This window comes from Rhododendron vialii, chromosome 7a (assembly GCF_030253575.1).
Source record: "Rhododendron vialii isolate Sample 1 chromosome 7a, ASM3025357v1".
Classification (NCBI taxonomy): domain Eukaryota; kingdom Viridiplantae; phylum Streptophyta; class Magnoliopsida; order Ericales; family Ericaceae; genus Rhododendron; species Rhododendron vialii.
In genome coordinates, this window is record NC_080563.1 from 33,980,694 (window position 1) to 34,039,237 (window position 58,544).

The 58,544-nt window shown below is 38.7% G+C and overlaps 4 protein-coding genes across 7 annotated transcripts; 2 read left to right on the plus strand and 2 right to left on the minus strand.

Annotated features, from left to right (window-relative positions):
• Positions 1-26,036: 26,036 nt before the first annotated feature.
• Positions 26,037-28,307, minus strand: LOC131332938 (uncharacterized). Its single transcript, XM_058367246.1, has 2 exons — positions 27,086-28,307; positions 26,037-26,947 (listed from the first exon to the last, which is right to left on the minus strand). Exons 1-2 carry the CDS (start codon positions 28,305-28,307, stop codon positions 26,037-26,039), a joined length of 2,133 nt encoding a protein of 710 aa, XP_058223229.1.
• Positions 28,308-28,328: 21 nt separating this feature from the next.
• LOC131332939 (uncharacterized) lies at positions 28,329-29,498 on the minus strand. Its single transcript, XM_058367247.1, has one exon. It carries the CDS (start codon positions 29,496-29,498, stop codon positions 28,329-28,331), a length of 1,170 nt encoding a protein of 389 aa, XP_058223230.1.
• Positions 29,499-39,510: 10,012 nt separating this feature from the next.
• On the plus strand, positions 39,511-42,512 carry LOC131334681 (uncharacterized). 2 transcript variants are annotated; one of them, XM_058369835.1, is made up of 3 exons: positions 39,565-39,652; positions 39,752-39,816; positions 41,621-42,512. In XM_058369835.1, the coding sequence occupies exon 3, from the start codon at positions 41,623-41,625 to the stop codon at positions 41,965-41,967; it is 345 nt and encodes a 114-aa protein (XP_058225818.1). In that variant the 5' UTR covers positions 39,565-39,652; positions 39,752-39,816; positions 41,621-41,622; the 3' UTR covers positions 41,968-42,512. The 2 variants fall into 2 exon arrangements, with proteins under 2 accessions (XP_058225819.1, XP_058225818.1); XM_058369836.1 differs by lacking the exon at positions 39,752-39,816 and having other exon boundaries at positions 39,511-39,652.
• Positions 42,513-48,015: 5,503 nt separating this feature from the next.
• Positions 48,016-51,226, plus strand: LOC131334680 (dormancy-associated protein homolog 3-like). Of its 3 annotated transcripts, none has more exons than XM_058369831.1 (3): positions 48,016-48,502; positions 49,098-49,235; positions 50,868-51,226. In XM_058369831.1, the coding sequence occupies exons 1-3, from the start codon at positions 48,385-48,387 to the stop codon at positions 50,975-50,977; spliced, it is 366 nt and encodes a 121-aa protein (XP_058225814.1). In that variant the 5' UTR covers positions 48,016-48,384; the 3' UTR covers positions 50,978-51,226. The 3 variants fall into 3 exon arrangements, with proteins under 3 accessions (XP_058225814.1, XP_058225815.1, XP_058225817.1); XM_058369832.1 differs by having other exon boundaries at positions 48,186-48,502; positions 49,098-49,219; XM_058369834.1 differs by lacking the exon at positions 50,868-51,226 and adding an exon at positions 50,695-50,825 and having other exon boundaries at positions 48,296-48,502.
• The last annotated feature ends 7,318 nt before the right edge of the window (positions 51,227-58,544 follow it).

Sequence of the window (58,544 nt, forward strand, 5' to 3'; positions counted from 1 at the left end):
TTTAAACAAAATAATTATCTTAATTATATTTTTATTTTTATGTAATCCTATTTTGCTTTTCAAGATGGATATAAATGCATTAGATTCTATGCAGTTCTGACGATATCTTAGCAATTGAACAAGTTGATTGAAAAAATATACGTAATTGTATTAGATAGTTTTATTTTATAATTTGTATTGATAATTTTTTTTTTTTTGAACGGCAATTTGTATTGATAAAATTAATGTCGTCTTTCTTACCATATTTTTTTTAATGTTTCCCCATCCAACCTTCGCAATTCTGCATCCATCCATGAGTATGAGTAGTGATCCAATGAAGTTCCACTGGAATTCCCTCAATTAGCTTGGCTGGAGACCCTATTGAGACGGAAGGCATGTACCAAAAATGTTTGGGGTGCTGTAGTGCACTCCAGTGTAGTACGTGTAAGACAGCACACAACCGTCGATCTCATCTATCAACGGTCAAGATTCAAAACAATCTGTTACCGATAAATTAAAATTAAAAACACATCGCAATCCTTAATTGATGAGATCGATGATCTGTGTGTCGCACTACACCGGAATGCACTATAGCACCTCCGGTGGTAGAGTTAAAGGAAACAAGCTAGTGGTAGCGATTTGCTTGCTTTTTAATGATCTTACTAGATAACATTCTTTATCCTCTCTTTTTTTAACTGGAAAAAAAATTCTTTATTCCTATTTATTAGGAAGGTTAAACGGGCGGGTATTGGCTAAATTGGATAAGTTGTGAGTGAGTTGGGTCTTAAATGGGTTATGACCCATTTAAGACCCAATTAGTTATGAGCCTAATTACACATGCCCAACCCAACCCAACCCATCCCATCTGTTTTACGTATTTATCAATCTACGTACACCCCACCCTTTGAATAAATTCTGGCTACATGGATAACGTTGTAATCAAAGGGGCGTATAGGAAACATGCATTTTAATTACACACATTTTAAATAAGTAATTCTTCGGGATAGCGAAAATGTTTTCCATAGGTAATTGTTAACCAGAATAATAATATGAAGAAGAAAACATATCTGTTAATTTATTTGTCTTAAATAGTATATATAGCACCACGCGCAGGACTCAGCGGGGCGGAGGGAATTAAGGTCCGGGAGGTCACTTGTCCCCTGGAATTTTATCAGTTAGAGTGCTACACTTTTTTGTTTGGTAAGCCTACTCAAATAATTGGAGGAATTTGGGATTGGTGCTCAAATTATTATAGAAAATCGATTGCAGAATCGGATGTGATCAATGATTGAACAATGGCCCAGTGGTGTAAATATAGCGAGATGTTTTTTATGGGATTAATTATGAAGTAATCATGCAAAACTTTCAAAAGATGAAAACTTGTCTGGACTAATTGTATAAAATTTGAGCAACGAATATTTAGAGCGTTGTGCTTATGTTTAGAAGCTTTTTGAATATATTATGCTATAGCTTTTGTACTTAATGAAGAATGTTTGAAATCTCGAGCTTTTTGGAATTATATTTTATGGTGAATTTTTTTCTAGCTTATTGTAAAATGGTGCTCTTCGTACAATTTTTGACTCCGCCTGTAACGATCCGGATTTTTGACCCAATTTTTTTTTTCTAAATATAATATTATTAGAATTATTTTCCTTAATGCAATTTTTTTTAAATACAATTATGCATACAATATATACATGCATTCTTTTAAAATTTTCCTACACATACATGCGTACATGCACATTCCTTCTCCTCCCTCACCTCAAACTCTTTCCGTCTCTCCGTCTCCTACTCAGTCTCTACTTCCTTCCTAACCCTAAAACCAAGCCAATTCGTCCTTCCAAATCTCATGAACCCAACTCTATTAAATTCACTCTTATTCTCTTCCACCAAAATTTTCCTATAAATACCCCACCCCATTGACCCACGAAATTTACACCACAATATTCCTCACGCCCCACCAGTCCAAAAGAGAGAGAGAAAATTCAGAGAAAACCAAGTTCCAATCCATGGAGTTTTAGAGAGAGAAAAGTGGGTTTCATAGCCACGACCAACCGAGACCCGAATTGATCATTCCAATCACTTTCCTCAACCCCAAGCATCCCCAAGCATCATTCAATTCGAGCTCAAGATCTCCCGATCGCCAAAACCGAAGTTGTCTTCTTCCTCAAAATTCAAGATTCGTTTTTAAATCCCCCGATCGCCAAAACCGAAGTTGTCTTCTTCCTCAAAATTCAAGATTCGTTTTAAAATCAATTCGATCCGATTAAATGTACTATAATCCTATCCAACCTCTTCTCTAAGTATATTAAGTGTTTATCTGCTTAACCCTATGTCCCGAACGAAAAAAAATATAGTTTACCGCGCGTTTTCTGCCGTATTCACCAATTTGATACTATTTTGAGCCCGACACTTTATTTGTAATTATTTGCGAAGAAGATGACCCTTCTGATATTTTGTTTTTTATCCGTATGATATTAATATTATAAAAAACTACTGATCTGATATTATTTTCTTACAATATAATATCAACTTAGTATAAAACGTATTAATTATATCAATTTAATTTATCTGGTAGATTAAGTTGGTTTTAAACGTTTCGAAACAACTTTACGACCTCCCGAACACTATTTTTGACGCCCGAACCATTTTTCCTAGACTTTTCACACCTCAAAAATCATAACTTGTTAAGTTCATTTTTTTATTTATTTAATTATCTATTTATTAAATTATTTATTAGTTATCTATCAAAGTTTACAAACGAAAAATCTTTACGACTTTCCAAACAACGTTTTAACACCCAAACTAATTTTTCCTAGACTTCTTGCATCTCAAAGATGATATCTTGCTAAAATTAATATTTTTTTTATTTAATTTACTATTTATTATTATTTCTATAGCGTTTCCAAATCAAAAATTCTTTACGACCTTATAAATCTTATTATAAATACCCAAATAATTTTATTTAGACTCTCTATATTCTGAAGATGAAATTTTGTTAACCGTAATATATTTTAAATTTGTAAATTATTTATTATCTATTTACTTTACTTTCGGCCACTTTATTTAACGTCTTTATTTAAATTAATCCCGTGACCCTCCGAACCCAACTTTTGACACTCCACTGGTTGCGTAGGACCTGTAGGACTCTTATTAAGGTCATGTTAATTATTTTAATATTTTTATCTAATTAATGTATTAAATTAATTTTTAATCAATCTAATTACTTAGAAATAATTAATGAGAGCCTAGAAATATATATATATATATATATATATATATATTTAAATTCTTTTAAAAAGTTATTACTTATTTTCATCTTGGCCATACGAGATTAAGGCCAACGGCCCATTCATAAAAGGTTGCGTGATTACATTGCTTACTAATTGTTTTAATTATTATTCGTTTTAATTATAAATTGCACCAACACTTGATTTGAATGCTAGATTGGACCCTAGAGACATGGGGTGGTATGCGAATAGAATTCACCTAGACGATGCTTGGTAATGGGTGAATTGGAAAGTTTTATTTTTAGATTGCTTGCAAGCGTAATGTTGAGAAGTGATGAGTTGGATGTGGTAATTTGAAACTGGCAAAGTAAGCCCAGTGATGAATTGAAACTGGCGGGAGTCCAGTATTGATATAAAACCTGGCGGGTAGTCCAGCGATGTTTTGATAAAACCTGGCGGTGGTTTAGTGATATTTTCTGATGATAAAACCTGGCGGTGGTCCAGTGATATTTTCTGATGATAAAACCTGGCAGGTGGTCCAGCGATAATTTGTGTTGATAAAACCTGGCGGTTGTCCAGCGATGATTGTGAAAATAAAACTGGCGGGTGTCCAGTGATAAATTGATGAAAATAAAACTGGCGGGTGTCCAGTAATAAATTGATAAGATTGGCGAGTGTCCAGTGATGATTGTGAAGAGAATTATGAGGGTGGCCAAGCAGGACCTTAGGGGTAGCCTGACAGGACCTCAGGTATTGAGAGTAGCCTATCAGGACCTTGAGGGCAGCCTGATGGACCTAGAATTGTGAGAGTGGCCAAGCAGGACCTTAGGGGTAGCCTGACAGGACCTCAGGTATTGAGGGTAGCCTAGCAGGACCTTGAGGGCAGCCTGATGGACCTAGAATTGTGAGAGTGGCCAAGCAGGACCTCAGGGGTAGCCTGGCAGGACCTCAGGTATTAAGGGTAGCCTAGCAGAACCTTGAGGGCAGCCTGATGGACCTAGAATTGTGAGGGTGGCCAAGTAGGACCTCAGATGTAGCCTGACAGGACCTCAGGTATTGAGGGTAGCCTACCAGGACCTTGAGGGCAGCCTGATGGACCAAGAACTGTGTGGAGAGTCTACTAATACCTCGTGATATTGAAGGTAGCAGAACGTTTGAAATATGTTCAACGGAATTTTGAGTTTGAAAAAGTGATGGATACTATGGTGCAGGTATGATTATGAAATGTAAGATTCAAAAAAAATTAAATTAAAGGCTTGCTAATGGATTTATTTATTTAATGCTTGTCGTTCTATTATGAAATTTTCATATGAATTGTGATAACACTGCTTAGCTGTAAAGTAAGAGGGGTAGTTGGGTTAGATTATTCTACTGGGTGATTTATCACTCACGGATACGTCTGTATCCTGACAAATCGTTTGCTTCGGCGATCAATTTGCTAGTGTGCGCAGGATTCAATGGAGAGGATTTAAAGATATTGCAGTTCAACACGGAAAGAATATCAGGAACGAAGATCGAGCATGTTTCGGATTTGTAACAAGCCTAGAGTCAGCTCTGAAATTAATGTATTTTGAATCAACAAATTTGTCTTGTGACTGTAATAGCTAAACTTTATTTTGAAAAATTATATTTATTTAGTAAATTTTTCTTAGAATTTTATTTTATTTTGCTTCCGAAAAGTCGGGGCGTTACACCGCCGCTAACCGCGTGGTTCAGTTTAAGGGGGCAAGAGGTACAAAACTCGCCAGCACTTGTGCTTGTTGCAAATTTGCAATTGCGTGTCCACCCCGGACGCGGGGGCTCTGAGGCACAGCACCCCCCACGCACACCCAAAAAGGCCCAAAAATAGTACCGTTTTCTAAGGAAAAAAATTTTAAATTTCCTATTTGCAATCCTATGTAGTAGAAACGTGCTTATAAGAGTGTTAGAGATAAAATTTAATTATGTCTCTTTAGAATAATTTGATCAGAATAATAAGATCTTCACACTGGTTCAAACGGATTGAAAATTGGAGCAAATAATTTTTTAACTGTATTTTTAATGTATAAACAATCTAAAAAAATTAAGTACTCCAATTTTTAATCCGTTTGAATATGTGCGAAGATTTTATTATTCTGAACATATTATTCTAAAAAGACATAATTAACTTTTGTCTTTAAGGCTCTAATAATCATGTTTCTGCTCCACAAGATCCTAAATAAAGAGCAAATACTTAATTATGAGAGTTCTAGAGACAAAAGTTAATTATGATCCTTTAGAATAATATGTTCAAAATAATAAGATATTCGCACTTATTCAAACAGATTAAAAATTAGAATACTTAATTTTTTAGAATGTTTATATATTAAAAACGTAAGTCTGTTGACACAGACAAAGTGTGCACAGATCGTACACAGATCTCAATGTGGGGTCCATTATGGGTCCCACACAAAAAATTCGAGCCGTTCATTAGATTTAAAACATTTTTTCAAAGGCTCCCGTAAAAAATCAGTTCGATCCAATACCTATAAGTACTCGATCTAATCATATAAGTTTTCATTAAGGTTCAAAGTTGAATGAAAAGTTATATGCTTAGATCGAGTATTTCTAGGTATTGAATTGAGCTGATTTTTTGCGGGGGCCCTTGAAAAAATCTTTCAAATTTAATGAACAGCTCGGATCATATATGTGGAACCTATAGTGGGTTCCATATCGAGATCTGTGCACGATCTGTGCCCCTTTGTCTGTATGTATAGCACCTCTCATATTAAAAATACAGTTAAAAATTTATCTGTTTCCATTTTCAATCCGTTTGAACCAATGTGAAAATCTTATTATTCTAATCAAATTATTTTAAAGAGACATAATTAAATTTTATCTCTAAGACTCTTATAATCACGTTTCTACTCCATAAGATTGCAAATAGAAAACTTAAAATTTTTTTCCTTAGAAAACGTTACCGTTTTTGGGCCTTTTTGGAAGTGGGTAGGGGGTGCCGTGCCTCAGGCACAGCAGAGCCCCCGCGTCCTGTCCACCCCCGAGCGAGAGACACGGAGGGGCGGAGAGAGAGAGAGCAGAATTTATATTCCTTATCCCTTTGTCTGTCTGATTTTACTGTCACACTGTCAAAATCTTTTACTACTATTTGCACCATTGCTTGCAATTTAAGGTTCCCTCTGCCTGGCTCTCTCTCTCTCTCTCTCTCTCTCTCTCACAGTTGTTACTTCTTGTAGATAAAATTTTGAAAATCATCTGAAAACAGGAGAATTCAAAAAGAGAAATAGTAGTAGATGGTTTTCTTTAAAAGTCGCAAAGTAAAAACAAGTTACTCCATCTGTCCCTTTTTAAGTGTCCTGTTTCGTAATTTCAACTTATTAAAAAGACATCATCATTATACCTTTCACATCAACTTTTTCCTCCACTTTCCCTACTTACCCATCATCATTACACTTTTACTCACTTACTTTTTAAAATGGAATCTACTTTTAGGGACAAAATAGACAATTCACCAACTTTTACCCACTAACTTTATAAAATGGACACTTATTAAGGGACAGCCAAAAATGAAATACCGGACTATAAATAAGGGACGGAGGGAGTATTAAATAGGAAAATTCTACAATACACATCCCTTAAAAGGGTATACCATATGCATCTATTTTATGGTTCAAATAACGTATTTCGGAACTTTTGTTCTAGAATTCATAATTTTTCAGCAGTACGATTCGTAACATTTTCATTATGATTCATAACATTTTGGTGTATCTCGTAACCTCTGTACGATTCGTAACCTTTTAGTAATACGATTCGTAATATTTTCTCTATAATCCTAACATTTTGGGATGCATATGATACACATCTAAATAAGGGATGTGTATTGTAGTATTTCCTTATTAAAAATACAAGGCAAGGAGTATATTTTTTAGAGTGTGTAGTTCGATAGTTTTATAGACAAAATCATGTTTCTAGCACAATGTAAGGCCCATGGTCCCCAAGACACGTCAATGCGCGATAAGTTAACCCGAACATTTGATTATTAAAAATTATAGAAAGAAAATGCCGTACAAAGATCAATTTCCTGACATGTACTGCTCCATTAATTCAAGTTCAATCGATCCAATTCAATTTGGGTAGTGACTTTGTCACACCCTTTTTAGATAATGCCACATCCTGCAAGTGTATTTTTTGGTGCAAAAATACACTTGCAGAATGTGACATTATAAAAAAAATGGTGATAAAATCATTTCCTTTCAATTTTCAACAACCAAATGACAGAAATCAACCCCGCAAGGGCAGAACCTCCCCACAAAACTTGGTCACATCAAACAAAAGGTCCCCTACTTTCGAAGGAAGATTTCACCCCAGCCGGTAAGCTTGGCTTTGATATTGCCAAAATCAAGTTCAAATATTCATATCGATCTCCACGCCACCCATCCTCTTGTGTCATTTTCTTTCTTTCTGATACCCCTCGTGCCCTACGTAACCCCACAATCTATTCCTATATACTCCGTATAGTATAACTCCGACAGTATTTGAGAAAAATCATTCAAATCCCAATTATTACCCGGCTCCAACCCCGACTGGGTATGTATTTTTTGGATACCCCCGTTACCGTCCCAATTGAGAAACGGATTTACTCACCCCGCCCCGCTCCATAAAAAAATTAAAAAATTGCTAATCTAAAAGCAAAATAAAAGAAAATAATTATGAATAAAGTGTTAATTTAATATAATGGTGAAAATATAAAGGTAAGAATATAAGAATTTTTTACTATAATGATAATAAAATTAGGGTAAAAATATAAAATTAGAAGTATTAATGATAATTAGATTAGGATAAAAGTATAATTTTTTAAATAAATACATTTCGGGGCGGGTTTAGGGGTAAGGTACTATCACTCCGAACCCGGCCAAGTTTTAGTATTTTTATCCCAACCCCGATCCAATACCTGAAAAGGGATGAAAAACCCGTGTCGTTCGGGACGGGATGGGTCCAACTGCCATCCCTAGTCCACACGAGTGTGTGCATGTCTGGAGAGTGAGTTGGGAAACCACTTGATACATAATGCCCCTAGGACATTGAATAATTACTATTGTTTGAGGGCCCGTTTGAGAGCCTCATTAATTTATGGATTCTACTTCTTGTATTACTATAGATAGTGGGTCCATTAATACCTCCGCCCATTTAGTGTAAAATACTCTTTTTTGAAGTATAATCATTTTATAACTATATCCATTTACGCACCTATTTACATACTCAAACTCACAGGTGGGGCACCTCCACACAAATTGGATGTATGTAGTATAAGTAGGGCCCACAGACTTGTGAGTGTGGGTGAGGTTCCAACATTTTTGTTTAAAGTAAAAACGGAACAAAATGATGAAATTAGATTAGTAGATTTGATAATCATTTCAGAGTATCACATTTTGGATACTATGTGACGTGTTACCGTTGTGTAGTCTATATTGGTAGAATGTGTCTTATTTGTCATGTAATAGAGCATATTCTACTAATGCAATGGTGACACCTCACATGATACCCAAAATGTGATACTCATATATGATCACCATAACATTGCTCTTTGATCATCTGTAAAGTCGAGTATTGGTTGTAATGGTCGCACACTGATCCATAAATCGGAAACAAATATACTTAAATGAGGGGGTAATAATGTTATCTGAAGCTCAAAAACCCTTTTGTACCTCTCGACAAGTTTTTGGTTGGCGAGCAAGTACCACGTGACGGTATCTGTCGGCGATACGAACCGTCCAAACATGTTTTGAACTGTCTAGATTTATTCCATCTCTCCCCTCATCCTACCACTAGCTTTCCTATTTTTCTTTCTCTAAAATCCAAACCGTCCAAAACACGCTCGAACGCTCTGAATCGCCAAGGGGTACCATGTGGGGTACCATGTATGTGGTACCCTACTGACACCCAAAAATCTCTCTTTGTATCGGCATTTTATTTTTCCATTTTCCTTTCCTTGTTTACGTTCTTCTTTTGCATACGAAATCATTGTTTTTAAGAGGCAACCTAATTAAATGGGTTCATAAGAGCATCCGCAATGGTAATAATCAAAATCAATAATCAAAATGTGCCACGTCAATATTTGATTATCCATCTAGTTCATAATCAAACTAACAACCTCTACCTCCACATTTGTTATTTTTGCATCTCTAATCAAAAAAAACCCCACAATACAATATGCGCATTTATCCAATCACAAACAAATTTTAATTACGCACCCGACCATACCAAATTATTTGTCTCGATGAGACGATTCCAATGTGAAGTGTTTTTGAGTTATTGAGTTTTGAGTTTGGTTATTAAGTTTGGTTATTGAGTTTTGATTATTAATAAAAGTTGTTAAGTTTGGTTATGGAATGGGTGGAATTTGATTATTTACTAAAAGATTTATAATTTTGTTTATTACAATGTGGGGTGTTTTTTGAACATTGTTGTTAACTTTGATTATCCAAATTCATTTGCTTATTACAATGTGGATGCTCTAATGGCTTTAATTTGTCGTTACTATTTTGGACCAGGCAAGGTTAAATTCAATACGCAGAGTACTATCGAAACCAAGTCGTGCATTGCTAAACAGCAAACATATTCCCGTCCACGCTAGTGATTAATTTATTCATCGTAACTTATCGGTTTTATCTTTATTCAATTTTTTTTTGCGTTTGTTAATTTTATGTTAAACTTTTATTTGATATAAGGTTCGTCTCGATGAGAGAAACCAAAAAAATAAAAAATTATGACTTTTACATAAGTATTTTGAAAAATATCCAAGAAAAAGTCCAAAAACTGACTTTTCGAGCTTTTCTTTGGATATTTCCCAAAATACTTGTGCAAAATTCATAATTTTTTATTTTTTCGATTTTTCTCGTCGAAATGAACCTATATCACATAAAAATTTATCGTAAAACTAACAAACCCCAAAAAAAAAAAAAAAAACTTGGAAAATCTTTTACCTCTTTAACCGTTGAATGATTTACCATCCAAGGGCCTGTAAGTTGTTTTCCAATGCATAAAAATCCGGTTGCCATTCCATTTCCCCGATCACCATGGTCCCGATTAGTTGGAAGAATTTCGTCTCATTGCAGCGGTCCCACTGCCACGCGAACACATGCAAAAGAGAGTGTTTTCTCTCTCTCTCTCTCAAAATTAAATGCAAGACTTTGTCTCTAACCAGTGGTGCTACAGTTCCTGACAGTGGCGGCTCCAGGAATTTGTGGTAGGGTGTTCAGAAATCACCTTAACTCTACTAGTTGATTTATTAACTAATAATACATGTACAAAATCTCATAAATTAGTATAAATAGTGCGGTCAAAAAATAAAGCCTCTATTCTAAAAAAAATTTAACTAAGAGGCAAAATGAGAACTCAAAAATATATATTATATTTTTTGACAAATTTTTTTTTTAAAGTTGTCGTATTGCGCACTTGATAGTGTTTCGAGAATGGAAGGGGTAAATTTTTTTTACAGTTGTCTTAGACAAGTTCTCATATTTTGTATCAACGTTTAACCATCATATTAATCTACTAAATTCCTTTTGAAAGAAATTGTATCGGGTATGTTGGGGCTGTCCTTCTAAAAAATATGTTGTTTTTTAGGATGACACGATGAGATTTTAATCGTAGTCTTAAATTCGAAGAAATACTAGAACGGTAATAGGATTTTGCAACGTAGTTGAATATTTTTAAAACTTTTGTCCATAATTCTATAAGTTAATTAAACAAAAAATAATAATGTAGTTATTATCATGAATGAAATTTAACATATTTAGACCATCGACAATAAAGATAGAGAGAGAATGCATATAGCACAATACCTGCCCCTATAGATTCTTCTTTCTCTCTTTCTTTATTAATTTTTTTCATTATGATTGTGAGCTGTATTTGAGGTAATGCGTTAGGTGTTCAAATATGAATTACATGGATTGATGAACTGTAATTGGATTGTGATTGAGTGTTTAATTGATTTTCGGTTGGGTGTTCAATTCTTTTTGGGTTAGGCGTTCAAGACTATTACACTTGGGTGTTCATTATTGACATTTGAGTTGGGTGTTCATTGATATATGGGTTGGGTGTTCAAAGTAAGGTTAGTCCAAAATTTTTACATATATTCTAAGCAAAATTTTTTGCTTTGGGTGTTCAATTGACCATGGAACTAACAATGTAGAGTCGCCTCTGGTTCCCGACCAAAAGGGATCCGATCGGATTCCGACGCCCTGCCGGACACACTCCGCCCAACGGACGGCCGATTCGAGCTGTCCAAAAATTCTATAAAAAAAAATCCAGTGGGCCCTACACGACAATCAACGGCATCTGATCTGTGTAGGTGCTTGATCTAAACACTCCATGTTTTTGTAACATATATATACAAAAACATGAAGTGTTTAGATGGAGCACCTACACAAATCGGATGCTGTTGATTCTCGCAAAGGCCCACTCAATTTTTTTTTTTTTTGAATTTTTGGACGACTCGAATTGGCCGTCCGGGTGGCCTGAATGTGCCTGGCGGGGCATCGGGATCCGATCGGGATTTTGGGATCGGGAACCACAGACTTTTCGAAAGAAATTTTGCACAGCAGCCTTGGTTGGTTAGAGACTGAAAAGTCTACGGTTCCCGACCCCAAAATCCCGATCGAATTTCTTTCATCTCTCTCCTAGACATTCTCCTATTTCCAAGTTTTAAACTGAAGTAGGCCAAGTAGTTCGATGAGTTATTGATTTGGGAAAACTAATATATATATCGGGCCGGTTCCACGGATAACTAATTAGACACCTAAAAAAATATTTCATAATTTCCGATCAAATTTTAATAATCTGAGCCGCTCAATGTAATCAGAACGTGATTTTAAGGATACTCGCGAGAAATCAGCATAAAAAAGACCAAGAAGGGCTTGATCTGAGCAGTTTTTAGCTTAGATTTAATGAACGGTTCAATTAAAAACTGCTTAAAACAAACACTTTCCGATCTTTTTTTTTGCTAATTTCTTGCAAACACCCTTAAAATCGCATTTGGCACACATTAAACGGTTTAGATCATAAAAATTTGATCGGAAACTATGAGATTGAGATTTTGAGTGTTTTTTTAGGTGTTTAATTGGTTGTCCGCGGAACCGTCCTGCACACACACACACACACACACACAGATATATATATATATATATATACACACACACACACACTCCCTCCGTCCTAATTTACTTGTCTCAGTTATATTCTAACTGGATAAAAAAACTAGTTATATCTTTAAATTGATAATGAATTTTATATCAAATATGGATCTTGTTTGATAGATCTCGATTTGTTCTATAATACAATGTTTTCAAATCACCTAAAACATTATAAATTACAAGATATAATCAATTGAAAAGTGGCACGAACTCTTAAAAGTGACAATTAAATTGTGACGGAGGTAGTATATACACACACATATAGGACTTTAACCAAAAACAGAAAAACAATTCTAGAAAAAAACATTTTCATGAAAAATACTTCCCATTGTAAAATATTTTTACATTCAACCAAACGGAGCCAAACACTCGCGGTGGCCTGTAAATCCCGCACACACTGCACAGTCCCACAACCAAATACACAGCTGGTGTATGTGTTTGTATACGTGCTTCTGGTCCTAGAACGCTACAAAACATACAAGTGTGCAATTACAAAACATACAAGTGTGCAAGTGTAACAACTTCTCTTTGGATTTTTAGTTTCAAGTTTTTGGCGGGTTTGGGGTGTGCCCCTTGTGTTCGGATTTGCCAGAGTGTTTGTTTTTGGTGTTTATGTTTTTTGGCGGTCGTCTAGTTGTTTGGGCTGCTTTGGGACTTTAAGATTGTTTTGGTTCTTGGTTGTTTTGGGATTTTTGGCTGTTTTTTGGGTGTTTTTTGTGTTTGGTATCTGGTTTGGCGTCTTGTCTGCCTTTAGATTTCAGGTGGCTTTTTACCCGTGTTCACTTAATCCTTTTAATTTTTGTAATTATTTATAAAAATTAATAAATAATTTTTGCTCAATTAGCAAAAAAAAAAAAAAGACGGTAGTCATTTACCCAATTACTGTAGAATATTTCTTATAAATGTAAGATAACATTATTTATCATTAACAAAACATTTCAATAATCCAAAACAGCTGGCGTATTTCCTTACCCACTCATAAGTCATAAACGTACGGATGAGTCAGTCCAACGAATCATTGTTGGAAGAAATACTGTTCTGGCTACGTACTTTTTTGGTTGGGAGGACAACAAATATATTTATACAACCCATTGTGTGGCACTTAGCCCGGTTTTATTAAAATTCTTATTTTTTAAATATTTATTTTTGTTTGATCAGATAGCTTATTCTTTCATAATAAATTATTTTTAATTTAAGAAATAAGTACTTATTATTATAGAAACAGGGCATTAATCCAAAAATAAAAATAAAAGCGACATAACACATGCATATGAGAGCAATATCAAAATACATCCACGAAGTACGGTAATTAAACAGATATTAAACCAAAGAGATATATAGTACTTATTTACAGAGCCGCCGCAAAAGGACTCTTTACGAAACTTAGCATTTTAACCTCTGTTTCGGCATTGGACGATCCGGATTATCTATTACTGTTAATAGATTATTTTTAATCCGGATCATCACTTTTGAACGGCCGAAATTAAACTTCGTAAATATTTGTTTACATCTACTCCATGTAAACAAGATTTTCTCTAAACCAAGATGTTTAGACGGGTCCCGGTTTACAGATCTCCAAACCGAAATGTCCAGTTCTGTCCCAAAAATACCTCCAAACCGACCGGTTATTCCCTAGTTGTAAGGACTACTGTTCAATTTTACTTCATAAAAAACAACAAAAGAAAAGACAGCCATTAGTTCTGGTGGCTTGAAAAATGGTGATATATGCCTTTGCTACGTGGATATTCAGATATATTCAAAGTAACCCATTTTCAATTGAATTGTAGCTGGAGAGAGAGAGAGAGAGAGAGAGAGAATGTAGGAGTTGAAAACAGAGGAAGTTCAGCTAGCTGCAAGCCTGTCTCACTTACCTTGTACTACTAGGTGCATGCCAATAAGCGAAGAGACGTCCAGGAATTGCAAGAGAGCTAAGAGAGAGAGAAACCTGTGTTGGAGAAGGGGAGCACGTGCAGAGGGATCATAGCTCAACTAGTACGCGGGGGGAATTGGTTGAGAGCTTGCACGTGCCCTGCTTCTCCAACAAGAGCTACTCACTCACCACAAACCATGCCCATTCCATGCCACCGTATATGTCAGAAAGGGAGCCTGCATGTATTTATAGGCAGGAGAGAGAGAGAGAGAGAGAGAGAGAGAGAGAGAGAGATATGAGGAGTTAAAACAATGGAGTATTGAAGTGGGTATTCTTTAAAGACTCGTTGAATTGAAGAAGCAATATAGATATCAATGTATGTTTGTGTTCCTCAATTTGCCAGTGAGGAGAGAGAAAGCCTTTTTTCCTTTTTGTCGAGTTGCCATCCACATTCATCCTTTACTCTGCACAAGAGAGAGAGAGAGAGAGAGAGAGAGAGAGAGAATATGATAGACTCACGCCCACATTATGAGATGTGATAACGTTAAGGAACAGTTCGACTGTGGGTACCAATTGGAGTACAGCAAATGCTCACAAGAGGTTTTACACAAATGACCAGAGTCATTTTATCGAATAATAACTGAAAAAAATTAACTCAATTAGATATCGATAATGATTTGATTAATTCTTTGTTCAAGAATTTTGTCAAGAAATCAAACAATCAATTGATCAAGCTTTTACGAATTTGCGACTAAGCTAATTTTTTTTAAGGAATCTTTAAAAAATATTTTAAATAAGTGGGAAAAAAACTGTAATAGTCCTTGTAGTTAAATGTTTGTGTCAATTTGGTCCATGTAGTTATAATTGGCTCGATTTACACTCTGTACTTTCCATTTTGTTTCAATTCGGTCCAATTACTAACTTCCGTTAGTCCGCCGTTTTTAAATAGCAAAATCATATGGCCCCCTTTTTTTGAGGTTAAAATAGACCCGTTCGGCTAAATAAGCCAATTTTTTTATTTTTTGTCCTTATTCAATTTTTTTTCCATATTTGTTAGTTTTTCATCAATTTTTTGGGATTATTGCATCATCATGACGAGAAGAATCTAAAAAGTAAAAAATTATTAGCGAAATTCAATGTTTTTTGAATAAAGACGAAAAAATTGGCTTTGGTTTATTTTTCAACATTCCTAGTCAGAAATCAGTGTATAGGCCAAGTGTAGGAAAATAAATGGAATGACAGGGCACTATTTTTTGTAACCACTTGAGCTGTTAAGTTAGGTTTATTGTAACCTAGTTGAGTGGTTTGTTATGTCTATGTATTAGGTTATGACATGGTAAATTTGGAACTGAGTTTATATAATATTTTGACTTTTGGACATGGTTATTTATCATGTTGTGACTTTTGGATCTATATCATATTGTAACTTTTGGACATGGTTCTATATGCATTTTCAATACTATGAAGAAAAATAAGGCATCTCAGTATTTGTCCACAAGTTGAACATTTAGACAATATCAGTGGTTATGATGCCTCATGGCTGATCATGAAAATATTGAATTCGATGGCAACTTTTTGTAGGAAATTATAACCAAATTTCTTCCCAAGCGCCTCATTATCAATGGAGAATGGAAGAATGAGCTGTGTTTTGGTTCAGAGGTATATTAGGGCAAGAGAGGAATGAGTAACCCTATTCAGCTAAATAAGCCAACTGGCTTATTTTTTTGTCCTTATTCAAATTTTTTTCGTATTTGTTAGTTTTTCGTCATTTTTTTTAGGAATTATTGCATCGTCATAACAAGAGGAATCTAAAAAGTAAAAAATTACGATCGAAACCTAATTTTTTTGAATAAAGACAAAAATAAGCCAATAAGCCAATTTTTTCGTCTTTATTTAAAAAAAATTAGATTTCGATCATAATTTTTTACTTTTTAGATTCCTCTGGTCATGACAATGTAATAACCCCAAAAAAATTGACGAAAAACTAACAAATACGAAAAAAATTTCAATAAGGATAAAAAAAATAAGTTAGTTGGCTTATTTAGCCGAACAAGTCTATTTTAACCCCAAAAAAGGGGGCCATATGATTTTGTTGTTTAAAGGACTAACGGCGGACTAACGGAAGTTAGTAATTGGACCAAATTGGAACAAAATGAAAAGTACAGAGCGTAAATCGAGCCAATTCAACTACAGGGACCAAATTGACACAAATACTTAACTATAGGGACTATTTCAGTTTTTTTCTCTAAATAAATTAAGTAGCTCAGATCATTTTTGTGATGCCTAAAACCTTTGGTTAAAAAAATATAGTCTCACATTGCGTCTAGAATGAGTGATAACTTAATAGTTGATATAATGTTCGTGGAGATGTCTCAAATATATATATACATATATATATAAAGGTCCCAACATTATATTAAGTGATCACTCATTCTATTCCAAACAATGTGAGATCGTACTTCCTTGACATCCCATCTTGTACAGCCTAATTTGAGGTCCTTCAAATGTAGCCTCTTTGGGGTCTATTATCTTGCATTCCTTTCGTTGGGCCTTTTATAATTTTGTTTCTTTAGTATTCTCATTTTCAAATTCAATTTTACAAAGTATAATAAGGTTGCTACAAACGAAGAAGGTTTTTTTTTTTTTATTTTAAATTCTTCTTAACATATCTTTTATTTCCTAGTCTAAGTATCTATCCACACAATTTTCAATGTCTTTTGATCGTTCGAAGAATTATTGAGTCGTTCAAAGAATCTATCCAATATTTCATAATCAAAGTCTTTGTTTTCATTTAATTTTAGCTTTGAAAATCTAAGTTTATGTTTTCTATGTTTGGAGGGATATTCCAACAAATCCTATATAATCCTTTGACATGAATGGATTTGGTAGTTTTGAGCATTGAGTTTAATAGCCTTTGGCTTGTGAGAAGATTAGGTCTTGTTGTTAATTCGTATTTTTCAGTGAATTTCGATAGGTGGCAAGTTTCTTTCATGTATCCCTTGTTAGACACATTGGGTGCTAATTATATGCATCTCCTAGCGTCCTATCTCGGGTAGTGAGCTTACCCCCTTTTACCAGTTTTATCATGCATTCCTTCTAGAGATCTGCCTTCAGTTTTGATATCATAGCACAACTATCCATCCTGTTGAGTTTTCATTCTATGGCATTTTTTTTAAGATAAAAATATGTTGGAAGAAATTTTTTGTATGAAGGTTCGACACTTTCACAATCACAAGTAGATTGGAGTTCGCCTCCAATTTACGATTTTGCAGAATGACCACATCAAAACAATAGTACAATAGTTGTCATTGATGAAGTTGATAAGTGTTGGTCACATGATGTGGAAGTGACCAAACAATTTACTTAATTGGAATCAAACACCAATTTTTGATGTCTACCCAAAATGGTGAGTACTTGACATTTAATTTGTCCAGCTTCATCTGTTGAGGTTTTTGTCCCTAGCTAATGACAATATCCAATCTCATAGGGATACATCAAAGAATTGAACTTCAAGTGGAAGACTTCAACTCAAGATCGAATTAGATTGCGCATCAAGAATGTGGAGGGGCCTTGATTTTTATTAGAAAATAAGGACTGGAGAGATTTTATCACATTTCAAAATTTGAGGACGAATTTTCTCCAACCAAGGGAGAATGACACAAAAGTATAATAAAACTGCACAAAACGAGGTAGTTATTTTTTTAATTCTTCTTATCATGTCTTTTATTGTATTTTCTTGTCTAACACTACAAGAAATTTGGTCATTGGAGACGTATGACAATCGTCAGTTTGTCACAGATCACATGTTTTTTCGTTGTAAATAGTATGGGTGGCGCGAAAAATTAGTATGGGTGACGAAATTTGTTTTGCTAACTAAAAGTTGTCAAGAATTCCCACCTAGTGACGAAATATGTTTTTCGTCACTTATAGTGTCTTTTGATGACGAAATATTTCATCTCAAAAAATGAATAATTTGTGACGAAATTTTTTCCTTACCTATTGTGTTTTTTGACGATGAAATTTTTCGTCACCAATTATTTCTTTTGGCAACAAAAAATTTTGTCGGCAAATGTGACCTATCGGTGACAAAAATTTCATCGCCAATATAAGAAATCGGTGATAAATTTTTTTGTCTGAAAAGACGTTTTCATATGAAAAATAATCCCAATTTCTTGCTCCTACTGGGTTTTGAACCTAGGTCTATTAAGTTTTGCACGCAAGCTTCAATTAATTACTGCACCACACACACTTTTTATTATATATATATATATTGATAAACATGAAGGTTGTAGCTATTTGTGTTATTGTTCAAACCAAATATGAATTATTTCAATCTGAGTTCTGAAAGAAGAGTTATGCTTGAAATATATTTGGCAACGAAACACAACCTTCAAAATTTTCGTCACCAAAGGTACCCATTTTGCAGAAGAATACATTTTTCGTCACCAAAAGCGTAAAAAATTAAGGAGACAAAATTTGTTTTCGTCGCAAAAATAATCATTTGGGTGAAAAAAAAATATTTCATCACCAAATGGGGGACCATTTGATGAAGTTGAGGAAGTGCTGGTCACATGATGTGGAAGTGACTACAATTTAGTTTGACTCAAATGGAGTACCAATTTTTGATGTATACGCAAATGGTGAATATTTGACACTTTGTCCAGCTTTCTCTGTCGAGTTTTTTCTCCCTAATGACATCCAATCACATAGTGATACATCAAAGAATGGAACTTCCAATCACATAGTGATACATCAAAGAATGGAACTTCAAGTTGAAAACTTCAACTCAAGAATTAGATTGTGCATCCAGAATTAATATGGAGGGTCCTTGATTTTTATCAGAAAATAATAGTTAGAGAAATCTTTACCATATTTCAAAATTCAAGGAAGAATTTTCTCCAACCAGGGAAGAATGATGTAGAAGTATAATAAAGCTGCTAGAAACGAGGAGGTTCTTTTTTGTTCTTCTTATCATGTCTTTTATTTTCTAGTCTAAGTATTTATCCACATAGTTTCAGTGTCTTTTGGTCGTTCAAAGAATCATTGAGTCGTTCAAAGAGTCTATCCAATTTTTTGTAGTCAAAGTCTTTGTTTTCATTTAATTATAGGTTTGAAAATCTAAGTTTAATTATGTTTTATATGTTTGGAGGGATGTTCCAACGTACCCTATATAATCCTTTGATATGCATGATTGAATTTGGTAGTTTTGACTTTGAGTGTTGAGTTTAATAGCCTTTGGTTTGTGAGAAGATTAGATCTTGTTACTTCAGAGGATTTAGATAGGTGGTGAGTTTCTCTAAATCCTGTATCCCTTATTAGACACCTCGAGTGGTGATTATCTGTATCCTTTGGCGTCCTATCTCGGGTGATGAGCTTACCCCGTTTTATCCTATTATCATTTGTGGGGGCGTGATTTCTTCGTGAATCTTCCTGTGTAGCCGCTTCAGTGTATGGAGCCGTGAATGCTAACGCCAGTCTTGATGTACCTGCAGAATCGGAGGGGGTTGTTCCTCCGGGAAGAAGCTCCGACGTACAAGTCAGTGGGTGGAGAAGAGAAGAAGAAGTTTTAGTAAAAAATATGCTGATGGAGAGAAGAATACTGTCATTCCCGGATCCAGAGTTTTTTCTTTGTGGTGTTGCTCCTCTATTTATAGGCAAAGGGGATGGAGTGTTGAGCAAGTTGGTCATACTTTCCACGTGTTACGTTCTGCTCGGTTGGCGCCTTGTAGCAGGGCCATTTAATGAACACCACTTCCCTAGTCTTTCAGAGCCACATGGGTTGATGTCAGAAAGGTCACATCGTTCAGAGATGTCACTTCGAATATCAGAAAAGACAGCTTACTTATCAGTAGATATTTATGGAAGGTTCCACAATCGTCTGTGCTCGGCGGGACCCACTTCCGCCATACGAAATTATCCGAGCGTTTGGTGTCCCTACCGAAGAAAAACCTAGCTGAACAAGTGGATGTTCTTACCCGTGCGCTTGGTGAGACCCCGAGCGAACTCAAGTGTCGTATGTTCGGATACAACTTATAACGTTCGGTGAAGTACTCGTGGTTCCGTCTATCCTTCGGATAACTATTGGCTTATTTGGCCGAAGCCCAAACTTATTTACAGGTGAACTGAGATAGCTTAGATGATGGGTCAAACAGCGTGTGAACCTTCATTCCCCCTTTCTGGACCTTGTGATCCTTCGGATATTTCGGCCCCCTACAATAGCCCCTCAACTCCTTCTTTGCTTGCTCGGAAATGAAGGAGGAGTTGAATAAGAATTTGGCCGAACGTAGACATAAATCCGAAGAACGAATGACTGGACGAACCGTTGAAGTTGAACGGACAAAAATGTTTGGAACGCTTCGATATGTGTGCGCATCTTTCATTAAATGCTTCTGTAACCGTCGATTTGAATCGATGCCAGGTGTCACGATTTCATTGGGTAGTGGTACGGCACGCTTCATACCTGCCACGTGTCCTTCATCGAGCGGCACATCAGTCTCCCGCCCAAATCCAACGGCCAGGGTTAGAGACCGCTTCGAATTCTGTACTCAGTATAAAAAGGGGCAGGGTAGGAAAGAGAAAATCACTCTCTCTTCTTGTCGATCGTCTCCTCTATTTGAGCGCTGTTCCAGACCAAAAATCACCAGAAATCTGCAGATTTTGAAGGTTTTGATCACAGATTTCCCTTGATTTTCAGGTATTTTCTCAAGTTCTTTCATTTGTTGATATGATCCAATTGTTTTTTGAGTGCTTTTGCCCCCTTTTGTTGGCTTTTTCTTTCCCGTTTGGACTAAAACGACCGCCTGATAACCCAGGTGTTCATGTGTTCTTCCGAACATGTGAACACCTTCAAATCGTGTTCTTCCGAACACGAGGGCACCTTTAAGTGCGAGGTTTTCCCAAAGGGACAATCTTTAAGAAGCTTTAACAAGCCTTGTTAAGCTTCTTAATCTCTGTTTCCCCATTGGAAATGCGTAGGGTTCCCCAACGTTTCCCTGAGCGGTATAAATCCTTCCTTCGGAATTTCTTCCGAAGGGATATCGCTCGGAAAATAACCGAGCTAAGTTGGGATCTGCCCTAGCAATACAGAACGCCGAACATAGGAACTTAGATTCCTGGCCATGCAAATCGCTAACGGTCTTATCCCATGCACTTATTTGTTTCTAGGTATGGAGTCTGCAAAGTCAACTTCTTCGGGCGAATCTTATCGGTCGGTGGATTCAGAAGCTTCGGATTTTGGTAGATCCGAACCAGGGTTAGCCAAAGCTATAAGAGATTTCGCCCGGAACTACCGAACGGGGTCAAGTGGCAGGATCCCCGAGGGTGTAGAAGGAATCGACTACCCCGCCATGGTGGCTCCTCTCCGAATAGTGGGGCCAGACCCCAACATAATAGACGTAGACGACGATTCATCCGAAAGAGAACCTCCTCACGACGAAGTTGAAGAGGGAGATGAGGCCGAGGGAGGTAATGAAGCTGAGTCGGAACAAGAAACTCCAATCGCTTCATCAAGCCGAACGAATGAGGGAGCGGGCGCCGGAGGAGAATCCTCATTGCAACCTCCAAAGGTGAAATGAAAAATCGTTCAACTGGACCCCGATGTGATACCCGACTGAACGGGGAGGGATCCCTGCCCCTACCTGGATTGCTTCCAGGATGAGAAGGGCTTGAAACTCTTCCGAACCGTATACGATGTCCCCAACGATGTGAATATCACACCAGTCCAGGGCAACCGAATAAGATATAGTGACGAACACGTCACCATTCCCCTGATGGCAATCACGGAAGGGGGCCTTCGGTTCCCGATGCACAGAGTTTTGAGAGAAATCCTTCACCGCTTCAATCTCACCCCGTGCCAGCTGAGCGTCAACTCCTACCGCATCATTCACTCGGTAATCACCCTTGCTAAGGTGAAGATGTTCCGACTAGAAGCCTTCCACTTTTTTGAAAATTATATGATGTCGAGAAACGTGCGGTATTCTCGGTACTATCTTTGCTCCCGGAGGAAGATGCAGAAAATCATTCCCGAGGGCATGTATGACTCGGAGAAATGGGCCTCCGACTACGTCGAGGTTCGGGGAAATTTCCAATTCCCCAAACATGAATATGGCCAATTTGACATAGCCACACGAAGGGGAGCGCCGAGTAAGAACACTTGTCCGTTATTTCAAATGTTTATTCCTTTTGTTGCTCTTATTATACTTGTCAGAAATTTGACTAACAATTTCAAATTTGACTAACGATTTCAAATTTCTCTTCAGCAGATACCACCAAGATTAACAAGGTACTGTTAAGGGGGGCGAAAGGTTGCGGTCTTGCCGACTCCCTGCTTACTATCCCAGCGGAGGAGAGAGACGCCCCAACAATCCTCAAATATAAAGCTACATACGGCGGTCGGATCCGACGAAAGGTAACTGACGAGCCTGAGCAGTCCGAGGACATCCCAGAAGAGCTCCAACCGAGCTTCAACAAACCCCTCCGAGGGTCAATCCGACTTCCGACCGAAGAAGAACCTTTCTTTGAACAAGAAGATATGCCTCCAAGAAATATCAAGGAAGTTCTCCAAAAGAAGCTGGAGGAAAAAGAGAGGGAGAAGGCCCAACTACTGAAGGCTGGAGCCGCAGGCGCTTCGGGCTCAGCGCCGAGCAAGAAAACCCCACCTCCCCCACCCTCCAAAAAACGACCACTGAGCGCCCCTCTTTCCCCGAAGGAACCACCCGCGAGCAAGAAGACAAGGGCGGCTTCGAAGGGAAAGGGCCAAGAAGTGGAGCAACCGAAGGAAGCCTTGGCAGAGGGAGAAGGGAGGGTGCCTGCCTTAGACCTTGACACCCCATGGGTGCCAAACTTCATCACACCTGGCAAGAAACAGGTTCTCAAATCGGACAGCCTGAGGGTGGACCCCTCTCTGGCTTTCACTCTCCACTCGGGGCTAGCTTTGCCGAGGGATGTACAGAGTCCCCCCTCTCTGAAAGCAGCCTTGAGTGAATACTACTATCACGTTGGAAGGGTAAGTAAATTTTTTTGTACTTGCAATGATTTTGTTTTTTTTTTTTTTTTTTTTTTGTACCTATGCCCTATTTCATCGGAATAACTTTCATTTTGCTGTGTTTTCACGCGACCCAGTCCATAATGAGTGCCCAACTTCATCTCACCGAGCATGACAAGAAGTCAAAACTGTTGAAGCAGTCGGTTGAGTACAACAAGGGCCTGGCCGAGGATTACAAGAAAGGCTTGGAGCAATCCGAGCTCGTGAGGCAAAGCCTGGAAGTTCAGGTTGCCCATCAGAATGACCTAATCAAAGGCCTGCAGGAGTCGGCCGAGCAAACTAAGGCCGAAGGAAAAGATGAAAGGCTGGCTGAGGGCAGAGCCCTTGGGCGAGAAGAGATGAGAAATGAGATGGAAAAGGAGATGCAGGGGCAGTTTGAGAAAGGGTATGCCCAGGCTGAAGAGGATGTGACCGACCAAATTATTGAAGTGCAGGCCGAGATCAAAGAGGGCCAGCACAAAGAGAGTTTCATGCTCGGATACAACAGGGGCTGCGACGACGCAGGTGTTGAGCCTGATGATGAGAGGAGGAGTCTGGTAGAAGTACCACTCCTCGCCCCTGCCGAAGCTGCAGCAGAAGAGACGACAGCTCACACTGCCGAGTCGACCACCCTACCTACCCCCGGCGACGCTCCAACTCTACTAGCCCCTGCCGACGCTCCAACAAATTAAATTGGCGCTTTTGGGGTTTTTTTTTTTTTTTTTTAATTTTTGAAATGTGGTTGGCTCCGAACGATTGGAACCTTGCCAAACCATATGGATGTAATCGAAACATGTTGGAGAATATCTTAGTGACTAATGATCGTCTTGGTTCCTTGATTTAGCGACCTTGCAAATCTCTTTGTTTGTTTTTACAAGTCTTTTCGCTCGGTTCAGATTCATTTGTTCGGATAAAGTTTATTGTTTGCCAAGTCTTGCTGATTGGAATGGACTCCCTGTGTTTCCAAGTATGAAAATTTTGCGAAGTCTTTTTACTCGGTAGACACATCATAAATCAGAATTTGTCCAAGTCTTTTTCATTCGGAAGAACTGTGTATATGATTCGGGAGTTACTAAGAGATGAACTCCGGTTTACCCATATAGTAGCCCCCTGCCCTATTATATTACTGTAGGAATAGAATAAGGCAGTAAAAATGGGTAAATTGAGCCGAACATAAGATGTTTCAAAGAGTGATATTTCAAAGGCTATGGGAGCATATCTAGAGCAGATGTGTCAAGGGCGACGAGAATTTCGCCCGAACAACGAAATCATCTTGGGCTTCGAGATTTTCACCCCGGAACAAACAAACTATCATGGGCTTCGAGATTTTCACCCGAACAAACAAGTTATCATGTGCTTCGAGATTTTCACCCGAACAAACAAATTATCAAGGGCTTCGAGATTTTCACCCGAACAAAAGATGTAACCGGAGCTAGATGAAATTCCCCATGCGTAAGAACAAAAATAAAACAGAATAGTGAAGACAAACTTGTATTAAGTACATGACGCTCAAAAGCGTATGGGCCGAACAAAAATGTAAAAACAAAAAAGGCCAATCCTAGCCATGGAATTTCCTAAGCTTTTGGGCATTCCATGGATTAGCGATTGGCGTGCCATCCATCTCAGCAAGCTTGTAGACACCATGCCCGATCTTCTCAACCACTCGGTAAGGTCCTTCATAGGGATCTTTCAGTTTGGTCAACTTTGACGCTTCGGTAACCATCCTAAGGACTAAGTCCCCGACGCTAAACGGACAAGCACGAACATTGCGGTTGTAGCCCCGGGCAACTTCTTGCTCGTCAACTTTGACGCTTCGGTAACCATCCTAAGGACTAAGTCCCCGACGCTAAACGGACGAGCACGAACATTGCGGTTGTAGCCCCGGGCAACTTCTTGCTGGTACGCGGCATGCCGAAGGTTAACATTGTCACGAAGTTCTTCGGCGAGATCTAACTCGGTACCCATAAGCGCATTGTTGTCCACAGGGTCAAAATTCTCCGTGCGGGCTGTAGGGATCATAGTAGATAAAGGGAGGACAGCCTCCATACCGTAGGCCATAGCAAATGGAGTACGGCCGGTGGACCGCCGAGGGGTTGTTCGATAGGCCCATAAGACGTGTGGAAGCTCTTCCACTCACTTACCGAGCTTCCGATCCAGACGGCGCTTCAGCCCCCAAGTGATTGTCTTGTTTGATGCTTCGGCTTGTCCATTACCTTGAAGATAGGCCACCGAGGAATTATGGATGGTGATGTGGTGCTTCACATAAAAAGCTTTGAGGGCGGACGCAACAAATTGAGAACCATTGTCAGAAAGAATGGCATACGGTACGCCGAACCTCGAGATGATGTGCTTCCAAATAAAGCATTCCACATCGCCTGCGGTCGTTTTGATCATGGGGAAGCTTCAACCCACTTGGTGAACAAATCCGTGGCTGTGAGCATATACTCAAATCCCACAGGTGCCTTCGGCATCTTGCCAACTATGTCAAAAGCCCAAACCGCAAACGGCCACGGACTAGTGATCATTTTAAGGGGGAAGGCAGGCTGGTGGATGAGAGATGCTTACTGTTGGCACCGAACACAGGTCTTCACGTATTCTTCGGACTGCTTGACCATCTTCGGCCACCAATAGCCTTGCGTCAAAGCACGCTGTGCAAGGGACCGTCCTCCTGAATGAGCCCCACAACTTCCCGAATGGAGTTCCTCCAAGACGGCCTGCACAAGGTCGTCATGGACGACGTGCAGATCGGGTCCAGTGAAGGTTCGTCAGTAAAGGTTGTCATTTGGGTTCAAGAAAAAGTTGGCCGCTCGGCAGCGGAGTTTGTATGCTTCGCGTTTGCTCGTCGGTAGCACTTGGTTCTTCAGGTAAGCAACCACAGGATCCAGCTGGCTTGGGCCGAGGGTGATGGCCATGACCTGTTCACACGGCTTTTCGAAGCTCGGTTTGGGGACCTCGTCAAAGGTGATGGTGCGACTGCCCGAGGTCTTGTAGACTGAAGCAAGACCTGCAAGGGCGTCAGCATGTGCGTTATGCTCCCGAGCAATCCATTCCACTTCTACGCGTCCAAATCTTCCGAACAAAGCCAAGACGTGGCTTACGTAAGCATTCATACGTTGATCTTTGGCTTGATAATCATCGTTTAAATGCCCCACAATGAGCTGAGAGTCACAGAAGACATGAACCGAATCTGCATCCAGCCGAAGAGCAAGTTGGAGGCCTGCAATCAGAGCTTCATATTCCGTCTCGTTGTTCATCGCCGTGTACCCAATCGAAACCACGCTTTCATGAACAGTCCCACTTGGTGACACAAGGACGATGCCTGCACCAACTCCGTGAACATTAGAAGCTCCATCGACGATCAGTCGCCAAGCGTCGCCGGAGAAGAGCTTCCATTGTCGTTTGGGTTTCTTTCGTCCGAGGGAGTACCGAGCACGGAGTGGTTCTGCAGGACGGCTGGACGGCCCTTCCAAAACCTCTTCTTCCTGAATCCGAGCTTCTTCAGCGGCAGTGGCCAAGGCATTGGCCTCGTCTTGTAAGCCAGGAGTGAGTTCGGCAAAGAAGTCGGCCAAGACCTGCCCTTTGATAGCTGTCCGAGGCTTAAATTGGATGTCGAAGTTGGCCAAGTCTTGAGAGAACTTCAGGATCTGGCTCGATGTGTCCGTCTTCCGAAGAACAGCTTTGAGAGGAAACTCAGTGAGGACCACAATCCTATGGGATTCAAAGTAAGGCAAGAGGCTCGTTTTAGCAGAAACGAGAGCCAATGCCAACTTTTCCATAGGCAGATACCTCGTCTGAGAGTCCGTCATCGTTTTACTGGAATAGAAGATCAGTTGATGCTCCATCCCCTCTTTCCGAACAAGAACCGCGCTCGTTGCATGGTCGGAAACAGCAAGGTAAAGATACAGATCTTCATCGGGTAGGGGCTTGACGAGCAAAGGAGCGTGAGACAGGTATTGCTTTAAAGACTTCAAAGCCTGCTTGCATTCTTCGGTCCATACGAATCTGCATCGGCTGGTGGGGATCGCTCCGAAAAATGGACGGCAAAGGTCTCCCGAACGTCGGATGAATCGGTTCAAGGCAGCCACCATCCCTGTAAGTCGTTGTACTTCTTTGATAGAAGCGGGAGCTCGGAGATTTTGTACAGCCAGGATTTGCGCTGGATCAGCCTCGATCCCTCGGTGGCTGACCAAGTAACCAAGAAATTTTCTCGAGCTTACGCCAAACGCACATTTTTCGGCATTAAGACGAAGCTTTCGTTGTTTCAAAACAGCAAAGACTTCTCCTAAGTCCTGAAGGTGGTCCCGAGCGAACCTGCTTCTGCAAACCAGATCATCGATATAAGCTTCTACTTTTTTGCCGAGCATTCCAGGGAACATCTTTGTGATGGAGCGTTGGAAGGTCGCACCAGCATTCTTCAGGCCGAACGGCACGACCTTGTAAGTGGCCCGAGGAGAAATAAAGGCCGTCTTCTCCTGATCTTCCGGGTCCAAAGCTATTTGGTGATAGCCCCGATACGCATCCATAAAGCTCAAGCGTTCGCATCCCGCTGTTGCATCTACCATTTGCTCGATCCGAGGAAGGGGAAATCGATCCATAGGACAGGCATCATTGAGGTTCGTGTAATCAACGCATACCCTTAATTTCCCATTTTTCTTCGGGACAACCACTGGATTGGCGAGCCAGGTGGGATATAGCACTTCCCGAATGATACCAGCTTCCAACAGTTGATTCACTTCGGCTATTACAACTTCGGTATGAGCGGCCGATGAGCGTCGGACTTTTTGCACCACCGGCCGTCTATTCGGATCGACATTTAATGAATGCATTGCAAACGATGGATCCACGCTTGGCATGTCTTGTGGAGTCCAAGCAAAAACTTTTATGTTCCGTATCAAAAAGTCATACATCTCCTTACGCTCGGTTACGCTCAATGAACTCCCAATCAGAAAGTATCTTACTTCACCCCCAGGAATGGAAAAACGTATTAGCTCCTCAGCTGACCTTTGTTCGGCCGGCACTCCAATATCCTCAATCATTGGAGTGGGAGTGGCGGCCACTCATTGTACTTCCATACAGCTCTGTTTGTTCGTTACAGTGCTGATGTAGCATTTCTTCGATTGGATTTGGTCTCCTCGTAGGCTCTCCTGACGCCCATTCCATCCAATAAATTTGACCACCTGGTGATAGGTAGAGGCGACTGCCCTCATTTCATGCAACCAGGTTCGGCCGAGTATGACGTTGTATGGACTCGGAGAAGCGACCACCACGAATTCAATTTGGAGAACACGTGATCCCGCCCGCACAGGAAGAGTGATCAAGCCGAGCGGCCAAACCGGGGCTCCAGTGAAGCTAACAAGTGGAGTTGATGCTGTCCGAAGCTGAGCGGGAGATAATCCAAGGCTCAGGAATGTTGAGTAAAACATCACGTTCGCCGAGCTTCCTTGGTCTATCAATACTCGTTGTACGGTTGATTTTTCAATAGCAATAGTAACGACGAGGGCGTCCGTATGAGGGACTTGAACACCTTTCAAGTCGTCGGACGAAAAGGTCATAGCACAGTCGATGCTCGGATCCTCCCACTTTCGCTTGCCCGAAGCGCCAATGTTGCAAACGGATAAAGTGGAGACGGCTCTGTCAATTTCTGAGCGAAGCTCGGCCGCCCTTCCTTCGGAAACCAATCCTTGTATTACGCTTACAAGATTGCCGATAAGAGGAGGAGGTGGTGGAAGTGGATTTCGCCGAACGTCGATCCACTGATTCAGGTGCCCAACCGCTGCAAGCTCTTCTAGATACCGTTTGAAAGGCGGGCATTGCGTGGTGTAGTGGCCGCGCTCCTTGTGGTACGTGCACATCCCTGGTTCGCTACTGACGGTGCCCAAGAGTACCGTTGGCCAAACAAAGAATGGCAATTTGCCAATGATGTTGAGGAGTTTATAGATAGGTTCGGTGAATACAGTATGCTCGGCAACGTACTCGTCTGGCCGTGGCTCCCTCTTCGTTTGTGGCCACGACTGCAGCTGAGGGTGCTGCGAAGGTCGACCTTTGTTGCTCGGCTTGTTGGTTGCTTGGCCTAAGCCGCCCCGGTCTCTTTGTCCCTGGCGGACGTTTGATACTTGTTTCTTCGCCCCTGTTGTCTTGGTAGGTTCGGGAACCTTTGAAGTATTCCGCTCGGCCATGGCTTCTTCGTGGACGCAATCCTTCTTGATTATGGCCATGAGCTCTCCCATTGTTTTTGGCGGATTACGTGAGAGATCACGGAACATTGCCGAGGTTGGATCCAACCCGTTCATAAATAAAAGATTCGGCCGCGACGCCCTGATCACAGTCGGGGATGAGATTATAGACTTCCCAATAACGCTCGGTATACAGCCATAGAGTCTCTCCTGCCGCTCTTCGCATGTTCACCAGCATCGATAGTGTCTTCGGTTGTATATTACTGGTGACAAAGCGTTTGCTAAACTCTAATTCTAGCTCGTTGAAGCAAGAAATTGATTTAGGTTTTAATTGATTGTACCACAGCATAATTGGCTCGCTGAGAGTGAGCGGGAAGATCTTGCACATAAGGGCGTCAGAGAAGTTATGGAGGCTCATGGTTTGTCTGAAGCGACAAACGAACGCGACTGCGTCCTCCTTCGCCTCGTAGCGTTTTAGCTTCGGCATGACGAACCTGTCTGGTGGCCACTCCTGTTGAATAGCATCCACGAAGGGGGAAGCCTTTGCCTTCCCGAGCTTCGAATTATCTTCAGCTGGGATCAGCGGGACAATAGGGAGGGGAGTGACAGTATGCGGCTCTGGAGCCTTTCTTCTCTCCCGCCGATGGTGCCGATGATGCTCCTTGTTTTCCTTCGGTTGCCGAATGGCTAAGACCGGAGGTGCACACGCCTCTCCTCTCGAACTTGTCAAAGGAGCGTGCCGAGGCTGAAGAGCGGGGTCGACGGGTTGATACATGGTTGGCAAGCCTGTGAACTGATCGTACAAGATAATCGTATTATCGTGCTTCGAACGGTTTCCTCGGCTTTCGGTTCGGTGGCGACTGCCAGAGTTTGCCGAGTGCCTCCAGTCGTGGCGTTCGGAATCGTGTCTCGATCGAACCGAATATTCCCGGTTGCTGCTGCTGCGTGCGTGCCGAGGTGGATCGTTTAAATCCACGGGCCTCTTCCCACTTCTTGGACTCATTTGTCGTTCAGAATGATATCGCGTTCGGGCGGACGCGCCTCTTCTGTTAGTTCCAGCTGTTGAGCCCGTGGCCGAGGATCGGGTACTCTCGGCACGAATAATGCTCGTCAGCCGAGGTTGTGGAGCGCCTTGGTCAAGACACTCAAAGACAGTCCGTCGCTCGGGAACGGTGAGTTCGGCTGTTTGGGATGGGCGAGACGGTCTGCCCCGTTTGCGGGATTTCTTTGATCGGCTGGGCTCAGCTGGATGCTCATGTGCAGGGGTTACAGTCACCCCTCCGTCTCGCTCCTCTAGCCGTTGTTACAGCATGGTAATAACCGTTGCCTGACGTTTTTGTTTGGCTAAGGCGATATCCAACTCGGTAGGTGGAAAAGAGAGTTGGCGGGCCACGGATGGAATCGTCCTAGCCGCTTGACGGGGTTCGAGGTTGATAGATCCATAACCCTCGAGCCCCAGAGTGAAATTCTCCGGTCCCGGAGGTGAGAGGCGTTGGGCCATTTGTTCAACTCAAACACGAGGAGCAGACTGTTTGACCTGAAGATCATTTCAAGCCCTCAACTGATGTTAGGAACACAAAGAACACCCCAGAACTTTAAGTCAATAAACTCTCCCCAGCGGAGTCGCCAATTGTGGGGCGTGATTTCTTCGTGAACCTTCCTGTGTAGCCGCTTCAGTGTATGGAGCTGTGAATGCTAACGCCAGTCTTGATGTACCTACAGAACTGGAGGGGGTTGTTCCTCCGGGAAGAAGCTCCGACGTACAAGTCAGTGGGTGGAGAAGAGAAGAAGAAGTTTTAGTAAAAAATATGCTGATGGAGAGAAGAATACTGTCGTTCCCGGATCCAGAGTTTTTTCTTTGTGGTGTTGCTCCTCTATTTATAGGCAAAGGGGATGGAGTGTTGAGCAAGTTGGTCATACTTTCCACGTGTTACGTTCTGCTCGGTTGGCACCTTGTAGCAGGGCCATTTAATGAACACCACTTTCCTAGTCTTTCAGAGCCACATGGGTTGATGTCAGAAAGGTCACATCGTTCAGAGATGTCACTTCGAATATCAGAAAAGACAGCTTACTTATCAGTAGATATTTATGGAAGGTTCCACAATCGTCTGTGCTCGGCGGGACCCACTTCCGCCATAAGAAATTATCCGAGCGTTTGGTGTCCCTACCGAAGAAAAACCTAGCCGAACAAGCGGATGTTCTTACCCGTGCGCTTGGTGAGACCCCGAGCGAACTCAAGTGTCGTATGTTCGGATACAACTTATAACGTTCGGTGAAGTACTCGTGGTTCCGTCTATCCTTCGGATAACTATTGGCTTATTTGGCCGAAGCCCAAACTTATTTACAGGTGAACTGAGATAGCTTAGATGATGGGTCAAACTCGTGTGAACCTTCATTCCCCCTTTCTGGACCTTGTGACCCTTCGGATATTTCGGCCCCCTACATCATTTTCCTTCGTTCCTTCAAAATATCTGCCATCAATATGTTAACTCACACTCTTCAATCAGCTCAAATAGGATCCAGCTGCAGTCAATTACAGAAAATCGTGTGGAGTTCAATCTGAACCGTTCATATTGACAATTAATAGTTCAGATCTATTGAATATTCTTACCGGTAAGAATAAAAAATAAATCTGGACCATTAAAAATACTATTCGACAATTGCGATCATTTGAACTGCAACCTGGACCGCAGACAAGCCATTTCCCTCAAATAAAAGGAAAATGTTGGGTTCAGTTTGGTGTTATTGCCACTAGAGTGTAACATACGTCTATGTGATGAAAGTGGATGTAATTGAAAGCAGATTTGACCTCAATTTAACATAAATGGTCTAGTAGATAAGTCCAGTAGAGACTACGTTCCAGTTTACTTTTCTTTGTAAATGTTTTTTTTTTAATTTTTAAACTTAAATATAATATAAATGAAAAATAATTTTTAAATTTTTTTGCACCGAATAAAAAATCTCAATGAGATCTATCAAACAAAATCCATATTGGTAGAAAAATTATTTGCATAAACACATAATTTTTGAGTTTAAAAATACATTTTTTTCAAAAAAATACTTTTTTCCACGGTCCGAAACACCCCCTTGCTATTTTTCTTACCCTTTGTAATGAAGTACAGTACAGTAGTACTATTTGAAAGTCAACTTCGTCATTCTCCATTGAGATAATAGGTCATAGGAACCTTCACCTCCACGTAACAATAAAGAACCAGCAGGCAGTCCAGCCCCACTGGGCCATCTCGAAGGAGAATAAAGTTTAGGTAAATTATCGAAGTTTTTTTTTTTTTTTCAGTACTATTTGAAAGTCAACTTCGTCATTCTCCATTGAGATAATAGGTCATAGGAACCTTCACCTCCACGTAACAATAAAGAACCAGCAGGCAGTCCAGCCCCACTGGGCCATCTCGAAGGAGAATAAAGTTTAGGTAAATTATCGAAGTTTTTTTTTTTTTTTCAGTCACACTTTATACTTCAGCGGCAACTAGCGGAGTGTTAGTATGCTAGTTAACAAGAGGTTCGGAGGCTGTTCATAGCCCCGAATCCCAAACCCGCCCCTTGTGGGACTCAGACTCAGGCCTCCGGTGGATGACATATAGAAACTTTATATCCTTCACAAAATCAATTGGTAATGAATGAAGAAGTTCCATATGTTTAGTGGCGGAGCCAGGATCAGGATCACGGGAGGGCCAGCTTAATAGACATATTTTTTTTATACATTACATTTGTATATTGAAATAATTCTAGTCAAATGAAATTAAATACCAATCATTTTATTTTTTCTATAGGCTATTTTAGCTATCACATACTTATTTTTTATTTGTGAAAGAAATTGAGAAATAAGAATGTAAAATAACCGATTTTTATCAAATTAAACCAAAATTACTAAGATTATAAGTAGCTATACACGAATAATATTCAAAATCAGGTATATATATAATAAAAATTTTAAAACTCGAACGCTCGGAGACTCAGAGCCGGGGGGCTAGGGCCCGCAACATAGTTCCACCCTTGCATATGTTATTAAGTGATCACTTATTCCGCTCTCAACCAATGTGGGAACTCTATTTCCTTAACAGAGACAACCAAATTATCAAAGTTGAAGTTACTACTATTTGTTATAGAAATACGTCATCCATCATCCTAGTTTTCCCCCTCTTCATTGTGATTAATTATCGTCGCAAGTTTGTTATTAGAGTGAGTCGCAGAAAGTGACATTGAGTAATTAAATTTATTGGGGAGGCCCAACAATTCATCCCTACGCACCTGCGATTAAAATCCATGACCTATGATACCACTTGTCGAACAGTTTGTCGATCTCTCCTAAAACTGAAAGAATATACTACGAGAAGATAGGGCAAACTCAAGCAGTTACCTACGGTGTACTTTTCTCCTTTGTCCCAAGCTTGGAAGTTCGTGCGCCTTGTTCTCTTCTCTTCTCAAAAAGAATTTTTCAAAAAATTCTCCCTAGATTCCCTCTACTTTCACTATTTTTCTCTTTATCTCTCTCCACTTATTACCTCTACTATTTTTCAAAAACTTTTCAAAACACAATACAAACACAGCAAAACGGCAAAATTATTTGTAGCTGTTGTCCACACTAAAAGGGGGCCGGTGTCGGCTCTTGATCCTATGATAGATCGGGTCATAATTTATTATGTTTCGTTTTGTTAGGATTCTTATTTTTTTATTTTGTAGTATTTATTTTTCGTTTTACGAAATAAATTATTTTCTCATAATATATTATTTTTAATTCAATAAATACGTACTTATTTCTTTTAGCGGAACGGGACCTAAAGGCAAGGCCAGAAAGAGTTATATTCTTCGTCTATAACAGTCAAAGATAGAAAATTATTATATATAGTACTTCTTCTGTCCCTTTTTTAAGTGTTATATTTCGTAATTTCAATTTATTAAAAAAACATCATCATTATACCTTTCATATTAATTTTTACCTCAACTTTCTCTCTTTATCCTCTATGAAAATATCATCATTACATTTTTACTCACTAACTTTTTAAAATGAAATTTACTTTTTAGGGGTAAAATGAAAAATTCACCAATTTTTACCCACTAACTTTATAAAATGGACACTTATTAAGGGACAACACAAAATAGAATACTGGAGTCTAAAAAAGAGACCGAGGGAATAATGTAGACACATATAACATGACTACTTCTCCTATAGTGATTTGCACAAGACTCTTCTGTGTTTATATTAATTTATTTGAATCTGTCAGTTGATTCACTACTTTCTTAATTTTCTTTTTTACACATACTCTAAAGGATCGATACTACCCAGGCTACAGTACGTTTACAACTATAAATAAAAAATAAAAATAAAAAGGACCGAGGGGAAATCAAATGCTGGTGATTCTAGGACTAGAGAAACTCAGAAACTGATCAAATTTGGCAGTGCAAGATTAGATGGTGAAGGGTAGAAGAAAAGACTTCTTGTGTTTGGCATTGGCTCCTTTTACAAGAGAGAATGATGCTCACGAATTGTCTCACCAATTGATTGTCAAGACATCTCAGTAGTAAGTGTAGTCATACAATGTAGTAAGTATAGCCATATATAGCATAATAAGTGTTGCCTTTGTAAATGATATGTAAACTCTGTTTTTATGGTAGGTAATAATGCCATTGTAAAATCATTTCGTTTTTAGCAAATTCACCTTACTTTTATGTGTAATTTTGATCTAACAATTATGATTTTAAATATTTTTTAACAATCCAAGGATCCATTCTGGAATGGGAGCATGGCAGAAATTTTAAAGGGAGAGAGAGAGAGAGAGAGAGAGACTTCAGTCACAAGGTACGCCATGCATCATCAATTACAGAACCACTGAACCACCACATGCACAGGCACAGCTCCTTCGCCTTTGAATCAATTAAACTTGCGCTCAACAACACGCAACCTCCAACCCTGCATTCTTCTTAAACTGTTCTGACTGATCTGCCCCCCACTCCCCACGGGCCCCCCTCTCTGTCTCTCTCTCTCTCTCTCTCTCTCTCTCTCTCTCTCTCTCTCTCTCTCTCCCCTTTGAGGAGGGATAATAGGCAGGGGGTGAGACCCAAGGCAGATATGGATTCTCTATCTTTAGCAGTAAAGAGACCTTTGCTTGCTATTTCAGCTCACCTCCTCCTCCACCCCCCCTTGATTTACGGTGGGAGTTTTCGTATATGTCTCACAGAACCAAGACACGCATGTCTGAATTCTGATGTCATCTGGATCATTTTACCCATCACATCTCACAGACCAATATTGCTATGCATGCTGTGTTGGGCCTCCCTAGCAACTCAGAGTTATGCGTGCTGTTTGGTTTTTCAATTCCCCCCTTTTCTCCTCTCCTTATTTGGGCAAACATCATTGCCTGGCAGTGCTGTAAGCAAAGAGTAGACATCACAACGGAAGCCCGAAAGGTTAGTCAGGTTGGCTAATGGGTTTGTTTCTTACAGAATTAACTAACATTGATTATTGAGGTCGGGCCGAAAAAGAGTAATTTCATATGAATCTCATATTTTTTGTGTCGGGCTGCTTTTTTACCGTCTCTCCTAAAATTAATTGGTAGTAGGAAGGGTTTCAATTAAGTCTATAATTATAGCATTCGACATCTCACCCACAAATTTGTTTTTAGAGCCGTCGCAAGAAAAGTCGCATTATGTAACCAAATATATGGGGGTACTCCGGGCCAACACTCGGCATGGATGATTTGTCTTTTGTACCGAAACAAGGAGGAGATCAGTCAAAATGGGCGTAAGCTAACCCAAACACGCCTGACCAGAAAAGAGATTGCAGCAGAAAATGATTATGTTAACTGACGTCGAAATAGGGTGAACAAACGGGGCTCGTTTATTTATCCGAAAATATGAATGAAGAATGTATAGATTTCATGATGTGTAGATAGAATATGATGAGTAAAACGCCCCATACACTCCTATTTATTTTAGTTGGGCCTGTCAGTACATACATTTTTATGTGTTTTCTCAGGCAAACTGCAAATTCAATAAAATTTCTTGGTGTACCTTTATCAAATTTTTTAATAAAATGTCCTTTTGTCAATAAAAAAAAACTGCAAATTCAATATATAAATCAAATGACAATGCAGTCACTCCAACACTATCTTAATGGAAAAAGCTATAAGGACCGATCGGCCGAACCGATAATCTACCGATTATGTGTACTGTGGGCCCTTCTGTACTCTTTCCGTCTCTTGCAAAACTGGCACCAGTAAACTTTCAATATTTTTGAAAATAATGGGGTCCATGCCTTTACCCACTAGGGCCACTACACCTCCTTTATCTTCGAACTCCTTTTTTTCTCTCTCTCTCTCACACTCAGGTTCTGAGTTTACGAAGTCCAAAATCCCTCTCTCTCCCAAAACCACCACCATGGATGCCCACCCCCACACCAACTCCACCAATGCCCGCGCCCACGCCCACCCCCACCCCCACCCCCCGCCCACCTCTGACTAAACTTGTTTTCTCTCTCTTCTTCCCAACACTCTTCTCCTCCTACTTACTTCTTAAGCAAAACCTAGAACATTAGCTTCTCTCTCTCTCTCTCCCACAAGTAAAACGATGCTTCTTCTAGGTAACGAGGACCCAAAACTAAACTTATTTGGCTTCAGTATTGAAGATGCAAGTAATTCCTCCCCTCTGCCTATTCCATAGCCTCTGAATTTGCATCAATAAACTTGAAATCATTATTCAAGATGCAAGTGAACACCAATGCCAATCGAACTTCTCCCCAAACGTAGGGAAATTTTAAATAGTTGGAAGGAAGTAAAAAGAGGGTGCAATTCAAATTAAGTTGCTCATGAAATTTCCTTACTCCAAATTAATCTTATCCTTCAAAAAATTTTGTTATTCAATTACGAATCCAGACCTCTCAACATTGGCTCCAAAAAGAGCAAGAACAGAGGCTTACTGTTGATTTGGGTTTCTTGATAGAGGCTTGATAGACCCAAAATTCTCTTCAAAACAGAGCAAAAAGAAAGATGTTTATGTCTTTGATACTTTTGATTTGGGGACAGGTGATTTGTGTTTATTGATAGAGGCTTGACAGAGCATCTGTGACTGCGTTGCCAGCGAAGAGAAAGATGTAGAGCTGCTTTTGGCGATGATGGCGTAGCGGCTGATGCAGTATGTAGAGAGAGATGGTTCTTATAGTGGGACGACGACAATGGTGGCAGTCGGACTCAGTGTCGTGGGCGCAGAGCGTTGGTGGTTTTGGCGTGCAGGTGGGCGTCCATGGTGGAGAGAAAAGAATTAGTGAATAGAGAGAGAGAGAGAGAGCAGTTTTTGGTAAAGGTCGCGTGTGCCCTAAAGGTGTAGGCCCCACATTTCAAAAATTTCAGAAGTTTTGGTTAACAAGAGAGAGGAGCTAGAGAATGGCCCACAGTCCACGTCAATCGGTATAAAAGCGGTACATCTGATCTGTCCCAATAGTAGGACTCTATCTTAATAGGAGAGGATATGAAATCTGTTCCCAAGGATACGAATTAGCTCACTCAAATATCGGTAAGGATTTGATCGATTTTTTTCTCAATTCGCAGACAGAAAATTGAGCAAGGAAATCGGTCAAGATCTTACTGATATCCGATTAGCTGATTTTTGAAACCATCTATAGAAAAAAAAATTAAATAAATTAAATGGTTTTGATCATTTATGTGCGATTTTAAAATAAGTTCCACACAATTTAGTGTGCATTTAGCGTATACCAAATGATGTACCTAGAGTCGGACTCAACCCCCCTCCCCCCTCTCTCTCTCTCCTTTTTGTGTGTGCGTTTCTACTGAGGGAGGGAGAGGCAGGGCAAGTCCCAATGGGATTCTCTTTCTTTGCTTTCTATTTCATCTCACCTCCTCAGTCCTTCACCCCCGACGATTTATGGTGGGATTTTGATGTCTCAGCAACCATCACATTTCTGAACCAAGACATTGGTGTGTTGGCATCCTGACTGAGATTTCTCTCTCTCTGTTTTGGGAAATGTGAACGAATTTCTCTATTTCCAATTATGATTATTGAGGTGGTGTTCCAACTAGCCTTCCTTTTGAAAAAGTTTTTTTTTTTCAATTTTCAAACTCAAATATAATGAAAATGAAAAATAATTTTTTGATTTTTCTTGCACCGTATAAAATATCTCAATGAAATTTATCAAACAAAATCAATATTGGTAGGAAAATTATTTACATAAATATATAATTTTTGAGCTTGAAATTTCCTTTTTTTTTCCAAAGCCTTCTTTTTTTGAAGTTGGAACACCCCCTGAACCATAGATTGGAACCACAAAAAAGGACTACAAAATTTCATACCAAGATTGAGTTCCGCTTAACTTTCGTAACTTTCGTGAAGTTTTGTCCTCATTTAAAAAATTCGCATTTTTTAATTTTGCGGCTAACTTTTATAGATTATTGATTTGTCTCGACGAGAGGAATCGAGAAAGATTTTTTTTTTTACTTTTACCACAATATTTTCGAAGATATCTACTTTTAAGCTTAAAAAAGGGCAAAAAGTGGCACTTTTTAGCTGAAAATGGATATGTTCGAAAAAAAATTTTATGATTCTCCTCGTCGAGGCGAATTAGTAATCCACGTAAGTTTGGCGCAAAACTTAACAAACGCAAAAAAAAAAAAAAATTGAAAAAGAAAAAAAAATCACTTTTTTCTTCGTAGAACTCCACTTGAACAAGATGATACTCCCTCCGTCCCTAAATGTTTGGCACTTTCATGCTTTTTATTGTTCCATATAATTTGTCCATTTTGAAAAGTCAAAAGCAAAATATGGTAAACTTCCCATGTTATCCTTTTCTTTTGGGCACAAAATTTCAAATTCAAATTTTCAAGTATTTTTCAAAGTACACTAGAAGGATAAGATTGGACACTTAATTTTTGTACAATACAATAATATTTCTTCTTTAAAAGTTAGAACTTCCAAAAGTGCCAAACATTTAGGGACGGAGGGACCCGGTTCCCCGATCCCGGATTTTATGCTTTGGGCGGACCATCTCTTCCAGCCGTTTGATTTGATCCAACGGCCACGAAAAGAAAAGGGCAACACGCGGGTTAAATGAGGGGTTGGGTCGGGTATAATTATCTCGCGGGTCACGGGTCAAGCACAAACGGATCCCTTTCCCTTTCTTTTCGTTTCACGCTGAAACACAGAGAGAGAAACGTCGACGACGAAGAAGAACCCTAAGGAACAAGGTATATATATATATCTCTCTCTCTAATCTCTCGATTTACCAAATTTACCTTAACCCTCTTTTGCCCTAACCCCTTCCATTTCACGTGCTCACAACTCAGAGAGAAGAGAGTCAGGCGGACACGAAGAAGAAGAAGAATAAGATCGAAAATCACCACACCACGAGGTCTCTCTCTCTCTCTCTCTCTCTCTCTCTCTCTCTCTCTCTCTCTCTCTGTTTGAACATGAAAGCCCTGGAATCTCCATCTTGAAACCCCCATAAATTTCTGGGTTCAAAAAATTGGGGAAAGTGCAGATTCAACCAATTTTTTGAACCCAATTTAATTTCCTGCAAAAGACTCTTCACATTTCAACCAATTTAATTTCCAATTTAGGTGTGTCCGGCATTTTTCCTGCGAGTGTCGTGTTGGTGCCTGACTTGTGTTGGACATGGGTACACGAGGCCGGTAAACTTGTATGTGCCCAAATTTAACCTTTGAGACCATAGGTCCATGAGAACTTGAAATTGGTTTGGTAAATGTTTCGACCTTGAACAATGCAGGACAACCTAAAGGTATTTTGAATCGCTCTTGACTAATCCTCACATTGAACCATAGAAGTCGTGAATCGTGATAGTTAATGTCTCAAATTCTCGGACGGTAGCAGCATTTCAGACTCCTATGACTTGAATTCAATATTCTAAAAATTGCTAGGCACTAGTCAGGCGGAAAAAGGGCGCCTAGGCGGAGACTAGTCGGCCTAGGCTGCCGACTTTTAGAACACGGGACTTGATATCATTTCATGAAGAGTTAATGTCTTCCTAAGCCATCAATGCCCTACCACTTTCTTCTGTAGGAGTTCATAGCCAAAGATGTGGTGAATAATTTTCCTATTCCATTAGTATTAGTTTGGATTTGAGGTCCATTACTCAAGAAGAGGTCATTGTAGTGGTAAGAAAGATTGCTAGGGTTAATGTTTATAATCTCATGGGTCAGTGTAAAGGGCAAGGGTTCGCTTAGTTTGGTTCCCTTGAAGGATGACTTGATTTTGTTCCACATTTTGAGAATTGACAATTTGACATTGTTATGTATGGGTCTGGCATCAAGATAGACCATCATTAATCAAAGATCGCATCTCCATCTGAGTTCTTGGTGATACCTAGACTAACCTCGTGAGGTTTACACATTACTTGTATCTCTGGTTAGTGGTGACTACCTTGTGTGGGGGCAGGAGCGCTTGGCTGGGTGGCGTACATTACTACATTCCCACCTGGAGACAGAGCATTTCAGCTTATATATCTCATAAATTAAGCTGAACCTGCATTTCAGCTTATATATCTCATAAATTAAGTTGAACCTGCATGCTTGACAATCACTTCAATAGTATCTGCACTTATTTTCTTTTCCCACCATGGTTTACTTCCAACTTCTGTTTAATAAATGCACTTCATGTTGAACAGTGTCCTTGCATTTATTTTATGTACGGGACGACATGGAAATGGGAAGTGAGCAGTAGGGCATATTTGTTGCCTTTTTCTATGAATGAACCTCAATTATTAGATGAAAGAAATTTTTTGGGGGGCGGCAAAATGAATGTTGGACAGGCTTGTAGCCTCGTAGGAGAAGACAGTGTGACCTTCAATATAATGTCATGGGATCCATCCACTGAGGCTTTGAACTGAAGTTTATTTCCTCTTCTCCTAGATTAGGAAGCATGCCCAATTGCATTATATTCCCCACAAATTAATCATATTAGCTTGGTTGCTCAAGGCACGGTGTCTGTACGAGGTTAATATTCTCATCACCATATTGTAGTATATGAATTTACATAATTGGAAAGGAAAGCCATTTAATTGATGTTTCTTCGCTGATCCCAACTTAGATGAACAAAAATCCATTTCTGATGCTCTCCAGATGATTAAGTGTGTATGCTTTGAGCTATTAAAATTGTACATGCATTATTGTATGATTGATGTTTAATTTGTGAAACAGAAATGGTTATTCTTCCGCCAGTCCGACCAGAAAAACTTGCGAAATTTCTCAAACCATATCTGCTGAAGATGCATTTTACAAACAAGTATGTGATGGCCCAAGTAATCCACTCGCCAACTGCTACGGTAGCCTCTGCTGCAAGCTCGCAGGAGAAGGCGTTACGTCCAAGCATGGAATCTACTAGGGACGTCGCTGCTGCAGCAAAGATAGGCAAGATTCTAGGAGAGCGCCTGATGGTCAAGGATATCCCTGCCGTTTCTGTTGTATTAAAGAGAGATCAGAAGTACCATGGTAAGGTGAAAGCTGTGATTGATTCCTTGAGAGAAGCAGGTATCAAACTGATATAATCCCAACCCTTTGTTGAATATGGTTGTGGCACTGTCTTTTCCTTGTACCAATATGAAGGGTATGAAGTGGATTGCATCTTGTTTGATGCTTTCTGGATTTTTTTTTTTCTGCCCGATTCTTGCAGTGACTATGGAATGTTTGGTTCTCTATGTCTAAGGTTGGAGAATTTGCTCTAATAATTTATTTGTGGCAAAGTAGATTATGAGGAAATAACTGGGGTTGCATCAGTAGCGCGACGGTGGTGGTCTGGGATTGAAGTCGTTTGGCAGTTGTTAAACAGACTGTATTTTTATTTTTATTTTTTTGGGGTCGGTAACGGGACAGTTTTGATAATGCAAGTACAAAATCAGCCTGAAATTCTTGAGCCAGATATTAAGCTGGCCCAAGGTAAGCATGGTTCCGATTGCCTATTATTGAATCATGAAAACGTGCTCTCAATGGAGGTGAAAGTATGTGACTGGAATCACTTGACGCCACTCACTTGTAACATTTCATAAGGATATGTGTTAGTAATTTTAATTGTATTCTACATCTTTGATCCCCAGATATGTTTGTCTCTTCACATTGCATTGTTCTTTTTTTCATTCATTGTTAAATGAGCCATTCAAATTTGCTCCGCCCACTACTGAAAAATGCTGTCTCCCACTACCTCAAAATGCTTGTCTACGCCCTCCACGTGCTCAGACAATATTGATCCAACTTGTGTTCTATGCCTCGCCACAACATTGGCAATGGATTTTTTTTTTTTCCTTCTTGAAATTGGATATTCGGGTTAACTTGAGTGCACCTCAACTAGTTTTGGCTCTGAAGTTAATGACCAGGCATTCTTCTAGTGGCGTGGCCCCTAGGTTTGGAATATTTTGTCTTTATGAGATTTGAACATAAGACCTCATGAATGGCGAACACTTGTTACTTTCTCATGTGTTCACTTGGTCAATTCCCGTGGGGTTAACATTGACGAGGTTAAGCCATGCCTAGTTTTTGCCACGAGAGATTCTGGGGGTGAGGATGGGAATGCATATGTTATAGAGAACCAACTTGAACCGGTAAGGCCTCTGTGAGAGTTATTTATTTCTGAAATTCTTCTTTGATGTCAAAAATAAATGTAAATGAATAAAAATGAATTTGAATTCCATATATATATTATCTAGGATCAGAGATTTCCTCCAACCCAGGGGAACTAGAGGGGGACCTAAAACCGATAATGCAATGCTAACGAAGAATAGAGATTCTTCAGTGTTCCTGGGGCACTGTCACATAGTGTTTCAAGCTTTTTCACCACCGCACATGGTCATAGTACTTATACCATTAGTATTGGACTCCACATTATAAATATTTTACAAAAAACACTTATGACCATGATGAGATTGTTCAAGAAGCAAATGTCAAAAAAATTCGAGAGATGAGGCATAACCAAATAATTTCGAACCGCAATTTAATTTTTTTTCTCTCTTTTCAAATTTGCAGAATGTTTTCTCACCCCTGAAAAACCAGAATAATGTTATGTTATTATTTTGCTTATCACAAAGTCATATTGCAATTGAATTTTTTAACCCTCGCTTGCATCTTTTTGCAAAACATCAAACTATATTACCGTTGCAAAAAGAAAAAAAATACCAAACAAGGGTTTTTTTTTTTTAATTTAATCATCAAAACAAGAAAAATGCATAAAAATCTCTGATGAACAATCCTCAGAAAGCACTTGCCCAAAGCTGATGAGGCAGGACCCATTTAGTGAAAACTTGAGCTGGCAAACTGATGTATAAATTTGAAAAAAATCCACTTGATGTAACACCAAAAATCTTCATAACAAACAATTAAAACACAGAGATGAACTATTTCATAGAAGGGGTGTGTACTTTCCACCTTTACAAGGATATGCAACTGGTCATCACTTTTCACTATATCCAAATCTGCTGCCTTTCTTTGTTCCATAGGTAATCTCTTAATTGAAAGGAAGATATTAAGCTTCAACTCATTGTTTAGTTATGCAATATCTAGCTTTCATTCGAAATTATCAATAACACCCTCAAGTCTCTCGCACGTGCGGAGTTAGAGTCCAATTTAATTTGGGTAACTGAGCATCTACAACAGAAAATGCCAAAGTTGAGGTGAATAAGTTAACAGTCACTTTTGGCATCAACTCTCAATCCAACCCATATACCTTCACTTATGCCAAAGCTAACGTGGTTTTGACACCACCTACCCACTTGCCAATTTTGACAACCCGTAGCTCCTATGCTTTGACACCACCTACCCACCTTCCTTCACGCATGCCAAACCGTTTGAAGTATAAAACTTGTCGTTTAAGTTAAGCCTTCAAAAAAATTTGGCATCTCCAATTTGAAGTCAAGTGTTGGAGATGCTAGCAAGTCCAATGATTTTTGCCAAAGGATATGAGATATTGCCATTTTTGGCAATGGCAATGAATAGTGACACTTTGTTATAAAAATGGTGGAATTGTTGATGAAAGGGTGTAATGACATATTTTTTTCCTGCAAAATTCACTTTTTATATCATTTTCAACTAAATTCCATCAACTAACATTCTCTAACTTTCATTATTCATCTACCATTTCTTATTCTATAGGATCGCAAATAAAGAGCATATACTTAATTATGAGAGCCCTAAGGACAAAAAGTAATCATGACCCTTTCGAATAATATGATCATAAATATATGATCTTTTTTTTTTAAACGGATTGAAAATTAGAACACTTAGGCCCCATTCCAGAAACCTTCTTAAAAAATAAGCAGCTTATTTCACATTTTCAAATTCAAAAATAATGTAAATGAAAAATAATTTTTTAATTTTTTTTGCATCATATAAAAGATCTCAATGAGATATTTCAAACAAAATTCATATTGCATATTTTTAGATTTCAACAAGCCTATAATTTTTAAGCTTGAAATTACCTTCGTAAAAAATAAGGACTTTTTTTTCCGTTCAGAAATGGGACCTTAATTTTTTCGAATGTTTATATATAAAAAATAATACTCCCTCCGTCCCTTTTTAAGTGTCCTGCTTCGTAACTCCAACTCATTAAAAAGACATAATCATTACACCTTTCACATCAACTTTTTCCTCCACTTTCCCTACTTACCTATCATCATTGCACTTTTACTCACTAACTTTTCAAAATAAAATCTACTTTTAGGGACAAAATAGACAATACACCAACTTTTACCCCTCTAACTTTACAAAATGGACACTTATTAAGGGACAGCCCAAAATGGTATACTGGACACAAAAAAAGGGACAGAGGGAGTATTGTTAAAAAATTTGAGTGCTCTAATTTTTAATTTTTTGAACCAGTGAAAAGATCTTATTTTTTGATCAATTTATCCTAAAGGGTCATAATTAATGTTCGTCTCGGAGGCTCTCATAATCAAGTTTTTGCTATATACGGGATTTCAAATAAACAAAGATTTTCTAAGTATCAGTTTAAAGGGTTTTGTGTGATGTGTCTAAAGTTTATTCGCTCTCTGCCCTCTCTGCACAAGGCAGTGGCCTCGCAGAAATCTCCAGGGGATAAAGGTTTTTGTGTGATGTGTCTAAAAGCTTATTCGCTCTCTGCCCTCTCTGCACAAGGCAGTGGCCTCGCAGAAATCTCCAGGGGATAAAGCTGGGTTGCCCTTGAGTGAGATGGCCTGTTCTTATTGGGTTGAAGGAAATTGGCTTGTACACAAAGGGTAGGTGTACAACTCCATCGAAAAAAGGCTTGTTGCAACAAGCAATTAATCAATGATTGTTTTGTTGACGTTGCCACCAGGCCGTCCGACGTCTTTGGTAGACGCTTCCTTACGAACAGCCCATCTCTCTCGCTCTCTCTCTCTCTCTAAACGGAGTCATTTGCAATACTTGCGCTCAAAAAATGCTCTTTAAAGTCAATTCGATTTAACTCGTTTTACAAGTTCGTGGAAAAATTATGTTAAAGAATTAGAAGAAGGGTCTAGAAGGGTGGTTACGAAAAAAATCATGGAGTTACTGTATCTCATAATTAATTATGAAAACAGCAGCACCAATGTCAAAATATCCCCCAGGATTCGAGTCATTTTTCAAAGTTTAGTTGTCTTTTAGCTTGATATGAAAGAAATTTTTTGTCAAATCGTGATTGGTGTCCAACTTTAGGCTAAGTTCCCGGAGAGTTTTTTGAGATTTTTGACTTTTAGATTTTATCTTGGATATTTCAAAAAATATATAGGTAAAAGTCATATTAATTTTTTTACTTCTTCGATCTGTCTTAATGAGACGAATCAATAATACACAAAAATTAAGTACAAAACTAATAAACTAAGTTCCCTGAGAGTTTTTTTGAGATTTTTGACTTTTAGGCTTTATCTTGGATATTTCAAAAAATATATAGGTAAAAGTCATATTAATTTTTTAACTTTTTCGATCTGTCTTGATGAGACGAATCAATAATACACAAAAGTTAAGTACATAACTAACAAACGCAAAAAAAAAAAAAAAGGATAGGGACAAAATGATAAAAAAACCTAAAAAATTGAGCGAAAATTAACGTTAATTTTTTGTTTTGTCAGAGTCTAACGTAAGCTTTAAATCGCAAGGATCATCAGGTAAAAGTTTGAACCAGCAAATAGTTTTAAAGATGTCACATATCAAAATCATGCTGTGCTACTACCTCTTCTTTTTTTTCTTTTTCTTTTTTAGTTTTTTTAAGATAACTGAGGAGCAACGCTGCAGCTATTTCTTCTTCTTTCTTCTTTTTTTTTTTTTTTGAGAAACATGGGCTACTCTAATAAGTGTGCAATAAATATGGAACTATGCCACTATGGTACGAACCATCAACGCAATAAAAGAACCTCCAATGGAACGAACTTTGTTGAAAATTAATGTGTTTATTTTTTGTTATGAATCAAACACGTCGTTGATTAAAAAAAAACCTTTCCTATGTAATTTCATAATTTCATGTAATTATTTTAAAAGTTCAAGTAGACATAAGATAACGTTAACTCGACAACAATTAAATTTGTGTGTGGTTGTATCGTTTTTTATAGTAAGAAATACTTTTACTAAACTCAAAATTATAGTACACATCGAACACAACTTGTGTTTGCCTTTGGGCCTCTAAAATCATCCTCTCTCCCTGCATACGATCCTTATAAAAAAAAATTTCAATTATTTTTTTTTCTCGCTATTTATCTCTTTTCATTTATTATTCTAAAATCTTCTTCAAAATCCAAATCAAACTAACCTGTCTTAATGGGAGAAATGTTTTAAGGGAGGTTTTTGAGAATAATAAGTAAAAAATGATAAATAGATATAAGAGATTGTGTCCAAAAATTTTGAGACCGCAAATTGAGAGTGTCTGTTATCCCCTTAGATAGAAAAAGTATATATTCCTAACAGCTTTTGTGTTGGGGCCGATTTGGGTTATCTATGCTCAACAATAAGCGACTCAAATTGCATCTCAGGCGAACAACAATAGACAACCGAGATATCTTCGACCAAGATACAATCTGAATCGTCTATTTTCGAGCATCGACGACCTTTGTTCCATAGGAGACACCGCGCACCCTGTGTTTCCAAAACGGATCCGGGGGTGCTGTAGTGCATCCCCGTGTAGTGTACGGGTACAACAGCACACAACTGTCAATCTCATCAATCAACGGTTCAAATTAAAAATTATATCTTAACTATTTATTGTCAATGTCAAGATCAATGATAAGAATGTACCCATTAGAGTGCCTGGGCCTTGCATCCAGAATTTCTCAATCCTCTCAAAACGGACAAGGCCCAAACGCTCTCTTCCTTGTCTAAAGAAACTTGGGGCAATTTGGACTTTCCAACTCGATGGTGACCCATCACGTGACATGCCCCCAATCCCGCTTAAACCAACACGTGTCAGTCTCTTTAAAAATCTCTCAAGCGGAGGCGCATCCGCGCAGTCACGTTTTTCCAAGCTTATCTTTACGCCTCTCGCGATCCATCGGGACACGTCATCCATCGCACAATTAGATCCGATCCGACGGTCCAGAAATCTTCTGTCCACCATGACTTGTTCGACCTTTAACCAGTACTCTATTCGAGAAATTTTTCAGTGGCGGATGGGTACCACGTGATCCGCTCGACACATTTTAGCCGTCCGATGCGATTTTGAATGGCTCGAATTTAGAGGGAGAAAGAAGAGGGGTGAGAGGAGAGAGAATATTTTAATTTGAACCTTTTAAAAATACATCAGACAGCTCAAGAATGCTGCGCAGACACTACATGAAATATACCCGCTCGGCACTGAAAAATTCTCTCCTCTCCTTCTCTTCTCTCTTTAAAATCTCTCTCCCCTGTCCCCACTCCTGCAATTACACTTCTCTCGCAGTACTCGTTGGGAAATCCAATACCTTACTACTACTTCCGAGACCCGAGACGACGACCGCCGACGGCTAACGCGCGCCATGAGCTTACTCGACCAGCTCTGGGACGACACGATCGCCGGCCCACGGCCTGATAAAGGCCTCGGGAAGCTCCGGAAACAGCCGACGTTTACGCTCCGGGCGTTGAGCTCCGGCAAGGGTATGGCCTCGTGCTAGCTTTTACGCTGGCTGCGCTATGAACCCGCTGAATTCCTACAACAGCGACCTCCGTTCACTTGTAAAGAAATAGGCGTCGGAAAATATTCTTGAAAGAATTAGAGTATAAGTTTGAAAATTGAGAAAAATTATTGTCAAAGCGAAACTGAAAGTAACGGAAATTGAAAAGTAGGAATATTTTTTTTGACCTATTGTGACTTTTTTTATTGGAATTTCTGTCTTGGAAATATTTAGAAAAGACTCATACCAAATTAGGAAATTCAGAGAAAACAAAGCCGTTAATTTGAAAAGATTGGTCATTGGGGCTTTCTAGAAAGTTCGTTTTTTTTTAAAGAGGGAATTGAAAAATTGCGAGATTAGTTTCTTTGCCGGATATAGAAAGTTCAAGACTGGATCGCACATCTTGTGTGTTAACTGAGCAATACATTTCAAAATTTGGATTGGATCACGAACTGTGATTAGTCATACGATGAATTGAATCGAATCGACACAACTCCGACGAGTTTGAATAAAATCCATTGAAATTCGATTCCTGGGACGATGCTCATTAACCAATTGATTGGTTTTGTTTCGAGCAGAATCGGACGGCGGGAGTGTGGAGGAGGGTGTTAGGGTGACACGGAGCATCATGATAGTGAAGCCTCCCGGTGTTACTCAGAACGATTCGCCTCCGGTTTCTCCTGCGGGTTCTACAACTCCGGTATCTCCTTTCTCTGGTACGCATCTTTCGCTTTTAGTCGCTGTTGTTAGATGTCCGGTGTGGTTTTTCTGCAGAATTGACTCAAATGGGTTTCCAAGAAAAATTTGCTAAGGCTAGTTTCGTAGTTTTGATTGGGCTTTTACGTCCATGAAATCTATTGACGGATATTGCAGTGATGTGGGGGAGTCAAGCTCCCGTCCGGTGGGGCTTAATGTCCAGTTCCGGCCAGTCGGTCATTTTCCGGCTAACATCGATTTCGTTCAATTATTGGATGTGTATTTTTTTCCAAAATAAATGTGTTCTGATTGTGTATTGAATGATATCCGATGAACATGATTTTTAACAGAGTTACGCGTCTAGACGGTGTTGAAAGGATCTAAAATATGAACAGATTCAATCATTGAAGGAAATTGATGTTAGCCGGAAAATGGCCGACTCGCCGGAACTGGACATTAAGCCCTACTGGTCGGGAGCTTGACCCCGTGGCGTAGTGCATGGGAAAGAATTATTTGTTTGTTTTTGTTTGCATTCATAATAGTGGAGTGATGATAAAGACAAGGCCCATAATAGTGACGTTAATGTAAGCTTGTAAGCTTTCTTCATTATCCATTTATACCAACTTGATAGAGCTTTGTTTGAATAGGTCATGGCTCTATTTTAACTTAGGGAGCTCTCTTTTTTCTTTTTCTTTTTTTTTTCTTTTTTCTTTTTTTGCATTTTATATTGTGAATTTTAGGTTTTTAGATTATGATAAGAATAGATTGTGAATCTGGAGAGTGTTTGAGAGATATGTGTAGAATAGATTTTGACACAGAGTAGTGTTTGGGAGAATAATCATCGAAAGAGATTATGAGTTGGTTTTTTTTAACATATTACCCTTGGTTAGTATGTTAATAACCCTTTTTCGACATATTTTTTTTTTAAAGATACTGTTAATTTGTTGTTTGGTCCTTCCACTTTAAAAATACTTGTGTCCCATATTTGAAAGTTCCAAATATTTTTGTTTGCTAAGCACAAATTGTCAAATTTTACCTTGAAAAAATGTTATTACCATTTCGGCATAAAAATAGCATCATATTTCGTGATGGAAACAGAAAATAAAATTATAGAGGGCGAAAGAACAAAAAGTCTTTCATAATCCAAACATGAAAAGCATCGCAAATAAGTACAAAACATAGAAAGGTGAAAATTCAATAAAAGGTCAGGGGTAATTTTGACTTTTTTCCGTCAAGAAAAATTAGAATGCACAATCAGAATCCAAAAGCTCTGTTTCTCATATGGTGGCTCTATTGTGTGATTTGGAGAAAGAATTATGGCAAAATGCATTTTGGAATTGAGCTCCCAAACTGCCAAAATGGGAAACTGCATAATCCAGAATGGATAATGCAACTCCCAAACATCCCTTAACCTGAAGTAGTCACACTACCAATACTCTGTTGGTATGCTATAAAGTCTGATGTATCTTATTTCTGTAGACCCTGTGCCGATCCCTGCCCTTATTGTTGATGGTGATATCCAGGTTAATGTTGGCAAACTTTATAACATTTCCCTTCTTTTTCAATTTTGAAGAAGGAAAAAAACTATCAAGTACTTGTTTGTGTTGATGGTATCGATTTTGTTTCAATGCTAAAACAATTTGTTTGTGTAGGTGGAAGAGAGGCTTACCGATTTCGGAGGAGGTCTATATCGGACGTTTACGAGAAAGCAAACGGGACCGGATCCAGAAGCGCTCCTCCTCCTCCTCCTTATGGCATGTGACATTTGAGATCTCTTCTCTCATCAATCGATAGAAAATGTCCCCGTACCTTCCTGTTTTTAGCCACTTTTGAGTTGAAAATGTGTGTTTTGGTCAGCTTTGTAAATATTGGGTGAGCTATTGTATGCATGTAAGCTTGTTTGGAACTTGCTCTCAGGGTGTGGAGGTTTTCTATGTCATTTTTGCTATTGTATGCATGTAAGCTTGTTTGGATCTTGCTCTCACAATTGACTCATTTTCGTTGGAGTGAATTTTTCTGTAATGATTTTTGATAAATGAAGAAATTTATAAACCAACCAGAAACAAGGAACAATCTGTAAGAGAACCCTCCCATGAACCGAAGAGAGAAACAAAACCACAAACAACTAAGCAAGCATGGACAACACTAACAGCAGCCAGCAGACTATAAGAATTCTAACTGGGAGTATTCAAGCTATTGCACAGATTAATATTCTCAGGAGTCCATGGAAAATCTTTCCAAAACAGAATGGGAGTTCTTCGAATTTTTATCCGAGAATAGACTCTCGCACGGATATTACCCGAAACTTATGTGCAAATTAACTCCGTGAACATCAGGTGTGCTTCTAGCAAAAATCCACTACTTCGAGTTTTCTTGCAAAAAGATAAAAAGAATATTCTTTTTTTGGTAGGCTAAAAGAAATAGTATTCTTCAAGTATTCTTCTTTCTTCTTCTTTTTGGATTTTTCATTTATCTATTCTTCTTTCCCATTCAAAAGTGGTCTACTTGTTTTGTTTCTAATTTGCAAGCGGCTGAAGGGGCTTGAGAATTATCACAGTGGAGATGATGAAGTGCACATGATTGGGTGCCAACTTATGTTCGTGTTTAACATAATTGGGTGCCAATTGTAGCATTGCCCCTTGGTGCCACCGTGTATTAAAATGAGTTACATTTTAGGACCCATCACCTTTTTTTTATAACTCATAATGTCCGAGCCAACTAGTGTATACCTCTAATAATCTTTAGGGAGACCAATCTTACCGTCCCGTATGGACTGGACCTCATAAGAGTTCATAAAACTTAAAAAAATCTACCTTTGAAAATTTCAAGAGGTCGCACACCCTTGCCGCTTTGATTACCATGCCAACCCTTTAAATTTTAAGACCAGTTACTTTCTGTTCAAGGGTTATGTGACTTAATTAAGGCCCTAAGTTTCCAAAAATGCTAAAAGTACTAATTTTTTTTCTAAAAAAGTAGTAAAAATACTAAAGCAGCTTTTTTTTCCTTCAAAAAATAGAGAGGGAGGAAAAAAAGCCCCTTTAGTAATTTGGAAACTTTTAGCTTTGAATTGTGATGCATCTAATAGTGATTTGGTTCGTGGCATTTGTACAATCTCATTGATGAAAAACCAAAATCCTTATGGAACCCCAAATTTGTCAAACAGTCCGCACAAGTATTTTCTTTCGCGAAAGCTATAGGTTACTTCAATCACCTCCAACCGCTACCTGAAAAAACCTGCAATCATTCACTAAAGTACTGAATTGGTGAACTTGGCAGGAAGTTGCAAATGAACAGAGCCGTTTGTTCGGGATCTGGATCCTCTTCACATGTTTTCCTCCCCACATCTACCCCATCTTTTCACCACAACATGACACCTCATTAATGAATTCAACCGACGGCCAAGATTAGATCTCAGCCCCAACTTTAATAAAACGGCGTCGTTCCTTTACTCTCTCCTAACACAGCTAACGTTTTCTCCTTTCTCCGTTTTCTTCTATGTTTTCCCATCTCTTTCCCTGTCACTTCAACTTTCATCCCCTCTCTCTCTCACTCTCTCTCTCTGGACTGTAAGTATTCGATTCACCTTCAACTATAATATTTTGATTTTGCATCTCTTTATTTATGTAGTGATGACTGATGAATACCAAAAACCACAATCAAAAACCTAATTTGATTTTGCATCTCTCTATGTGAAGTACAAAAAATCCAAATCCATATGGACAGTACCAAAAACCACTATCGAATGAAATCACAGTACAAACAGAACCCTAATTTTACAGAACAAACACAAATCAAAACAAAATTTAATGAAGAGTCGGGAGAGGCCAAAATCACCGGAGGGATTGCATGGGGGCAGGGGCTGTGTTTCTTCTCTTTTGGGGATGACGATGGTGGTTTTTATTTTTGGGAGAATTTTACATAAATCCACTATAGCAGTTTCCAAACCCATCTAGTCCATTTCTAAGTTTTATAACCCCTTAAGTCCACTAGCCTATTATTAGGGATGAAATGAACCCGGCAAGACCAATATACCCCTGATTTTAAAAAACATTTTGCCCCGTCTCATCCATTTCAAAATTCTTTCAATTCAAAAAATTATAAAACCCCAACACCCCCCCAGGGCCCAGTTCCCAACCAGTCGGTTCGTCTTCAAACACTTGATCGACGAGAAGCACTCGATTGCCGTCACTGTCCTCAAGCATTCAAATACCGGCGTCGTCTTCGTCATCGTCGTCAAGCACTCGATTGTCGTCGTCACTCCAACAACGAGATCAACAAACGAAAAACAAAGATCAACCCACGTCCCAGACTTCCTCCGTCGTCGATCCTTGACCTAGCCCAAGGTACGATCGTTGCAAATATCCGTCGTCGATCGTCGCCTTTCGTTGCCGTTCGTCGCCCTAATTACAGTCGGTGGTTCTTCTCCGTTGGTCGCCCCTTCTAGTCGCCGTTCTTCGCCCTCATTTTGCCGTCAGATCCGACGACGCAATCGATACACTAGGTATGTTTCCATTCGTATATATGGTTATATATGGTTAATTTAAGTTAGGGTTTTGTAGTGCGAGAATCTATATTGTTATAGCATGAATTAAATGTTTTTTGGATAAGTGTTTGTTTGATTCCTTGTTCAAACAAGTTATTTACCTTATGTTTGAGGATTTTGTACAGAGCATCCTGGCGAAAATATATGAATGCTTTATGTTTATGTTTATGTTTGAGCAGTCCTATTTATATGGTTGTATAACTGGTCTGGCTAAGTTAATGGTTAAGAAGTGATATGTTTATGAATGGTTTATGTTTATGTATATGTTTGAGGAGTCCAGTTTCCACCTTATGTGTTTCTATTCATATGTATGATTATATAACTGAATTGGCTAAGTTAAGTTACGGTTTTGGTTGCGATTATACATGGTTATATCAATATCTGATCAGTCCAATTTATGTTTCTATTCGTATATATATGGTTATATAAATGGTTTGGCCAAGTAATGTTATGGTTTTGATTGCGAGTACATATGGTTATATCAATGTTGCCTATATATTCGGATCAATGTTTTGGCTAAGTTAATTTAGGGTTTTGATTGTGAGTAGATATGGTTTTATCAAACTCTGATACCCTGCTCTGAGTAGTTTATGTTTCTCATCGTATATATGGTTATATGATGATATGCGAACCCAAATGGTTATATATGATTAAAAGTTCTTAGAAAACTGTGTTTATATATGGTTATATCAATGTTGGTTATATACTAATTTTGTTAAAGGCTGCGAGTGTAAAATGTGTGTGAATAGACTTGTTATTATTTGTGCAGTTGTTCAATGGGTGAAGAGTATTAAGTTACCTGTGAAGTCGACTGTGAAGAAGGCGACGTCGATGAAGGGAAAGAAGTTACGAGATCTCCTCTTTTTCTTTTTTTAGAGTTAGAAAGGACAAAATCTCATGTATAACATTATAAGATTATATGTTTATTTTTTGTCACATGTGTTACGTTTATTTTTTGTGTATTATTGTTACTAGAAGCAAGTCATTGAGGCCGCTGCGTGGACCAATTCAATAAAGTGAAAATATAATATTATATGAGAGTTTTTGTGTAACGAAACTCAAAAAAAATTCAACAAAGCAGTTGAGATCAAGATGAAATCATGCCAACATAGCTAACATATTTGATCATTTATCAACTTTTAGACTCAATTACATACCAATAACATTCACATATAATCTGTTGTAAAGAGTACCACTCTGTCATATGTTTTCTATACATATAACGTTATATGGTCTCTATACCTACATGGTCATATATTGACTTATGCATTCAAATACACAACAGAATCCCATTTAACATTGTTATATGAGGCCTGGTCAAACTTTCATTTTTTCTAATGAATGAGTATCTAACGTTAAATATATGTTTCTGTCATGTGTATCTCTTGAAAAATGAACATATGACATTATATAACGTTAAACCTAAACAACCAAAATCATTTTAGGTTTGCATCCTTAACATCGTTATATGTGATCTTCTGTCATGAGTGGATGAGTATATAATGTTAAATGCAAGCTGATGAATGAGTATAACTTAAAATGTAAGTATCTCACGTTAAATGTGAACTGATGAACGAGTATATAACGTTATATATGTACAATAACGTTATATACAGTGTATCAGAAAAGGATAATCTTCTGCCACTCTATTCCAACGTAACTGCCGAGATTTCAAACATAGAACGGATAATGGGCTAAAAGTATGGAATTTGAATGGAAAGGGTAATTTTGTCAGGTACTATTTCCCTTTTTAAATGTAGTGGACTTTATGCCTTATCAAAAACATATTAGTAGATCTAGTGGGTTAGAAACTTGATCAATGGACCTAGTGGGTTAGAAACATGCTATAGTGGACCCTAGGCCAATTATTTATTTTTCCCCCCCCCCAAATTCTGGACAGTGAGAACAAACGGAGAGGAAGTAGAAAATGTTAGCTGTGTTAGGAGATAGCAAAAGGAACGACACCTTTTTATTAAAGTTGAGGTTGAGATCTAATCTTGGCCGTCGGTTGAATTCATTAATGAGGTGTCATGTTGTGGTGAAAAGATGAGGTAGATGTGGGGAGGAAAACATGTGGAGAGGATCCGGATCCGTTCGCGAGCGGCTCGAGAACGGCTCGACTCAGTTCGGTTCGTGATAAAAACGAACGAGCTCGAGCTTGGTATCTTGGCTCGATTTGTAAGCGAGCCGAGCTCAAGCTTGCCAAAGCTCGGCTTGAAGTGGCTCGCGAGATATACACACACAAAACTTCTTATAAGGGCGTCCTTACCGTATTAAAGTGAGGACGCCCCATTCCTGACCAATTTGCAATGATCCGAGCAGGCTCAATGTATTCAGAATGTGATTTCAAGGGTATTTGCGAGAAATCAACAAAAAAAAGGGATTGGAAAGGGCTTCATCTGAGCAGTTTTTGTTTATTTTTTATCAAACGGTTCAAATAAAAACGCTTAGATGAAGCCCTTCCCGATTTTTTTTTTTTTGCTGATTTCTCATGAGTACTCTTAAAATCACGTTCTGAACACATTGAGCGGCTTGGATCATCAAAATTTGGTCAGGAAAGGGGAGAAAAAGGGACGTCCGCACTTTAATACGGTAAAAGCGCCTTTATAAGAAGCTAACTCTGTGTGTGTGTGTGTGTGTGTATATATATATATATATATATATATATATATATATATATATATATATATATATATATATATATATGTATATCAGTCCGATTTCTATCCACACCTCTTCCGTCTGCACCCGTCCGCACCTCCCATTTCCTGATCGAATTTCGATGATCCGAGCCACTCAATGTGTTTAGAACGTAATTTTAAAAGTACTCGCAAGAAATCTGCAAAAAAGAAACATCGGGAAGGGCTTGATTTAAGCAGTTTTTTATTGAACCGTTCAATAAAATACAAACAAAAACTGTTCGGATGAAACCCTTCAAAATCATTTTTTTTGTCGATTTCTCGTGGGTACCTTTAAAATCATATTCTGATCACATTGAACGGCTTGAATCATCGAAATTCGATCGCAAAACAGGAGGTGTGTATGGGAAGGGGTGTGGACTTAATCCGAACTGTATATATAGGGATTTTTTGGCTAAAAAAGCCAAGTGGCTTATTTTTTTGTCCTTATTCAAATTTTTTTCGCATTTGTTGGTTTTTCGTCAATTTTTTTGAGATTATTGTTTCGTCATGACAAGAGGGATCTAAAAAGTAAACAATTACGATCGAAACCTAATTTTTTTGAATAAAGAAAAAAATAAGCCAATTTTTTCGTCTTTATTAAAAAAAATTGGATTTCAATCGTAATTTTTTATTTTTTAGATTCCCCTCGTCAAGACAAAACAATAATCCCCAAAAAAATTGAAGAAAACCTAAAAATGCGAATTTTTTTTTTGAATAAAAACAATAAAATAAGTTATTTGGCTTATTTAGCCGAACAACCCCATAATATATGTGTGTGTAATTATTTATGAATACGTGGTGTGGATTCACTATTCATACCGCCTTTAAACTGTCGTGAAAGTGCTAGTACTTAGGCATCCGCGCATGACAACACGCGGAGCTGGAATTCTCCAACAGTTAGCTTTATGGTAGAAGGAAGGAATCCCTCTTGCAGCGCTAACTACACAGATAATAGTGCACAAATTGTGCACATATTTTATTATGGAATATATCACAGGTCTCATACAAATAATTCGAATCATTTATTAAATGTGAAACATTTTTTCAATGGTCTCTGTAAAAAATCAGCTCAATATGATACCTATAGGTGTTTGATCTATTCATCTAACTTTTCTTTCAGATTTCTGAATCATAAAAAGTTAGATGATTGAATCAATCACCTATAGGTATCGGATTGAGCTAATTTTTTGTGAAGACCCTTGAAAAAATGTTTTACATTTAATAAACGGTTTGAATCATTTGTGTGAGATCCGTGATGGTGTTTGCAGGAGAAATTATTGGCCCAATCAACTAGTGACAAGTGGCTATTCATTTTAGAAAAAATGGAACACGCATAGACTAAAATACATGGAATCACATAATTAAAAGAACGATGACGTTTTAATCAAATTAGTGTCGTTTTAATAGATAATGACAAAAATTGCCAGGTCTCATTTGAATGATAGCTTAGAAAATAAGCAGTTTGAAGCTTAGAGGCGCGAATAATTTAATTCAAACAAAAGGCAGTTACGATTGACATAGTCAAAGGAATTGAGACTCGAGCATATAACTGCCCACTTCCAACACGATGATGTTATAGGCAAGTGGGGTGATGGATTAAACAGAATCACCACAGTTAAAGATCATGGAGGAAAAGTTTGAATTCAAAACCAAGATGATTTCGAAGGCAACCAGGCGAGAAAAAGAAACTATGGAGAAAACTCAAGAATTTGCCTATAAATAGAAGAAATGAAGGAAGGAAAGACCCCAGACAAATCATCAAACAAACAGCTATGCTATGCTTGGTTTGTCTATTTAGGCTGTAGTTAAAAAAACTTAGACTTAAGTTCGAAGTAGTTAGAAGTAGTTTGTAGTAGTAATCACTTTGTAACTCATTCTATTCGTTAGTGGAAGTTTGGAGAATCAGTTGGAAAACAAGTTCGTTATGAATTGATCAAGGTATTTTGTTTGTTCTTTGGTTTATCAAGTTTCCAGTGACTCGTTGTGCTGTTCTAATACTTCTAGATAGAGAAATCCTATTCGTTGAGGTAATTGAACCGACACTACAATCGCCTGATTAAGTTTGGCTTTTTATAAGTTGAAATCTGAAAAGGATAATTACAAGT

What these genes read in the sequence shown, in the direction of transcription:
- LOC131332938 (XM_058367246.1), bottom strand. Translation starts at nt 28,307, where the DNA reads ATGATTGAGGATATTGGAGTGCCGGCCGAACAAAGGTCAGCTGAGGAG. An exon ending in TCAACTGATCTTCTATTCCA is followed by an intron (nt 26,948 to 27,085) that starts GTAAAACGATGA and finishes TTCCTCTCAAAG; the next exon opens with CTGTTCTTCGGAAGACGGAC.
- LOC131332939 (XM_058367247.1), bottom strand. Translation starts at nt 29,498, where the DNA reads ATGGGAGAGCTCATGGCCATAATCAAGAAGGATTGCGTCCACGAAGAA.
- LOC131334681 (XM_058369836.1), top strand. Translation starts at nt 41,623, where the DNA reads ATGGTTATTCTTCCGCCAGTCCGACCAGAAAAACTTGCGAAATTTCTC.
- LOC131334680 (XM_058369831.1), top strand. Translation starts at nt 48,385, where the DNA reads ATGAGCTTACTCGACCAGCTCTGGGACGACACGATCGCCGGCCCACGG. An exon ending in GGCGTTGAGCTCCGGCAAGG is followed by an intron (nt 48,503 to 49,097) that starts GTATGGCCTCGT and finishes TGTTTCGAGCAG; the next exon opens with AATCGGACGGCGGGAGTGTG. An exon ending in TCCGGTATCTCCTTTCTCTG is followed by an intron (nt 49,236 to 50,867) that starts GTACGCATCTTT and finishes TTGTTTGTGTAG; the next exon opens with GTGGAAGAGAGGCTTACCGA.